This window comes from Vipera ursinii (assembly GCF_947247035.1).
Source record: "Vipera ursinii genome assembly, chromosome: 2".
In the NCBI taxonomy this organism is placed as follows: Eukaryota; Metazoa; Chordata; class Lepidosauria; order Squamata; family Viperidae; genus Vipera; species Vipera ursinii.
The window spans coordinates 179,705,498-179,777,586 of NC_139513.1; the positions used below are offsets into that span (position 1 = coordinate 179,705,498).

General features: G+C 43.8%; 1 protein-coding gene across 1 annotated transcript; it reads right to left on the bottom strand.

Annotated features, from left to right (window-relative positions):
- Positions 1–6,753: 6,753 nt before the first annotated feature.
- Positions 6,754–42,393, bottom strand: SYDE1 (synapse defective Rho GTPase homolog 1; the record flags this gene model as incomplete). The annotated part of the gene is given in 9 exon segments (XM_083354678.1): positions 6,754–7,111; positions 7,114–7,382; positions 8,675–8,903; positions 9,160–9,314; positions 34,385–34,511; positions 35,319–35,536; positions 35,974–36,678; positions 37,479–38,171; positions 42,297–42,393. Coding segments are annotated over 9 exon segments (2,670 nt in total). The 3' UTR covers positions 6,754–6,934.
- Positions 42,394–72,089: the final 29,696 nt, after the last annotated feature.

Genomic DNA, 72,089 nt, shown 5'->3' on the forward strand with positions numbered 1-72,089 from the left:
CTCCAGAGGCTGCCATATTAAAGAATCAGGGTGTGGGTCTCTGATCCTAGTGAGTGCAATGAACCTGCTTTGAATGGCAGGATAGATCTGAAACATTGAACTGAGTATGAACTGGATTGCAATGGACTTTGAGAAAGGAAGGATGGGTAGGAATGATAAGTCTTAAGAGACTGCTGGGGACATTAGGAAAAGGAGCCCAAGATACTAAAAGGACAACTGCAAGCAATTTAAATGAAGGGAAAAGATGGAGGTTAGTTGAAAAAGCCCATGTGGTTGCACTATCATGTTAGTGAAAATATGAGAACATTTAGAAATACAAGTAGAACAAAGGGAAGAGTAACCAAGGAAGAATATTTTTAAAAATTATCCAAATTTTCAGAAATGGTGTTAATCTACATGCTGAGGAATGTGCTCAATGGGCATCTTCAGGTACAGATACACTCAAAATAAAATAATCTGGTCAGCAAGTTGCTTAATAGATGGCAATGCTCTTATTCTTTTCAAACTGGGAAACTGTCCTATATGTACACAAATTACTAGTCTACAAGGACAGATTATTCATCTAGGGTCTGTAATCTGCGCTCTTCAGGCAGAAATTAGGTGTTCAGTTCAGCCCTCCTACTCTACTGAGCCTCCACGCTATCAGCCCCCTCTACTGCAAAGATCCTGCAGGAGAAGGGCAGTGTGGACAACTGTGGGATCTGGCAGGGTGAGAGCTGTGAACCATAAACCCAAAGCTTTAGCTGTGACCCTGCATAACAGATACAGTGCCCTTGCTGACCTTAACAGGGACATTAAGGAAACAGGTCAAGGTAATTGTGATAACTCAAATAAGCAGGGGACCATGGTCTGAGATGAACTTGTTTCTGACAGGGAGAAGTGCGAATCAGGTATTACACATCAGTCATGCAAGAAAAGAAAGGTACCCAAAAAGAGAAGCCACCTTCTGGTTGGTGACTCAATTATAAGGGATGTAAATTTAGGAAAGGATACAGAGGTTTCAAAAGAGGTCAGGTGTCTTCCAGGTGCTACTGCCAGTAGGGACAAGAAGCGTATTTTCAAAATAGTCAACAATGCCAGCAAAGACTGTGATGTGGATGCCATTGTACATCTTGGCACTAACGATCTGTCCCAAAACGATGTACTCTCTGTGCAGAATGATTTCCAGAGCTTGGGGCAGGAACTCAGCAGAATAGACTGTAGGCTCACTTTTTCAGAGGTCTTACCAGTGTATAAGGACCAAAATGGAAAAGGCCAGCGTATAGCAGAATTTAATATGTGGCTAAAGGAGTGGTGTAAAGGAGAAGGCTTTGGTTATATTAGTCACGATGTCTGTAGCTGGTCCAATGAAAAAATGTACAAAAGAGATGGTCTGCAAAAGAGATGGACTGAGTTACTTGACAATAAATTCACAGCTTTTCTGAAGGAATATTTAAACTAAACAACGGGGACAGTGAGTTAATTGCTACAGAACATCACTGTCCCCGGCAATCTAAGAAAATAGGAGAACTTAGGCACCACACAAGTTATGTAGCAAGTACACACAGGGTCAGTCATAAAGGACTCAAATGTCTATACACTAATGCATAGAGTATGAACAGTAAGCAGGGTGAACTAGAAATTCAGGTAAATGAGGGCAGATATGATATTGTTGCCATTACAGAAACATTGTGGGACGAAACCCACAAATGGAACACAGCTAGAGGGATTTAAATTATTTAAAAGAAATAGACTAAACAAAAGAGGAGGTGGAGTTGCGCTATATATAAGAAATAACTTTATCTCTACAGAAATAGAGCACAACAATGATGAAAACTGTAAACTTAAATGTATTTGGGTCAATATAAAAGGGGGAAAAATGACATTGCCATAGGTGTATACTATAGGCCGCCCAACCAAACAGAGGAAATAGATGAACTTTTTGCTAGTCAGCTAACTAAGGTATGTAGGAAGCACATCATAATAGTAATGGGGGACTTTAATTACCCTGATATCAACTGGGAGACAAATTCTGCACCAAGTGGAAGATCTAACAGATTCCTGACAAACCTAGCAGACAATTTTCTCTCCTAAAAAGTAGAGAAGGGAACTAGGGGATTAGCCATATTGGATTTAATTCTCACTAACAGAGATGAAATGATAGAAAGTGTCAAAGCCTCAGGAACCTTGGGGGGAAGTGATCATGCAATATTGGAATTCAACATTATGGAAGCACAAGCAATAGAATACAGCCAAACTAGAGTCTTGGACTTTAAAAGAGCTAAAACTTAGAGAGACCTTGGGAAGAATTCCATGGATGAGAATCCTAAAGGGGAAAACAACTCAAGAAGCTTGGGAAATTTTGAAAAGTGAGATAATAAAAGCCCAGTCTAGCACAATACCAACAAAGAAGAAAAATAACAGCTCTCAAAAGAAACCAGCATGGCTGCATAAAGAATTCTCTGATAAACTGAAAGATAAAAAGGACAAGTATAAGAAGTGGAAAGAGGGGCACATAACTAAGACACAATATCAGCAAACAGCCCATGCCTGCAAAGATGAAGTGAGGGAAGCTAAGGCTCAAAATGAACTAAGGCTTGCGACCAAAGTCAAAAATAACAAAAAAAAAAGCTTCTTTCAACATAGAAGAAACAAGAAAAAAGTTAAGGAAATGATTGGTCCATTAGTGGGGGAAAGTGGCAAGAAGATGACAAGCAACAGGGAGAAAGCAGAACTATTTAACTCATTTTTTGCATCTGACTTTACACAAAGGGAAAAAACAGTCCAACCTACCAAAACCAGTACCATAAAAAACAGAATAGAAACGCAAGTTAAGATAGGCAAGAAAATGGTAAGTGAGCACCTTTCCAGCCTACACGAGTTCAAATCACCAGGACCAGATGGATTACACCCCAAGGTTCTCAAGGAACTGGCAGACGTGATCTCAGAACCACTGAACTATATTTTTCAAAGATCCTGGAGCACTGGGGAACTACCAGAGGACTGGAAGAGAGCTGATGTAGTTCCCATCTTCAAAAAAGGGAAAAAAATAGATTCAGGAAACTACAGACCTATCAGCCTGACCTCAATACCTGGGAAGATTCTGGAAAAGATAATCAAACAACAAATCAGCGAACACCTTGATGCGAACAAAGTTATCACTAAAAGCCAACATGGGTTTGTCAAAAACAGATCATGCCAGACAAACCTCATTGCATTCTTTGACCAAGTGACAAAACTAGTGGACCAGAGGAATGCTGTAGATATAATTTACTTGGACTTCAGTAAGGCATTTGATAAAGTAGATCACAACCTACTACTTGATAAGATAGAAAAATGTGGGTTAGATAGCATTACCACCAAATGGATTCGTAGCTGGCTGACAGGCCGTACTCAGCGTGTGGTCCTCAATGGAACTGCATCTACATGGAAGGAAGTATGTAGTGGGGTGCCCCAGGGCTCTGTTCTGGGCTCAGTGCTCTTCAACATCTTCATCAACGATTTGGATGAGAGGATAGATGGGGAACTCATCAAATTTGCAGATGACACCAAGCTGGCAGGAATAGCCAATACTCCAGAAGATAGGCTTAAGATACAAGAGGATATGGACAGACTCGAACACTGGGCACTATCTAACAAAATGAAATTCAATTGTGAAAAAGTAAGGTTCTACAATTAGGCAGGAAAAATCAAATGCACAGGTATAGTATAGGTGGTACCTTGGTCGATAGTAGTAACTGTGAGAGAGATCTCGGAGTCCTAGTGGACAATCACTTAAATATGAGCCAGCAGTGTGCTGCAGCTGCCAAAAAAGCCAACACAGTGCTAGGCTGCATTAACAGAGGGATAGAATCAAGATCACGTGAAGTACTAATACCACTTTACAATGCCACACCTGGAATACTGCATCCAGTTTTGGTCACCACGATGTAAAAAAGATGTCGAGACTCTAGAAAGAGTACAGAGAAGAGCAACAAAGATGATTGGGGGACTGGAGGCTAAAACATACAGGGAACGGTTGCTGGAATTGGGTATGTGTAGTTTAATGAAGAGAAGGGTGAGGGGTGACATGATAGCAGTGTTCCAATATCTCAGGGGCTGCCACAAAGAAGAGGGAGCCAAGCTATTCTCCAAAGCACCTGAAAGCAGGACAAGAAGCAATGGATGGAAACTAGTCAAGGAGAGAAGCAACCTAGAACTAAGGAGAAACTTCCTGACAGTTAGAACAATTAACCAGTGGAACAACCTGCCTCCAGAAGTGGTGAATGCTCCAACACTGGAAGTTTTTAAGAAGAGACTGGACAGCCATTTTTCTGAAATGGTATAGGGTTTCCTGCCTTAGCATGGGGTTGGACTAGATGACCTCCAAGGTCCCTTCCAACTTCTTCTTCTTCTTCTTCTTCTTCTTCTTCTTCTTCTTCTTCTTCTTCTTCTTCTTCTTCTTCTTCTTCTTCTTATTATTATTATTATTATTATTATTATTATTATTATTATTATTGACTCAGTCCTCTCCAAAAGATGATATGTGTTCCAGGAGACACTGACAAGTCAGATTAAAAGAAAATACATAAAGTTCAAGACTGACCATAGCAAGTCTAGAGAAATTTACTCTGAATGAGTTTATATATACTGAAGGAATTTGCTGACAAACTAGTTGAACTTTTAGGCATTATTTCTGAGAAGTCCTTAAGAACTGATACAGTGCCAGATGACTGGAGAAGAAGAATCCTTATCTTCAAAAGGTGGGGAATGGAGGATTTGAGGAGCCACATACAAATGAGTCTGACACTGATGTCTGGAAAGATTTGATAGTGGTTCTTGAAGAGATTCATCTGTAGGCAGGTGATAACAATCCCATAATTACAAGAAGTCAGCCTGGATCTGTCAAGAACAAACCTAACCACCTATTTTTGATTGGTTAACTTCCTTAGAAAATTATAAAAATGCTAAAGGTACAATTGTTCAGACTTTGCCAAAATTTTCCCAAATATTATAATTAGTAATATGGATAGCATGGCAATATACAGTCAGCTTGAAATCATATTCCCAAACACACTCGTTATGGTTGTTCAACAATCTAGTTCAGGTTGCTGGTTGTTCAAACTGCCAGCCGGATGCATCATAGTGAAACCATGCCCACCCCATTGCCGGCAATGGCAAAAAAGTTGCAATATGTCGCGACACGTCATGTGATGTTGTGAGTTTGACACCTCTGATCTAGTTTGATGGACTGAAGGTATCACATGGGGACAGAGGCCTTATGCTGTACTTTGGCACTATATTCTTATGTGCCTTATTTATGATTTAGATGAAGAGGTGGAATAAATACTTCTCTAATTTGTAAATGATATAACATTCATTAGGATAATCAATTGCCTAGAAAAAAAATAACATTCAGTAATAAACATGATAGATTAAAGACATGGGCTGAAAGTAACAGAATTCAATTTAATTGAGATGATTGTAAAATTTCTTAAGTTGAAAACAGAAAACAGAAAATTACATATATATGTAATAGAGGAAATACTTGGCTGATCCAGCCACAAGTATTCTGACCAGTTCTGAGCATTATTAAGAAAGATTGAGAAAGGTTCAGAAAAGTGTAACAAGGTTCAGAAAAGAGTAACAAGAATTTTCAAGGAAGAAGACCAAGAGAAATTGAAAGATTTATGAATATTTAATTGTGAGAAAATGGGGGAGGGCAGGAGTTATAACAGCATTCTTTGTATATTTGAAAGGTTGTTGCACAGAAGAAACAGAAAACTATTAATCCAGAGAATAGGAATAATTCATTATGAAATAATGAATTTAAGTTATAGGAAGGCAGAGTCCAGTAGAATGCTAAGGCGGGAAAACTCCTAACAATAAGAATAGTTCTGCAATGGAACTAATTCCCCAGGGTGGTGATGAAATCCTTCTCACTGGATATGTTCAAGTAGAGATTAAAACAGATGTTTTAACCTGAATTCCTGCACTACAGCAGAAGATTGGCGTAGCCATAAAAGGCCCCTTCCACTTTTATGATTATATGATTTTGTGATAAGCTACTATCGCCAAAGAAGCTAAAACTACAAAATGCAGTGTCTTTGCCATTCCTATTACAAATCTTTCCACTGCTTTGAAAACAAAGGGTTTCCCTTAATTTGAAACTGCCCTTTTAATTTCCCAGAATACCTTGAAGCAAAGTTGGAATGGGGAAAATTGTGTGGAATTTAAGATATGACTCCTAGCTACCCAGTGCCAATCAGATTATCCACTAAAGGGGCTTCTTTGGTGATTCCAAGAGAATCTCAACTTAAAACCAGCCCAGAGAACAATGGTTAAAAAAGGAGCAAAAAGGAGTCCCTTATCCCAACCACAGCTCAGTTCAGTCTTTGGCAAGCTATTCTGTTTTAGTTTGGACTCTAGATACTGATTTAGAATAATTATATTGACCTACCTTCAAGGATAAGTAAAGTGCTCTGAATGATTAGGAAAGCATGCACATAAATATTACATTTTCAATTTTACCTTTTCAAGAAAAGAAAAGAAAACCATCAATAAATCCTCTCTTCCTTGGAAGCATTTAAAGCTGCCTTTCTCAGCCTGTGCCCTCCAGATGTGTTCGCCATGATGGCTGGGAAACATAGGAATTGAGTTCCAATACATCTGGAAGCTTCCAGGTTGAGGAAGATTTCACTGAAATATATGAACAAGGTGCTGGTTGAGAGCTCCTGCCTCTCTTCTATTCCCAGTTCACATATAAACTGAGGGGAGAGTCCCAGCAATGGTGCCCTTTTAGCCAATCACTGAGAGTTCACGCTGGCTCTTCAATGCTGGCAAAAGCCAAAAGGGAGAGCCCCCTTGGGTTAAAATCTGTGACCTGTAAATAATACTGACATAGGTTGTAAGTCAGAAAAAAGAACTTGCTGAGGCATCTTCAGCTTGCAATGCTATAAAGTCCTGAGAGAATGCTTCATAGGCAGACATTGATTTGCTTGGAGAGTTCTCGCTCAAGGTCCAAGATGAGAGCATCAAAGTCTTTCAAATTGAGCTTTGGGCTAAAGGGAGCCTCTGGATCTTCCACCAGGGAAAAATCACCCACGTAGACTGCTTGGCTATGGAGTGCCAATTCTTTCCTCAAAGCCCCCCCCCCTCATTCTCCTCTTCTCTGTCACTCTCACTCTCTGCCACCTCATCATAGTCAGCTTCACTGCCTGGCTTGGAGGCTCCCAGGAACTGCTGTCCACACACACTCCAGTCTCCAGCATAACGATTTCTTGGAGGACTTTCCAATCCTCTTGGGTGACTTCGAGTAGTGACAATAGTGTTTGACAGTGGCAGATCCAGAGGAGGGTGGCACTGGTGACAGGCCTCTTTGCTTGGAAAGCTACATTCCCCATCTTCCATCTTCCTATGTGGCACTGAGAAGGAAGGCAAAATAAGACCAAGAGCGAATGGAAGTTGACAGTCACCCAAAGTGCACAAGAATACGCAGCTAACTTGAAATCCAGCTTCAAATCTGCCTGCTGAGGTCCGAGCATAGCATTATTTCTAAAAGTCTTACCTCACAAATACTGATATACAAATCACCAGTTATTGTGAATCAATCAATTTGAATATGAATAGATCTATTACTTGAAGCAAAGGCTTCATGTGCATTCTTCCACATGCTGGATTCATTGGTGTTACATATGGCTTAGTGGCTTCTTGTTCTGCCTAAGAAAGAACATTCCATGGTTGAGGTCTGGGATAACTTCAAGATCACATCCTGTTCTAGATGTATTTATGAAACATATTAAGGCCAAAGTACCCAACATTTGGAAACAGGCATATAAAGCTTTTGCTTCTCATGATACATTTATTCATAGAGCAATACCTAATTCACCTATTGAAATATATACACTGATCAAACTATTTATTTATTTATTTGCATTATATAGCCACCCATATCACCAAAGGCAACTCCCAGTAAAACTGAGAGCACCCCAATTTGTTGGAGGACTATTATTTGGCTACTGTTCTAATCCCTTTACAGGGGCCGATTCAACCAGTGATCATTTTCTGGTTTGAGCTTTTGGGGGAAGTGAATTATTACTTTGTTTTTTAATTATACTTTTTAAATGGCATAGATGGGAATGTCCCTATCTCTTTTGCATTGCAATTTCACACATTACTCCATACTCATCAGGTGAAAACAAAATGGGGAAAATATATGCTGTGACCATAACATCCCTATTTTATAATTGCTCCAGCTTCTCATCTTTATGACCACAGGTCAGAAGGAAAGGTTATTTAAGTAGCCTCCTTTCCAGGTCCAGATGATACAAAGAATTTTACAGAAATAACTGCAGTTACACCACCTTAAGTTAACCACAATTTGACCCAAAGTCTAAAACTATAGTATTTAGAAATACTTTTGTTTAATATGTTGTTTGGTCAAACTAACTACCCATCTATATGCTTCTTATTTTATTCTCTAGAAATATCCTTCACTATAGAGTTTAGACTATCCACCAAGTAACTCTTGACTGATCAAATAAGGAGACAAAGTACCATAAGCTCAAAATGCTTAGAAGAATACTCCATACCACATTACAATTCAGCAAAAAGTATTAGGACTCATTAAGTGATTGGCAAAAACCCAGCAGCTAAAGCTAAAGGAAATTTGTCCCCAGGAATGGAAGAGATGCCTTTGAACCTCTGGCACACTCACCTGGCCAGGACTGTAACAGGTAATGCAATACTTCAAGATGATGTTTAAAATCTCTGGTGCTGGCAGTGGTACAGTGCTGCTGGCCAGATCTGGAGACTATGGTCCCACTTGCCCCTTGACTCAGAAGCACAGGCCCAAAGCACACAGCAAGGTTCTGGGCATTCATGCGATTGAAGGTATGGAAAGCAGCAACCAAACTAAGGTGATCAAGCAGCATTATCAAAGTGGCCTAAAAATGGAAATGACAGGTTATTTCAGTCTATTCTGTCAATAACAAAAAAAGAAAGATCCTAATCAAGTGGAATAATGAACTGCTAGGAAGAATGTAGAAAAGTATTCAGGAGATCCATCCATGGGGAAATCCACTAATGATACATTTTGAAAGGTTACCCTTGGGTCTAGCACAGAAATCAAGATTTTTAAAGGGCAGTTAAGCCTGAGATTATTAGACCTATTCTCCCTTTCTCAACCCTGGACTTCCTCACCTTCTCAGCCTCTGGTAGGCAATTCAGAAGAGCTGTTGTTGTCTCCTTCACTTCCAGCCCTACTGTCCGATTAGACATAGCTTCCAGTACCACCTGATAGAGGGGATCAGTGATAAGAGGAGTGGGTAACTCACGCAAATAGTCCTTCAAGATCCCTGGAAAGGAGGAAAACAGAAAACAAAATTCAACATTACCTTTATTCTAGGTTCGACCTTCATCTTTATTAGATAAGGCTTGTATCATAGTGGTACTTCAAGATCTGTGCCTCATTAAGCTTCCTTGACATGAAAATCCTGATATACAAACTTTGTATGTGAGTGGGGGTTTTTTCCTCACTGGATAAGAGAGCAAAATGATAGTAGAGGGAGGAAGCAGACAGATGTGATGCAAAGTGATCCAACATGTTTGAATCTTTTGCTGCTCAAAACCATACTTTCACATCATTTGTCAAACAATACATAAAAAGGAACAATAGAACTGGGACATATCCACTGAGCCACTCTTGACAGTCAGCCTGGCACTATAAGAGGAGCTGTCAGCTCTATTCCCAGGTTTACTGCCAAAATAATGACAAATGGCCAAGTCCTGAGTTGCAGAACTCACTGTCAGCCATCACATGCTAATGCTGACCTGCTTTTTATCATGAAAGAAAGTGGACCAGACGTAAATTGGAATATAAGCGCAAAGAGCTAGAGGAGGAAATAAAGATGAAAGAGAAGGCTTTTATTTTGAACCCATCTAATAAGAAGGTGAAAGAAGCAATTAATCTGTTAAGAGGGCAGTTTAATATGTTGATGGCAGACCAAGTGGCAACTAATTTACAGCATGCTAAACATAATACTTTTTGTAATGCTAATAGGCCAGGTAGGTGGTTAGCTTATCTGTTAAGGAAAAAACAAAAGTTACGTAATATAGATAAGATAGAATATAAGGGTAAAGAGGTGTTTCAGCAAAATTTTATTAAAAAGGCTTTTGTTAAATTTTATTCTCAATTATATGTTAGGGATGTAACTCAAGGTCTAGATATAGATAGATATTTACAAGAAGTGAATATCCCTGTACTTACACAAGAGCAAAGGGAAGGGATGAATCAATTAATAAATGCTGAAGAAATTATTTTGGCAATTAAACAATTAAAAGTGGGTAAAGCACCAGGAACAGATAGTTTGACTGCCATTTATTATAAAAATTTACAGTTAGAAATGGTGGAACCTTTGAAAGAGTTATTTAGAACAATTCAATCTGGAGGAGAAGTTCCTCCTTCATGGAAAACAGCTTTTATAACGTTAATTCCAAAGGAAGATCAAGATCTTACTCAAACTAAAAATTACAGACCAATATCGCTTTTAAATACTGATTATAAGATATTTGCTAAAATCTTAGCAAATAGATTAATGAAGGTTATGCAGCAAAAGATTCACAGTGATCAAACAGGATTTATAAGTGGTAGACAAATGAAAAATAATGTGAGACATATTGTAAATTTATTAGAATTTTTGGAAAAAAAATAATCAAGTCCCCACAGCGCTGATTTTTTTGGATGCTGAAAAGGCCTTTGATCAATTGAATTGGCAATTTTTATTTAAAGAAAGAAAGTGGACCAAAACCCAGAGGAAATGTGAGGTTCTGGTAGTCACAGGAAATTTGAGCTACCCTGGCTCTAAACTTCTTGGTCATTGGCAGAGCTCTCTTCAGTACAGGATCAGGCACATTGTCAGAAACCCTATTTCCTCTTTCCTATTCTTTCTCCTCATTTTCGGTTCTGCCATTCTGATGGGGATGAGGGGGACCTATGGGTATTCTGCAGGGTATTTCCTTTGCTTTGTTCCTTCCTCTTTTTTATAGATATTTTATTAAGATTTTATAGTTATAAATCTTTAGTGCATAATGAACAATGTGTTGTCTGGGTTCACATATTTGACATTAATAGTAATACAACTTCCATTTCTACTCTCTACTCTGTTTTTCTAGCCATTTATAAAAATTATCCCATGTTTGAAAATATACTGTATCTTCTTTCCCTTTCATTTTCAATGTAAGCCTGTTCATTTCCATACAATCCAAGATTTTCCTGATTATGTCTTCTTCCAATGGTATTTCTTCATTTTTCCAATACTGTGCAAATGTAATTCTCACTGCTGTTAATATATGTAATATTAAATATATACATTTTTGTCATAGTTCTCTGTAATTATACCTATTTAGCATTACCCCCTCAGAGGCTGCCAAAGCCCATGCCCTCCCAGCCCTGCTCTCCTCCTTCGTGCTCTGCAGCTACGCTCTCAAGATGTTAGTAAAGTGTCTCTTCTAGCAGAAGCTCATGCGAAGTGAGGAGGTGGCAGACTCTTGTCGTTAAAAGGGGGGGGTTTACAGGAACAAAGATAGCCAGCCCCGATAGTCAATGCATGATGGTATTTAACAACCCCAGACAGTCATAGCAGCAATAGTCAATGATTTCACAGTACCCGTTTGGAAAAAGTGGGGTGGGGAAAACCCTGGCTCCAGGCAGCGATAGGAACACGAACAAAGGTAGTCAGCATTCTGCAGTAACAGCTCACCCCACAAGGGCAACTCCCCACAATGTCTATAACTTACACAAATAGCAATAATCAAAGTTCAGATGGCTGCTAGTCTCCAAAGCAGTAACGACCAACCTCTCCTCCTCTTCTGTCGTTGCTTGGAATTTCCGGTCTCGTCGGTGTCAAAACCCCTCCCCTCTGTCCTTTATTGTTAAAATCTGAATTTAGCAACCCCAGCAACTTCCTCTCTCCTTACTCTCTCTCTTGCCCCCTGTGAAAGAAAGCAGTAAAATTCCACCTTCTCACTCTCTTCTTCCCTCTCCTTCCCGGAAAGGGATCAGCTTAAAACCTCAAATCTCTCTTTGACTTCACCTGGTCTATCTCAGACAACAGCAACAACAACCACCCTCACCCCCTTTCTTTCCTCCTTTTTCTTTCCTTCCACCCAATCATCGCCCACTGCGCCCAAAACCGGCAGCAGCTGTCTGAGCTTCCCTCTCCCTAGCCAGGCTCCTGCAAAGCCTTTCAGCTACCTCTGCTACACACTACCCCCACCTAAGCAGTTTTTTTTGGTCCCCCCCAAAATAGGAAACTTTCTGCTAAGCATCTATATTATCCGGGAGCGAATCAACCTTCATTGCACAGTAAGCATCTCTCTCTCTCTATGCTATGGCCAGGGGCATTGTATGTTAATCTCTTCACTGGACGTATCACCCACCTTGGTCTCTGCACTTTAGGCTTGGCAATATCATGGGCGCTGTTCCCTCATAACTCCCCACCCCCGGAGGGACTGGCAACTCCTCCTCTAATGCTGGTGATCGCAGACCATGTAAAGTGACCTGATCCATCTCTAATGGCTCCCCTAACTCTGTGATCTCTGGGGTCAATGACCCCTCCTGTCCCAATAATTCCCCAGGCTGATCCCCTACCTCAAATCTTTGAGGAGTCCTCTCCCTTTCGCAAGCTCTAGGCATGGGTTCCGAAATGTCAGGCTCAGACTGTTCTAATTCCACCTCACTACCCACAGTGGGGGATGTGATCCCAATGTCCCCCAATGACCACAACCAACCTATACAACTCTCTTCTTCTTCAGAGTCTTCCGTTTCCCTTCCTACAGACAAATCGGGTTTCGCTCTAGTTCCTAACCTTCTCAATTGCAATGACTAGCTGGATGACTCATACTGCCTCATTCAAGGGCAATAAATGGTTCCGATGCCACACTTTCAAAGGCCCTGAACTTCCCTCCGGTCGTATCTGATACACTGGTAGTCCCGGCAGCTTCTCATTAACAGCATACCACTGGGGACCCCACCGATCTGCTAGTTTGTGCTTCCCAGAGGGACCCAAATTCCTTAATAGCACCCAATCACCAGACTGCAATCCTGAACTTTCAAATCATAGTTCCTCTTATTTTGCCATTTCTGAACCCCTGAGGTCTCTGCGGCCTTTTCATAAGTCCCCTTCAAATTCTTCCTCAATCTAGCTACATAATTATGTAACCTGAGGTTTCATCCATTGAGGTGTCAAAGACTATGTCTACCAGCAGGTGGGTTTCCCTACCAAACATCAACCGACATGGGGAATACCTGGTGGCAACATTCCTTGTGCTATTATATGCATGCATGATGGTAGAAATATGTTGTGTCCAGTGTTGCTTCTGTTCTTCAGTGAGTGTCCCCAACATGTCCAAAAGAGTACGATTAAAACTCTCAGGCTGGATCTCCTTCTGGATGATATGGGGTGGTACAGGATTTCCAAATGCCCAGTAAGCCCAGTAATTGCTTAACAAGCCTGTTTTCAAAGCCCCTCCCTTGGTCAGAATGTATGCACTGAGGCAGCCCATAATGTACAAAAAACTTCTCCACCAATACTTTGGCTACCGTAACAGCGCACTGATCTCTTGTTGGGAAGGCCTGAGCATAACCCTCCCACTCACCACTTCTCAAAGCTTTTTTGACCAGGTCACAGAGGGGATCTTCCGCCTGGTCCCTCCTCAGATCTGCCTTAGTCAGAGGAAAGCTACCCTCCCCTCTGACCTGAATGGGATTACAGTATAATTTGGGGACATCTGCAGTAGTAACCCCCACTGATTCAGCCCCAATTGCTCCCCTAGCTCAGCGGTTGCAACCTGTGGCTCCAGAGCCGCATGCAGCTCTTTCAGCCATCTCCTGCGATTCCCAGTCCTCCACCATGTGCAGTCCCCCCCAAAAAAGTGGGACTAAAAAAGTTCAGCCAATCAATTCAAACTTCTCATGGAAAAAAAATCTCACGAAGTTTCAATTGATTGAACTTTTTTGATTTGTGAGACTAACCACAAACCTCTTTTCTTCTTCGGACTGCACGTGGTGGCAACAGAGGAAGAGACAGAGAACTGCTGGAGAGAAGGTGTGTGGATCGGTCAGATGGGGTGTGCAGAGGGGGGCACGGAGGCTGACTGAATGTGTATGAGAGGCAGAGGTGCTGCCTGGGGCTGGAGGCAAGGCCAGGCAGATTGCCCCCACCCTGCCAGGCAAGAGGAGGCTGACTGAACACGCACGAGGCAGAGGCACTGCCCAGGGCTGGAGGCGAGGCCGGGCAGATTGCCCCTGCCCTGCCAGGCAAGTGGAGGCTGATTGAACGTGCGCGAGAGGCAGAGGCACTCCCATGGACTAGAGGCAAGGCTGGGCACATTGCCCGTGCCCTGCCAGGCAAGCAGAGGCTGATTGAATGCGAGCGCGAGGGAGAGGTGCTGCCTGGGGCTGGAGGCAAGGCCAGGCAGATTGCCCCTGCCCTGCCAGGCAAACTGAGCTGCGGTGCTCTTTGGCAGCACAAGCAGCCCCAATCCCAGCACAGCCCCTCCCCACTTTTAATTTTTGTATTGTTATTTATATATGCCCTGTTAACCGCCCTGAGTCCTTCAGGAGAAGGGCGGTATACAAATTTAATAAATACTAATACTAATACTAAATCCCGCAGCAGGCTGAGATAGGCTCGACCAAGCAGCAGCCTCGGCAGATCTGCTGCAGCAGCTCCTTCTACCCATCGGCCTCCTCTTCTGTTCCCTCAGAGCAGTCTCTTCCGAGGGGAGGAAAAGCCAAGATGGCAGATCCGTCCATACCAGAGCTGAATGGAGGCAGGGCAGGTGCATGTCTCACCTTAGGCTCCACTCTTCAATCAAGCCCCCTGTTCTGTACATGCATGCATGCATGCATGTGCAAGTGCATTTTGCAGCTGCCAGGTTTTTTTGTGAGGGAACCAGTTCCGAGCGGCTCTTTCACTGTTTCAGGTTACCGACCCCTGCCCTAGCTCAATGCTCAACCCCTCAATACGGCACTTGAATGCCATCAGGGGGCAATTGTATCCACTCTCTGACACCTGCCCCTGAATCCATTGATTCAATTTTACCATCTGATATTTGCCTGGGGAGAAAAACTTCCTAGTAGAAGCCCTGAAGTCTGCCACAATACAACAGCACAAAAGCTGAAGTTGTCAAACCACTATTACCCATGTAACAACTAGTTGCTCCCAGCACCATGAGAGCATAAGCAAAGAGCCTGCCCTCCCTGGACAGCACAGCAATCATGGAATTCAGACAAGCACTGGAGAAGGATTAGTGGTTTCTTATCACAGAAATCTCTGTTTGGTGAACAATAGGCTGCCATGGGTAGGGGGGAAATTATATATTCCTACAACCCAGAGGTTAAAAGTCATGCAGCTCTGCCACGACTTGAAGTTAGTTGGACACTTTAGATTGGTAAAGGGACAATTCTGGTGGCCATCCCTAAAGAAAGACATTGAAAGCTATGTGGCTAGTTGTCCCATCTGTGCAGCAGCAAAGTAGAAGCAAGGGAAAATGCCTGGCCTTTTACAGGTGGTTGCAAGCCCTTCAGCTCCCTGGAGAGAGATTTTGATGGACTTTATCATGGAGCTACCAGAGAGCCTGGAAATACTGTCATTTGGGTGGTGACAGATTTGTTCTACAAGCAGGCCCACTTTATGCCATGCCAAAAAATTCCAACTGCTAAAGCCTTGACCAAGCTGCTTGTGCAAGCACGTCTATCAGCTGCATAGAGTCCCACAACACAAAGTATCAGATAGGGGGTCCAATTCACCTCAGTTCTGGAAAGCTTTTTTGGGTCTGGTAGGTACCGAACAGGGCCTGTCATCTAGTCATCATCCGCAAAGTAACACCAGCTGCCTGCAATTAGTGCAGGTTCGCATCCCACCAGGCTCAAGGTTGACTCAGCCTTCCATCCTTTCGAGGTAGGTAAAATGAGGACCCAGATTGTTGGGGGCAATAAGCTGACTTTGTAATAATGCTGCTTGGGGGGGGGGGGCGAAAGCCCTAATAAGCAGGCATATACATAGAATGAAGGCTATTGCTAAGCACAGTGGTTTGTGCTTAAATTGTAAGCCGCCCTGAGTCTTCAGAGAAGGGCGGGATATAAATGGGATTAAATGGGATTAAAAAAAATGAATGGGGGGACAGGTACTAGAACAATACCTGAGATGCTTTATAAACTACCAACAAGATAACTGGACTGACCTACTACTTTTCACTGAGGTGGCTTACAACAATGCAGTGCACTCTAGTACTGGCTACACCCCATTCCAGATCACTTCAGGACAGAGCTTCAACCCAATGCCTGAATTGCCAGCCAACGAACCCACCATTCCTTCCCTGAAGGAGTGGATTATACAATTACAAAATACATGGCCAGTGGTCAGAAAAGCATTACACGAGGCTAGAGAAGCTTATAAAGTGCAGACAGACAAGAAATGGGTGGATCCAAAGCCTTTCAGGGTGGGGGACAGGGTATATCTCTCCACCAAGTTTTTGATGTCTTTACAATCTTCAAAGAAGCTAGGGCCAAAGTTTGTGGGACTCTTCCCCATCAAACGCCTCATTAACCCTGTCACAGTAGAACTGGAAGTCCCCAAAACATTAAGACAGGTTCATCTGGTATTTCACTGTAGTTTACTAAAGCTGGAGCTGAGTTCACCCATAATGCTAACTGCACCTCTCCCACCACAACCTATTATGGTGGAAAGAGAACAACACTTTGAAGTTAAAGAGATTTTAGACTCCAGGAAACACCAAGTGTCAACTCAATATCTGGTGGCATGGAAAGACCTCCCAGCCTCCCAAAATGAGTGGGTACCTAAAAAATATGCAAGAGACCCTAAGTTACTTAAAAGGTTCCACACTTGCTACCCTGACAAACCTGACTAACCGTTGTGTTTTGTTTTATCTTCCTGTTATTATTTTGTCTTTCTTCAACTGGCTCTTTCATTTTTCTCATTTTCAGATTCTGCCATTCTGATTTGGGGGGGGAAGACCTATGGGTATTCTGCAGAGTATTTACTTTGCTTTGTTCCTTCCTCATTGAAGTATCTTTCTTGGAGTAAGAATGGAATGTGCCTCCGGCCATCTGCCTTATCTCCAAACAGAGGAAATAAGCTGCGAGAGACCTGACACCCTTGAGAGTGAATTGTTTTTTCCCCACAACAATTTGACACTCAGTGCGGCACCTGCTTCCGCACCCGCATTAACTATAAAAGATTTACAAGATGCCTTAAAAGTACAATCTCAGCAAATAGCTGAACTTATTGAGGAGAAGAATACTGAAATAAGAGCAGACATTTTAGCTGTATTTCAAGGGCTTGCAGTCTGTATTGAGCGTCTGGATGATCGCGTGGAAGAGCTCAGTCAAAACAATATGAGATTAGATGCTAAAATGTTGGATGCTGAAAATGTGATGGAGAAGATTGATGATGATGTAGTTATGTTACAATATAGAGATATGGAGTTTGCTGTGAGGATTAGAGGAATGAAAGAAGATCCTAAGGAAGATTTTAAAGAATTATTGGCACAAGCCCTTGAGCCGGTTTTGGAGCGTCAAGCAGAAGATATTATGGGGGATATAGACAAAATATTCCGTGTTAATTCTTGGATTGGTAGACAAAGAAAGCTACCTAGAGATGTGGTGGTTTACTTTTCAAAGAGATCAATTAGAAATGTGGTCAACCAAGCTTTTTATAACAATAGATTTAAAATTGCTGAGCAAGAAGTTTTAATTTTGAAAGAGATTCCTTCAAGAATTTTAAGGAGAAGAAAAGAATTTGCTTTTTTGGCAGATGAATTAAAGAAATGGCAACTTCAGTTTAGATGGGAGATTCCAGTAGGCATGGCGGTGACGTATGCAGGCACGAGATATCGTCTTAATAGAGTTTTGCAGGCACGAGACTTTTATTCTAATATTTTATTCTAATATTTTGAAGGCAGAGCGTCAGTCTCAAGTGGAGAGTATACAAGGAGCTGAAGGAGTTACTTTGCAGAAGGATAAAAAATTCCAGCAAATCTTAAAAACCTACTTACAGTGAAGCCATCTTCAGAATTTAAAGGAAGGAATGACGAAGGAGAGCGTCAGTCTTGAGTGGAGAGTATACAAGGAGCTGAAGGAGTTACTTTGCAGAAGGATAAAGAATTCCAGCAAATTTCAGAAGTGGAGGAGTCCCAGGTGCCATCAGAAGAGTTTAGAGAACAAAGAATGACACGGGCTGCAATTAGACGAATGAGACAAGAACAAGAACAACAGAAAGCTACAACCATATCTCAAAAACCTACTTACAGTGAAGCAGTGGGAGGAGCGAAACCGAAGAGAGTGCAGGTGGTTTTGCAAGAGGCGCTCCGAAAGCTTCAGGTTGCAAAAGATGGTGACAAAGTTTCTAACTTGGAATGTTAATGGATTAAATTCCCCGCACAAGAGAAAGAAAGTATTTCAGTATTTAAAACAATTTAGAAATGATGTTATTTGTCTACAGGAAACGCATATTCGAGCAGCTGATCAAAAATATGTGATAAACTTTAGACTGGGTACACAGTTTATTGCGTCTGCTCCGGACAAGAAAAATGGAGTAGTTATTTACGTTAAGAAGAATTTAACAGCTAACTTAATTGAAACAGATAAACAAGGAAGATATGTTATAATTGAACTATTAATAGAAGGCAAGAAAATACTTTTGGTTGGATTATACGCTCCTAATCAACAGCAAGGAGAATTTTATAAACTATTACATAGCAAGATAACTCAGTGGGATTATAAATCGTGTATTTTGATGGAATGGTGTCCTGGATGCACAAAAGGATAAAAAAGGTCTTTTTAGAAGTATACCAAATCATGCTAGATTGCCTAAATCTTTTTTTGAGATGAAAGATGACCTGGAATTGAGAGATGTTTGGAGAGAAAGAAACTTGCAAGAAAAAGATTTTACCTTTTTTTCCCGATAGACACCAATCCTTTTCTAGGATTGATTTTGTATTAAATACTAATGATTTTTTTTTCTAGGATTAAGAAGATTAAGATATGTCCAAGAACTCTATCAGATCATAGTCCAGTATGGTTGGAACTAGAAAAAGAGAGTGGAGACAGGCGGTCTTGGAGACTGAATGAAAATTTGTTTAGATATCAAGAAAATGTGGAAGAGTGTAAAAAACAGATGAAAGAATTTTTTAATATGAATATGTCTAAGGATACTTCTATTGAAATGGTTTGGGATGCAAGCAAAGTTTATATGAGAGAAGTGTTAATATATTTGAATAATAAGCATAGACGTAAACTGGAATATAAGTGAAAAGAATTAGAGGAAGAAATTAAGAGGAAAGAGAAGGCTCTAATTGTGAATCCATCTGATAGGACAGGGGTCAGCAACCTGAAAAAGCAAAAGAGCCACTGGGAACCGGTTCCATCACACATAAAAAAAGTGGGAGCCGCATGCGTGCATCCACACACGCGCATGCGCAAAAAAACATTTTGCGCATGCGCAAAATGTTTTGTTTCTTGTGCGTGCGCAGATGCGTGCGCACGGTTGCCACTTTATGTGTGATGGAACCGGTTGCGCGGCATCGACAGCCCATTTACAGAGCCGACATTAATCTGGCACCCAGTCAAACGGTCAAAGCGGGATGAGATCGGGCTTTTGCCCTTCAGCTGAAGGCGAGGCGCTTGCCTCTAGTTGCAGACCTGGCAAACGGGGGATAGCCAGAAGTTGCGCGGGGCCCACTACGAGTCGCTTCAAGGGAGTCGCTTCGGGGAAAGGCAACTTTTTCCCCCAGCTCTGCAAACGAAAAGCGCCGTGCGCCTGAGTCTCAGAGCACGCCTGAAGGGGAAGTGAGAATCCAGGCGACGGGGAGGCCGAGTGTGTGTGTGTGGAGGGGGGGTGTTCATTCTCCCCATTTCTCACAACCAGGTCACAAGGGGTTTTGCCCTCGTTGCCTGTGGACGTGCAGGACAAGTCCTCCGTCCCAGCCACGCTCAAAAAAAAAAGTTCCTCCTTAGCCAAGCGCCTCGGGAAACAGCATCGGCGGCAAAGATGGGCGAAGATGAGAGACGTTTCCCCTCACATAAAACGCCTAGTCTAGTGTTATACTGTGTTCCTTTCGGGGGGCAAGGTGGGGGGGTGGAAGGAGGGGAAGGGGAATCCATTTTATTTTACTTTAAAGGAAATGTAAGGAAATGTTTGTCATCAACATCAGACCGCGACAAGCCTGACTGGCTTCTTTTAAGCCCCCGGCGGAGGGCCGCAATCAATGCCTTAATCATGGCTTTTAGCATTTCTCTTGCAAATCCGCGCCGTTTGGACTTGTCACCGGGCGCGTGGATGGTGCCAAAGACACCACATTCAAGGCTTTCCAGGAAATAGTTGCGTAGGGCGCTCACCATTTCCACCATCAAAGCGTAGGGCGCTCACCATTACCACCCCGCATGCGCACGCACCCCCGCAGGTATAGAGAAGGTATGCGAGGGATGCGCCAATGCGTGCGCAGGCCCTGGCAAGTTATGTGTGCTCTGCAATATGTAGAGTTTAGTAACGGGCTGCAGCAACTTTCCATTCGGAGAGGTGCACGCGCAGCTCTCCAAAGGTTTGGAGAGCTGCGCGTGCACCTCTCACATACCTTCTCTATACCTGTGGGGGGGGCATGCGCATGCGGGGTGGTAATGGTGAGCGCCCTACGCTTTGATGGTGGTGGTGATGGCATTTACTTTTCTTGAAAATGAAAAGCTTATTTCTATTGCCACGTGCAAACTAAATTAAAACAACTTGGGAAGCTCGCCCATGGGCTGCATTTAGAAGTATTTGGGGGCTTTTGTGATTTGCTTCGCCTACAAATGCCTTAACCACGACTAGCCCATGGCTCCAATTCAACAAAAAACGCTCTCTCGGTGCCTTCCAGATGCGCGAAGATCACCCTGACTACAACCAGCCTGGGATTTGGAAAGGCTTCCCAGGTTATTGGGACAGACTGGCTCGAATACTTGGGGTAACATTTTTCAGGAGGAGGATCCTTATGTCCACCCCGATAGGGCATCTTCCCCTCACAAATCTTCCCTTCCCTTCCCTTCCAAGCGGGAGCCCCGCAGCAAATGACCAGTGTTTGGACAGCGTGTGAATGGGCGAGCGTCGCCGTCCCCAAACAACGCAATTCCTTGCAGCGATGCGGACAAGAGGGAAAGGAAGCCCAACGGCCGGACCATGCTCCCACCCCGCCTCCCCAAGGGCTCGCACGCATTACCTAATGGCTTGCACGCGGCCTCTCGCGAGGTTGCTGCCCCTTGTGAGCCTGCTGGCTGACGCTGGCTCCGTCACTCTTTCTCTTTTCCTTCCTCCCTCCCTCCCTCCCTCCCTCGGTCTCCCCCTCCCCCTTTTCCGGCTCAGCCCCACGTCACCAGGAGACCAAATGGGGACATCATGGCAGAGCGGAAGAGACACAGGAAGCGGATCCAGGTACCGGGCTGGCTTATCTCCTCCCTCTTTTCGCAACCGCTCTGCGGGATGAGTTTCCTTCTGGCTCACCCCCCTCCCCCGCCCAGTCACCCTTCCCTCCCTCCCCCCCTCCGCCTCCTCTGAGGCCGCTGCCAGTCAGCATCTCTCCTGCCGTTTCTGCGACTTTTCCGTCCCCCCCGCCGCCGCTCCACCTTCCCCGCAGGGTCAGCCGCATCCGGCGCCTTCTTCCTCTGGAGGGGAAATCGTGGCCCCTCCAGTTCCCGCTTCTCTGGGCCGAGCGCTGCCTTGAAGGTTTGGAGAGTGCGCGTGCACCTCTCCAAAGGTTTGGAGAGCTGCGCGCGCACCTCCACCCGTTCGGAGAGGTGCACGCACACCAGGCGACTGGGAGCCGCAGGTTGCCGACCCGTGTGATAGGAAGATTAAAGAGGTAATTACTTTACTAAGAGGTCAGTTTAATATGTTGATGGAAGATCAAGTGGCAACCAATTTACAGTATGTTAAACACAATACTTTTTTTAATGCTAATAAGCCGAGTAGGTGGTTAGCTTACTTGTTAAGGAAGAAACAAAGGTCACGTAATATAGATAGAATAGACTACAAGGGTAAAGAGGTGTTTCAGCAGAATCTTATTAAAAAGCTTTTGTTGAGTTTTATTCTAAGTTATACGTTAGGGATAAGATTCGAGATGTAGATATAGATAGATATTTACGAGAAGTTAATATCCCTGTTCTTACACAAGAGCAAAGGGAAGGGATGAATCAATTGATAAATGATGAAGAAATTATTTTGGCAATTAAACAATTAAAGGTGGGGAAAGCACCAGGAACAGATGGTTTGACTGCCGTCTATTATAAAGATTTACAGTTAGAAATGGTGGAACCTTTAAGAGAATTATTTAGAACAATTCAATTGGGAGGAGAAGTGCCTCCATCATGGAAAACAGCCTTTATATCGCTGATTCCGAAGGAAGATCAAGATATTACCCAAACCAAAAATTATAGGCCAATATCGCTTTTAAATACTGATTATATGATATTTGCAAAACTTTTAGCAAATAGATTAATAAAGGTAATGCAGCAAATGATTCATAGTGATCAAACAGGATTTATAAGTGGTAGACAAATGAAGAATAATGTGAGACATATTGTAGATTTACTGGAATTTTTGGAAAAGAAATAACCAGGTCTCTGCAGCGCTGATCTTTTTGGATGCTGAAAAAGCTTTTGATCAATTGGACTGGAAATTTTTATTTAAGGTATTGGAGGAAATGGAGTTTGGGGATAATTTTTTACAACCTATTAGGGCAATATATCAGAAGCAAACAGCTCAAATAATAGTCAATGGTAGTTTGACAGAAAAATGTAATATTGAAAAGGATACAAGACAGGGGTGTCCACTGTCACCTTTGTTGTTTGTTTTAACATTGGAAATATTATTAAGATACGAGATTCAAATAAAATTAAGGGAATTAAAATAAGAGATCAAGATTATAGATTGAGAGTGTTTGCGGATGACTTGGTTATTACATTAAGTCAACCGACTTACTCAGTTGTAGAATTGATGGAGATAATAACATCATATGGAAAAGTTTCTGGATTTAAGATAAACACGCAAAAAACTAAAATATTGTCTAAAAATATGACCATAGAACAAAAGGTTGTTTTAGAAGAGCTAACGGGATTTGAATTAGTTAAAAAGATTAAATATTTGGGGGTATATCTCTCGGCTTCAAATGTAAAATTATACAAAAATAATTATGAATTGTTAGGGTTAAAAATACAAAAAGAGTTAAGATAGTTGGAAAAAATTACAATTATCCTTATTGGGAAGAATTGCAGCAGTAAAAATGAATGTTTTGCCAAAATTTTTATTTTTGTTTCAAATGATACCTATACTTAAAAAAGATTAAATTTGGAGGAATGGCAGAAAGGTATTAATAAATTTGTTTGGGCAGGGAAAAGACCAAGAATTAAATTTAAGATAATGCAAGACGTACGTGAAAGAGGTGGTCTTAAAATGCCCAATTTTAAATTATATTATGAGGCTGCTGCTTTATCATCAATTACTGATTGGTTTAATTTAACACAAGGGAGATTATTGAATATTGAGGGTCATGATTTGTTATTTGGTTGGCATGCATCAAGAGCCTTGGTGGAGCAGTGGGCTAATGCCTCCTTAAGTAACACCAGCTGCCTGCAATTAGTGCAGGTTTGCATCCCACCAGGCTCAAGGTTGACTCAGCCTTCCATCCTTCCGAGGTAGGTAAAATGAGGACCCAGATTGTTGGGGGCAATTAAGCTGACTTTGTAATAATGCCGCTTGGGGTGTGTATGAAAGCCCAAAAAAGCAGGCATATACATAGAATGAAGGCTACTGTTAAGCTTGTAAGCTGCCCTGAGTCTTCGGAGAAGGGCGGGATATAAATAGAATTAAAATTAAAAAAAATAAAAAAAATATTTATTGTATGATAAGGAGGTGGATAATGTTTTTAAGATACATATATTAAGGTTTGCTCTGTTTCGAGTTTGGAAAAAATATCGATATAAGTTAAACTATAAAATACCAATTTGGGCAATACCTAAACATGCAATAGAAAATATAAATGTGGGATTTAAACATGATGTGATTACATACAAAGAAATTTTAAGGATAGAAAGGAATGTATGGCAATTAAAGCCATATAATATTTTAAAAGAAGAAAAGATAGTACAAACTCGGTTCCAGTATGGGCAGTCACAAGCAAGATGGAAAGAAGATCAGAAAGTTGATAACTCGATTACTGATGGAAATTTGGTAAAACAAATTAGAGATCAAGGTCAAACACATATAAGAAGGATATATAATGCACTGATAGAAATTGACTCAGAAACGGAACTTGTTAAAGACTGTATGATAAAGTGGGCCCAGAACTTTCAGGAGGTTATAACAATGGATACATGGGAAAAGATTTGGGTCAGAAATGTAAAATTTACACAGGCTCAAAATTTAAGAGAGAATTTTTATAAAATGTTTTATAGATGGCATTTAGACCCTAAAAAATTAGCAAGTATGTATCCGAACTGCCAGCCCAAATGTTGGAGATGTGGTTGTGAGGATGCAACATATTATCATATATGGTGGACTTGTAAAAAGGTTAAAGCTTTTTGGATTAAAATTTGGTGGAATAGATATTTAAGAAAAAGATAAGGTTTTCTCCACAGCTATTTCTGTTGGGTATTATTACAGATTGTACTGTCATAGATACTAAATTGATGTTGAATTTAATTACGGCAGCAAGACTTTTAGTAGCGCAATATTGGAAGAAGGAGGAACTGCCTACTATAGAAGAGTGGACTTTGAAAGTTTCAAACTTGGCGGAAATGGCAAAGATTTCAGCATATTTGAAAGAACAATCGCAACAGAGATACATTGTGGAATGGAGAAGATGGATCGAATATATTCAGAATAAATATGGGACTAAAAAGTTTCATTTAGCATTTGAATAAGTATTAGTTTTATATGATGTATTATTAGTTATTGATTATTTGTTAGTAATTTAGTTATGTTTAAGGGGAGTTAAAGTGCGATAGAATTTAATGTGTTTTTTTTAGTTTGTTAGCATATTTTAGTTTTAAGTTTGTAATGTTTATACCCTGTATTCAGCTGTGGGAAATCAGGGGGGGGGAGGGTAAGGGAGGGTAAGGGGGAGGGGAGGGGGAGGGAGTGAGCTTATGTTTTTAAAAATGTATTGTAAAACTTTTCAATAAAAAACCTACAGTGTGTTGCATTTATGAAATCAATGAAATGCTACAAAGAAAACATTTTTTAATGCAGGAGAAAGAGGGGGAAAAAACCTTTCTCCTTCATCCCAACAGGTGAAAACAATTTTAGTAGCTTATCTACCATCTTTAAATACAGCGTAATTATCTCCATACCTCATCTCTTAATTTAAAAAAAAATCAAAATATTACTAAAAGTCCAGTAAGGACAAAATATATTCATATATTCATATTCTCTCTCTCTTTCCTCTCCCTCTCCCTCTCTCTTTCCTCTTCCTCTCTCTCTCTTTCCTCTCCCTCTTTCTCTTTCCTCTCCCTCTTTCTCTCTCTCCTCTCCCTCTCTCCCTCTTTCCTCTCTCTCTTTCCTCTCCCTTCCTCTCTTTCTCTCTCTCTTTTCCCTCTCTCTCCTCTCTCTCTCTCTCTCTTTCCTCACCCTCTCCCTCTCTCTCTCTCTCTCCCTCCCTTGCTGCATCTCCGCCACCAACATAAGCCCTACATGCAGGGGAAACCAAGCACTGGGGACTAATTGTTTACCTCTTCTGGGTGATGGGAGAGGAGCAGGCTGATCACCTACCTGCAGCGGGGACTCCAGCATGCCTTCTCAGGCAGCGGGGCCAACAGTAACGCTGGCTGGGGATCGCAGGGGCTGTGCTCCCTTGGGGCTGCAGCTTGTGGGAGGGCTGGCCCATTCAGCAGAGGCTCTGGCAGGCTGCTCCCAGAAGGGATCCAGAGGCTGCCCCACACAGCTCCCCGGTCATGTGCACCTTGGACTTGGATGGGGGCAGCCTGGGAAAGGGACTTCCTGGCCGCATTTTTCCCAGGGGCTGGGGCGCCTGGGCACAGGGCCAATCAGGAGCCCTGCAAGGGGGCAAGTCCACATGAGAGAGAGAAGTGAAGTGCAAGTGCCTCTCTCTCTCTCTCTCTCTCTCTCTCTCTCTCTCTCTCTCTCTCTCTCTGCAAATGGTGGAGGAGCACTGGAACCGCAATGGAAGGCTGAAAGAGCCACATGCAGCTCCAGAGCCACAGGTTGCCAACCCGTGCCCTAATGGAAGGAGAGGCAGTTGGTGGAATGGGACAAGCTGGTTGAGTGGAAGCTCCCCACTACCACCGACATCAAAGAAGGAGCTGGGAGAGAGGTTTGGAGGCCTGGAGATCAAGGAAGCAGTGTCACCGGGAGCCAAGATAACTGTGGCCGAGGCAGGAGCAGTGAAGTCACTAACTATCCCATCCCCTCCCCTCCTTCAGCCGGTGGTGCCAGCACCTGCCATGACAAATAGATCCCCCTTGCAGGGAACAGCAGCAATGGATTTCACTGTCCTTCCCCCCATGTGGCAGCAAGTGGCCCCAGTGGCTCAAGCAGAGGTCAAGGGCCCTTTGCCTCCCCTCCTGGAAGTATCAGCCTATTGCCTGGTAAATCATGGTAAGAGTCAAACAAACACTGGCCCCCCTCATGGTTCAATTTGATGGGGACCCAGGCAAACTGGCTCACTTCTTAGGCCACATGTAGCATCATATGGAGGCTATAGGGGAATGTACCCAGATGATGCAGCCTGGGTTTATGCAGTGGTGTCAAACCTGGAGGGCAGCACAATTCTGGGGCATCGGAGCTGGACAACCTAGATGCATACATGCAGAATCTAGGGAGGCACTTCATCCAGCTAGCAAAATTGAGAATGGGAGCCCCGGTGCTTTTCAAAGAAAAGGAGGACTGGTCCCTTAGACAATGTATTGACTATATTGCATATGTGTGGAAAACATGTACCCTCTCCCCCTTATGAGGGACAAGCTAGGCTATTTGGCAAAGGGAAGAATCTTCATGAAGCTGGACTTGAGGGAGGTGTATTATCAAGTGAGGATTAAGGAAGGGGATGAGTAGAAAACCCAGTCAGCTTCAACCCAGAGGAGCTGTGTCATGGTTCCAATAGATGAAACCAATTAAAGACTTCCAGTTTGCTGTCACAGCCACCGCGGCCATTTGGAAGGTGAGGTCCGTCTTCCACATCCGATTCCACATCACTGGGGGACCTTTAGAGGTGACCAGCATGGAGGGGATCCCCACTTGATCGTGGGAGGGTGATAGCCCTTCTGCTCAATCCGGGGCAGTCCTCCAAACTGGCGGATGGAAGACCAGCCATAGCAATATGGCTCATCACTAGGCTGCTGACAGCTGGTCAAATTTACCATCAGGCACCTACAAAGCAGCATGGAAGAGACTGGGTGAGATCTACCTCTCTTCAACCCTACTTATTTTTTCTACCTGTATAAGCTGCCCAAAGTATTTTTCCCCCCCTGTGAGAGAAGGGAGATTCTATCCCACCCTCCAAAAACAGCAGTGACTGACTATCCAGGGGAGTTTAAAATGTTGCAAGAATAACCTGATTCTAACTGGAGCTTTATCCTTCTAAAAATTGTGGACTAAAAGATTTTTTACTCTTATTGAAGATTTGGGTTTCTACATACAAAAAAGAAGTAAAATTGGAAAAAGGATCATAAAAATTTCTGACTTAAAACAAACAAAAAGAAAACCCTAAATGGTATGGGCAAAACCTGATACTACAATATGTTATTGTTTAAAAGAGACTTGGCTCGATGCCCAGACAATAGATAAGACTTTCACAACCTTGTCAGATATCAGCTGAGAGAAGCACAGCTGTGTTCTATACTCAGCGACAAAATTATTTCCACTGTCTGATTGTAAAGTTTTAAACTTAACACTCTATTAAGAGAACATGGATGAAGATCAGGAACAGATTCTCTCTACGTTGAAAGCAATTTATAAAACTATTCTTACAGCTACTGATGAAATAAGAAGCTACAGAAAAGAACAAGATGTCAGCCCAGATATAAAAACTCAAACTTTGATTACAATTTAAAAATCAACTACACAGAATATAATAGAAGTGGAAAAATTAAATACTATGATAGAAGATTCAATTGATCAACAAACACAGTTAATGAAAAACCCAGAAAAGAGACTGACAACATGGAAAAGGAAAAGACTTTCTATATAAACCAGAAGAAACCTGAAGATCAAGAAGAAGAACAGACTGAAAAGAAAGTTAAACATTTCAGGACAACTACGTTGAGATGGAAAAAATAGAGAAACTATTTGTTAGTCTTCCAAAAAATTGGTGACCAGATGGCCTTTTCTACTTCAAAAAATATATACAATAACACAGGAAGATCTATTGGGTGATTTACAAGCACGGACATGGAAGGTGAGTTGGCAAAGGAAGAAAGCTAGAATAAGGCTGAAGAAAATTAAAAGTTAAATTCGAATATTGATTTGCTTATAAAGGTTGAATGTACAAGTAATTAAGATATATATATAAACTAAAAATCTATTGATAAATGTAATAAATATGTTTTTATTTAGCTGTTATAATAAGAATTTCTAGCTTAAATATGTGATAAGTAGACATCAAGAGAAAAAGAGGAAGTATTTAATGTTTAAAAAAGTGAAATTTTGTTTATTAAACTTAAGACATTCAGAAATTAATAGAAAACAAGAATGTTATATTAACTAGTTGATGAAAGATGGTGAGAAATAGAATACATTTAAATAGATAAGATGTGTATTCTGAATATTAGATTTTGTGATGAATTGTGATAAAGGGAATTGTGTTCTTTTAAAACTTGGAAATTATAAATACTAAATGTTAAGCATAAATATTAATGGGAAACTAAAAATTGGGAAAAACTAATTAGGACATTGATTGTGTATAAAAATTGAATGTTAAAATAACCAGGATATGTATAAACTAAAAATTATTGATAAAGGTAAGAAACTTATTTTTAATTAAATTGATATAATAAGAATTGTACTAGTTTAAACATAAGACAGTAAATACTAAAGGGAAAAGAGAGGAAATACTTAATGTAGTAGTTTGAGACTTGCACTAGAGATATTTGTATGTAATTGAATTATCAATCAACTCAGCCACCACATCGCTTTTTAAATATTTAAATGTAAAATTAGAAAAATCAGTAAAACTTTTTTTAAAAAAAGAAACCAATTAAAGCAGAACTCCAAGGGTTGGGTTTTCCTCCAAGAACATGTTTATTGACTACAAAGTATCAGCAGGGTCAGAAGTGAAACCAAGACTAAAGTTCCCTCCAAAAGTTATAGTATTACAAAGTTAAACTTCCCACCTCAGAAACTATGCAATCAACTACATTTCCCAATAGAACAGTTTGGCGGGCTTTCTAACATTAAGCTCAACCCCCAGTCTAATGAACAGAAATGACTTTGATTCCCACAGGTCATGTTTAGACTAGCATAAAAATCCCCGTTCCTCCCCCCATTCCTGTGGCAATCGAAAACAAGCAAGATGGGGGGGTGGGGCCAGCGCCAGTGCCATGGCGGGGCGACATCCTTTGGAAGCTCCCGAAGGATTGTCGCTTTTCAGCTGTTTGGGGGATCTGTCTGAGTTTCAGACAGATCAGAGCTGTCCTGTAGGGACAGTGAAGAAGGGAGGCACAGTTTTGGCAGCACAGGAGAGATTGCAACCTCCTGGAGAGCCGACAGAAGCTTCCCAGACCAGCAGCTGTCAGATGGCCATTGCGAGCCGTCACAAGCCAGGGCAGCCATTTGGAAGATCTTGAAAGTAAGTTTGGAGGATTGCCTGGGTGAGAAGATTGAGAATCCTTAAATGCTGGAAACTGTTAAGTTTCTTTTGTTGAAAGTGCCAAATGGGACAGTTGACAATAACACACCCAAATAAAGCTAAGGAGACCTTTCTTAGTGTTCCTGAGTGTGCCAACTATCTATTTAGCATTCAATGAATTTCTTATCCCCTAACCTTTCAGAAATGCAAAGTTGAAGTCCTATCAGACTTCAGTTCCACTAATAGTTAGTTCAGGAAAGGAAGACTAAGTTGTCTCATAGTTCCAGAAATCCTGTGTGGAGCTTTTGAATGCTCTGTTTCCAAGAGGTGGACCTGTCAATGCTACAAACATTAAAGGATCTATCCTTTTTGTAAGGGGGGCCGGATGTCAATGCTGCAAACATTGGATGTTTTTGCTCTGTCAATATAAGAGGCAGTCTTTTCCTTTAAACTGTTTTGCTTTGAATCAATGGGGGGGGCAGGGGATCAGAATGCTAACCCGTTTGTTTTAAACAAGATAAGGTATGGCGCACTACAGAAAGGAAGTGAAACTTGGCATGTTAAACTAATTGGATGCCCCATTCATATTCATGCAGCTGATTAATGAGGTCCTCCATGATCACTTATACAAAGGTGTTCTGGTGTATCTTGATGACATCTTGATCTACAGCACAAATATGACTGATCATATAAAGCTAGTGAGAGAAGTGTTAAAGAAATTCTTGAAGGCCAAGCAATATGCCAAATTGTCAAAATGTGAATTTCACCAGACCCGATTAGATTATCTTGGCTACAGAATTTCCAACAAGGGTGTAAAAATGGACCCAGCCAAAGTGAGAAATATAATTGAATGGCAGCTCCCAAAGACTCGCAAACAGCTTCAAATTCAATTCATTCTCTTCTTTGCTGATATTGCCCTACTCCTACTCAAGACAGGCAAAGGAGGAGGTAAGCCGTGACAGGGTCAACCACTTGCTTGGACGATGAGCTGTCAAACAGCTTTTTAGAATTTAAAATGACTATTTGCTGCTGAACCAGTCCTAAAGCATCCATGCCCAGGAGAACCCTTCGTAATCCAAGCTGACACCAGCGACATTGCAGTCGGAGCTGTATTACTGCAAAAGAACAGAAGTGGAGTCCTACAACCATGCGCCTACACCTCCAAAAAAATCACTGAAAGCGAGAGGAGATGGGCAATCTGGGAGAATGAGGCCTTCACCATTAGGTGGAGCCTGTTAAACTGGCAACACTATTTAGAGGGGAGCAAGGTACCATTTGAAGTATGGACAGATCACAAAAACCTAGAGGCACTGAAGACCCCTGCAAACTGTCCCCAAAACAAGTGCGGTGGGCACAGTACTTTAATCATTTCAACTTCACAGACCTGTTTTTGAAGCAGGCTCATTTTATTGCCTGCAAAGGACTCCCATCTGCCCAACGACTGACTAAATTGTTCCTGAAACATATCTACTGACTGCATGGTGCCCCTAAGTCACGGGTTGGCAACCCACTGCTCCAGAGCCGTATGCGGCTCTTTGAGCCGTCTCCTGCGGCTCCCAGCCACCCAGTGCGCGTGCACCTCTTCAAATGGGCAGTGGTGCACGCGCACCTCTCCAAATGGAGAGTGGTACCACCCGTTCCCAGAGGTGCGCGCACACCTTTCCGAAGGGCGGAGGTGCGCGCACACCTCTCCAAGCCGCCGCCGTCCCGTCTGGAGACCTGCCGCATTCGTCAAACATGGACGAACGCGGCAGCTGTGCAAATGGGATGGCGGCGGTTTGGAGAGTGCGCGCGCACCTCTCCAAGCCGCCGCCGTCCCAAGACCTGCCGCGTTCGTCAAACATTGACGAACATGGCAGCTGTGCAAACGGGATGGCAGCGGTTTGGAGTGCACACGCACCTCTCCCAAGCTGCCACCATCTGCAGACCTGCCGACAGACGGCGGCGGCTTGGGAGAGGTGCGTGCGCACTCGCCAAACCGCCACCATCCCATCCGGAGACCTGCCGCGTTCGTCAAACATTGACGAACACAGCAGCTGTGTAAACGGGATGGCGGCGGTTTGGAGAATGCGCGCGCACCTCTCCAAGCCACCGCCGTCCCGTCCGGAGACCTGCCGCGTTCGTCAAACATTGACGAACACGGCAGCTGTGCAAATGGGATGGCGGCGGTTTGGAGAGTGCGCGCGCACCTCTCCCAAGCCGCCGCTGTCCGGAGACCTGCCGATGGACAGCGGCGGCTTGGGAGAGGTGCGCGCGCACTCGCCAAACTGCCGCCATCCCGTTTGCACAGCTGCCGCGTTCGTCCATGTTTGACAAACGCGGCAGCTGTGCAAACAGGATGGCGGCAGTTTGGAGAGTGCGCGCGCACCTCTCCCAAGCCGCCGCCTTCCGGAGACCTGCCGACGGACGGCGGCGGCTTGGGAGAGGTGCGCGCGCACTCGCCAAACTGCCGCCATCCCGTTTGCACAGCTGCCGCGTTCGTCCATGTTTGACGAACGCGGCAAGTCTCCGAACAGGACGGCACGCACCTCTCCAAAGGGGAGACCCATCGCCGTGCATGTGCCTCCCATTTTGTGCATGCGTGTGAGTGGACGCACGCGCGCGCTTTTTGCGGCTCCCACTTTTTTGTTTGTGTGATGGAACCGGTTCTGAGTGGCTCTTTTCCTTTTTCCAGTTGCCGACCCCTGCCCTAAGTGAATAATTTCGGATAGAGTGCAGTTTACAGCAAAATTTTCGAGGAGTTTTCTTAAATTAATTGGATCATCTCAAGGCTAATCATCTGCTTTTCATCCAGCTACCAATGGGGCTGCAGAATCTGCTAACAAAATGGTGGAGCAATATCTCAGATGCTATGTTTCCTACCAACAAACTGGACTGACCTCCTCCCTTTCGCTGAGGTGGCTTACAATAATTCTGTTCACAGCAGCACCGGCTACACGCCTTTCAGAGTAGCCACAGGAAAAGAGTTCAGCCCAATGCCTGACTACCCTCAGGTGTCCTCTGCTTCCCAGACACTTGATCAATGCATGAAGAGGTGGGAAGAAGTTTGGAGAAACATGAAAATGGCATTAAAAAAGACTTCCGAGACTTATAAAAAAACAGGCTGATAAAAAGAGGGCTCCCCAAAGAACATTCCAAGCTGGGGAAAAGGTTTATCTGTTGACTAAATATTTACACCTCAAATTACCCAGCAAGAAATTAGGACCAAAATTCTTGGGACTTTTCCCCATTGTAAGGATCATTAACCCCATCACAGTAGAATTAAAACTCCCTAGGCTTTTAGGGAAAGTTCACCCTGTCTTCCACTGCAGCTTGCTGAAACCTTTTCGGGACTCCACTTTAAGACCTCCCCCTAGGAAGGCACCCGGGCCCCTCGTAGTAGTGGGTCAGACACACTATGAAGTGAAAGGCATTCTTGACTCTAGAATTTTTAAAGGGAAATTGCATTACCTAGTACAATGGAAGGGGTACTCACTGTCTGAAGCTACTTGGGTGAAATCTAGCGATGTGAAGGCTGACCAACTCATCAAAAAGTTTCATGAAAGAAACCCCAACAAACCAAGAGATAATCCCTGACATATGCTTTTGTTTACATTACAGTAACTATCCTTTTTGTAAAGGGGGCCAGATGTCAACACTGCAAACATTGGATGTTTTTGCTCTGACAATATAAGAGGCATCCTTTTCCTTTAAACTGTTTGGCTTTGAATCAATGAAGCTGGGGGCGGGGGATCAGAATGCTAACCCGGTTGTTTTAAACAAGATAAGGTACGGAAAGAAAGTGAAATTTGGCATGTTAAACTAATTGGACAATATGATATATGATGTGCAATTAAGGGAGGGAATTGTGTATGATACGATGTGTTCAGGGGAGGAGAATTCAGATTCTGGCATCCATCCATGAGTACCGATGCTTCGTTCTCATTATTATAGACTTTTTAGAATAAACAATGCTGGAAAGTTCTTTTGATTTGTCTCATTAGTCGGAACCATGACAGGACCAAGATATGCACTGCCTGGCTGATAAGTCTGTGTAAACTTGGGGAAGGCCTAAATTCAGGTAAAAATGTTTGGAGAGGGAAACCAAGTTCCCAGCAGCCTACATGAGTCCTTCTCCAATATCTTCAACCTATTTGTACAAGAGTCAGTACCTTTCACATAAGACAGAATTCCTTGAGCTTCTTTTAACTGTGATCTGAACTGTGAAGAGGAGGGAAAGAACTGCATAGCAATGGAGAAATGCAGAGTGGCTTCAAAAGGCTCGGTGTGGAGGAAGAACCTCAAGAACCTATATCTCTGTTGGACTTCACACAAGAAGGGTTATAGCTAGAAAACCTTGATCCCATAATAGTGATGGGTGGTGAGCAAATGTTTCAGTAAGAGCAGTAAACTTGTTTTAATTGACCCAGAAGTCAATGACTTCCAGTGTATTTCTAAATTGGGTTTTTTCCACACTCCACATTGGTATTGGCAATGTGACCTGCCTACATGTTATTAAATCCAGAAGTCTTTCCAGAGCCCACTGGGAACTTTGTCAGTCAATAAGTCTAACAAGAGTCCAGTTGTAGGCACCAACCTGTAATCACATTGATGTCTGGATAAAGATCTTCAGAAAGAACAACAGCAGCACTATCCCTCTCAAAGGCATCACGTAATTCCTTCTTCACTGCTGCCGAGCCACATAAGCGATACAGGCCTACCGCCTACAAACAGAACAGAGCTGATCACCTGGATAATCAGACAGTGCTGCAAGCAATAGTATAGGGAAGAAGTCACCCATGCCTTAATCACCTCCTATTTGAATTAGTATAATGCCTTCTCACGGAGCTGACCTTGAAGATTATCTAGAAGCTGTAACTGTATAGACTGCAGCAGCACTTGCAGTTTTGAATGTCCTGTGGTTCATTCAAGTAATACCACTGCTGTATAAGTGGCACTGGCTTGCAGTTGCGATTCAGCTCCAAGTCAAGGTGCTGATTATCATCTTAACAACCCTAATGGCATAAGGCTAGGTTACTTAAAGGAATGCCTCTCCCCACTGGTATCTGCCTGTCCTACTAGATTAGATAGGGTGGGTGCACTCAAGATCCCTTCCCTTAAATGTTGCTATTAGATGGGATTTGGAGGTGTGCCTTCTTGGTGAGGAACATCTTCCCATTGGAGATCAGAGGGATCTCTACCATTTTAGTATTCTGAAAGGTTTTGAAGACCTGGCTCTTCCCCAAAGCATTGGGCCTGAACTGTGAGAATGTTTGGTCTGGAACTTGGACAGAAAGTATCTTCATTTTTAACTATGTTTTAGGGTTGGTTGTGAGCTGCCTAGAATCCTTGTATAGGATAAGTGGCCATGTAAATTCTATAAATAAATAAATCCCACATGGATGGCATACTGCAAAAAACAGACATCTGGGTTGGGAGAAAGGAGATGGTCAGGTTGAGCTACTCTGTTTTGTAGAAGACACTACATGAAACTTAGGAAATTGGTTGCTTTGGGTATTGAGAACATTCACCTTCAATCCTCGTTTCTCAATCTGGGTTACACATTTCTGGATTAGGAGTGGGACCTTGATGGCAGCACCTTCTCTTTTCACCAGCTGATTCAGCTTCACTCCAAAGACTTGTGGTTCCTGTTCAGAGTTAGCTGGATCCCACTGATCCACCAGAGTGAGTTTGATGTAAAGAAGCCCCTGAGGCTCCAGTTGTAGTGCCAACTGTTGGGTCCTGCAACCTAAAACAAGAAATGTTAGAGAATGTGAGGACCACAATGGATCCCCACTTCCCCATCCCCTTCCCCAGACCACGCAATGCCATGGGGTCAATCCATATTAGAAGCTTTGAGATCTACCCAACACTTTAGTATCTTGAGCAGGACTTAGGTCCTGTGCTCTGCTGGCAGGAAGGAGAGAGACAATAAGAGAGCACAGTGCTTGCATGAATGGGGTCACAACTTTGATCACAAGTTTAAAAGTAACCTTTAATGGGAATGATGGTGGATTGAGACCCTTCAATCTAGTCTCCACTGAACTAGTAAAAATATGATCTGATCCGGCAGAAGGTAGCTTCCTACTGTATGTTCCTGAGCAGGTGGACTGCAAAGGATGTTATTTCTATCTGTAATTCCCTAGAAAACTGTCTATTGGCATGTGCCTCAACAGTCTTCCTCACCTTGAAAAACCTGGGGCAGAATGATGGTACCATGGCAGCAAACTCGGTTCTTGCCCACAGTAGGATTACATGAGAAGACCACCATTTTGAGAAGTTGGGCATCCTCAAGCTCCAGCTGGAAAGAATGGTTGAGAGTGAGGACAGCAGCCTGGCAAGGCAGGAGGGCTGCGCGAGCCTTGTTAACAGAGTCTACTTGAAGAATGCAGAAGAGCTCTTTGGTTTCAGCTTTGGGAGGCTTGAAGCCCTGGATCCCCAGCAGGTGGATGCTGACAAGACCAGAGAGATGCTGTAGACAGCTAGGCTGCTCAGCAAAACTGTACAGCCAGAATGATGATCCTTCAAGGCCAAGGCATGCCTCTGCCCTAGACTGAAGCTCTAGGGATTCATTGTCACTCAAATATCCCCCATTGCTGGTCACAGGTTGCTGAGATACCACACTACTGTCAAGATGGTAGCGGCTGATGACATTCCCTGACTCCTTAGCAGAGGAGCTCCCTTCTGGCCCTCGAGGACGGGAGCTACGCAGACTTAATTTCTGCCTCAGCTCTGGCAGTTTCTTCATCTTCATGGAAAGACTTCGTACTGGGCCTGGGGACTTGATCTTGCTGAAAGAATGGCTCTTTTTATTGGCATTGGTGTTCTGGGCCATCAGTGTGGCACTGGCTGAACTTTCTTCAGGATCCACAGTTGCAACAGGCACCTTTCCTGAGGAGAGAGACTGTGTAAGACAGGCCAAATGCCACTTATCCAGGAAGTAACAGGCATTGCACCAAAGCTGCAAGGGTAACAGGCTGGGAGAGAAAAAAACTGGTCTCATGGCTTTTCATAAAAAAGGATAACTAAAGACAATCCTCTTCTTCCAAAAAAAGGAGAAAAGCTGCAAAATAATCTGAGACAGTATAAATGGTTCATGCAGCAGCAGACATTCCCGATTATGTAACTGCAGATACCCCCAAAATTGAAACACTACTTTAATTGTTAATAGGAACACGAATGTACATACTGCTAAACTCAACAATTTCAGCCAAAAAAAGTAGATGGTATTATGAATGATTAAACAAATGGAAACTTCTACAACCAGCAACCCAATCATGTACTGGTTTCACTGAAGATGTTTTTCCCTTAGTAATCATCTTAAATTCAATACATGTTTAAGATAAATGATGTTTCAAGACATCCATGAGCAACTCACAAGGTTTAGTGGTCCACTGCTGTGCATTTCAGAATGGATCTCTTTTAAGCACTCTTTTAGTTGATCACAGTCCACTAACCTAACTCAGCAAAGCAGTTACTTAAAGGACTGTGGTTGTCTTCTCTATTCCCAACCCTTTTAAAGAAGAGATACTTCCAGGAGATCACGCTTCAGTATAAAAGAAGAACAATCTGGCTCTTGACTAAAGCCATGACATGCAACCATTCCCCACATCCTCAGACTTAAATTCTCCAAGGCACAAGGCAGTTCTCATGCTACTGGAAAAATGAGTCTCTGCTAAGAACCAACTCACCGTAAGTCTTAGACTGGTGATGGCCCAGCATCTCCACTTGCTTAACACGCCTCAGTGGGATTGGTGAAATCTGCACATTAGTGACTGCCTTCAGTGAGCTGCCAATATCTATACATTCATGTGGTACTTTGACTTGTATTGGGTTCTTCTTCTTGTCCCTATTTTCACAACCACTACCACACTTCCTTTCAAGGGACGGGAGCTGCAGGTCCTCATCCTCTGGAATTGGGTTGTACCAGATCTCTCCTTGGGAGTTACCATGCTTGTGGAAATCTTCCATCTCAGTGGCAGAGATGGAAGCTGTCTCTTCTACCCCCTGTGTCTTCCCTGCGGAGAGCACCCATTGGCGGCTACTTTTTTCCAGGGTCTGTAGATAAGCACCTTGGTTGCTGTATGTGGCACTGAGGCTGGGGTTACATGTCTCCGGGTAGCTGACTAGCAAGTCAGTATCTTTATTAGGTCCAGTTGCCACTGAGTCAGTGTCTGCAGGGGCCTGTGGCACAGGGGGAAAATTCTGGCATAGCCTCCTGTTACGAGAGTCCTCTTGACTGCCCCAGGTGAATTTGGCCCAATTTTGTTTCTGTGACACAGTGATGACAGCACTTTTCTGGCATCCATCATCCAACAAAACAGTATCCACTGGCTTAGGCTCAGAAGGTAGATGTAAATCATCTGGTAGCTCCAATGGAGGATCTACTGGAACAGAACTTGATTTATTAATCTGTCCAATATGGCCCCTTAGTTGTTTTAACAGAGAAATATATAATTATAAATTAATCCTAGCAAATAAGGAGACAGAATGACAGAAAAGGCCCAAAGCCTAAACGTGACTTCTGCTAAACAGAAAATGGAGCCCAGATGCTGCTTATTGCATACTAGGATTCATTCTTGCAACTATCTGAAGTGTTGCATCCTTTGATCACATTTTTTTAAAATTTTATATGATTTACTTTGTAGTCTGGAAAATATTCAAGGCAGCTAACAAAAACTGATCAAACTAAAATAAAAAAGCAAGATCTAGGAGCAATACTGAAGCTTGAGACTGATGAAAATATGGCCATCTCTTTATTCTGAATTAGTTTATATCTCCAATACCAAATTAATTGCATCTTAGGATATTGAAGGAATCAGTTCATAGTCTAGACAAATCCCTATATATATTATCTCTGAAAAATCCTGCAAACTGGGCATGTGTCAGATGAGAAGAAGTCCCTATGTAAGAAGGAAAATGAAGATTGAGTGCACAATGACTGCTCAACGTAACATTGACATCTGGAAAGATTTTAGAACAGAATAAAGAGATCAGTTTTCAATGCTTGGGAAAGTACAGTAATTCCAGTAATTAGCATGGATTTGTCACGAACAACTCTTATTATCTCTTTTTGATTCATTAACTATCTTAGTAAACTGGAAATACTATCATTGTAAAAATTTCTTTATTTCAGCCATGCCAAAGCATTCCAAAATATTCTGATTAGCAAGATAGTTAAATGTGGGCTGGGTTGCATGACAATTAAAATAAGAGATAGACATAAAAATGTATCCAAAGAGTACTTATCAATGGTTCTTCAGCAACATGAAAAGAGGTATTACAGCAGTGGTGGGATTCAAATATGTGAACAACCAGTTCTCTGTATGGATACCACTTCCAGAAGTCCATTCTGAGCCTGGGCAATAAAAAATTAGCTACCAGTTCTGCCAAGCTGGTGCGAACTGGCTGAATCCCACCACTGTATTACAGGGAGCTTCATATAGGTTTGTAAGGGAACGACAGAAAGAATGCTTAACCAATTTGCAGACAACACAAAACTAATATCTTCATTTACTTTCTAGACACTGAGAGAGCTGGGCAAATGCATCTCCCAAGGGAGTGCTCTTCATAGTCTGAGACCAACATAGAACCAGGCCTTCTCTCATGTGCCTGAAAGATTGGCCTCTGACAGTGGAATCATCTTTAAAAAATCTCTCTTGCAGAATTCAATAAACATACAGGATCATAAGGAGAGGGGGAGCCTAAGCTGTTCATGACTTTAAAAATCAATACCAGCACTTTACACTGTGGCAAGTAAGCAACTGACAACTCGTGCAGATGTTATCATATGATTCTTGTATTTTGAACTGCTTAGCTATCTAGTAGACATGGTAGCTTCCACCTTTCAAGGACAGTTCAATGTACAACATATTGCAACTGTCAGGGCAGGATGTAATCAAGGGATGTATATAACCACTGACACATTCAGCTAGTTCAGGAAAGAATGCCATTGGGTCACTATATGTAATTGTGCAAAATCACCATCTGCAAATTTAGTGATGAGGATGAAGATGCCCTCTTCCATTCACTATTCAGAAGGACTCTAAACCTTTCTACAAAAGGCTGAATTTCAGTTCCAGACTCCAGTTTCCTCTTGACTGATAGTATTAAGATAGTGGATGAGTCCTCATGGACAATCACTTGACTATGAGCCAGCAGTGTGCAGCAACAGCCAAAAAAGCTAATACAATCCTGGGCTGTATAAACAGAGGCATGGAATGAAGATCATGTGAAGTATTAGTACCTCTTTATAAAACCCTAGTAAGACCACAGCTGGAATACTGCAGTCAATTTTGGTCACCATATCACAAAAAAGATGTTGAGAGTCTGGGAAAAATTCAGAGAAGAGCAACTAAAATGATTAAAGGCCTGGAGATTAAAACATATGAAGAATGTAGGACTTGGGTTTAGCTAGTGTAAAGAAAAGAAGAAATAGGGGCAACATGATAGCAGTATTCCAGTATTTGGGGGGCTGCCACCAAGAAGAGGGGGTCACATTAGTCACCAAAGCACCAGAGGGCAGGACAAGAAACAATGGTTGGAAACTGATCAGAGAGAGAAGCAACCTGGAATTAAGGAGAAACTTCCTGACAGTGAGGACAATTAACTAGTGGAACAGCTTGCCTTCAGAAATTGTGGGCGCTCCTCACTGGAGATTTTTTAAAAAAAGGCTAAACAGTCAACTTGTCTGAGATGGTATAGCTTCTTCTGCTTGAGCAGGGGACTGGACTAGAAGACATCCAAGGTAGCTTCCAGCTCTATTCTATTCTACTTCAATTATGCTACCAGATAATGGACCAGACACTCAATTCACATCACAAGGGAACACTGGAAGTAAATGTATTTTTTGCCCTCAACAATCTTAGAAATGGAAGTTTCTTTGAGTGAAACAACCTTTCAGAATTTATTATAATGCCAAAAGAAGAATGAGAAAGTATTAAGCAATATGGAGAAAGGGCTTCTGGGGAGGGGTTGGCCTGAAGACGTGCAGCTGAGGATTGCAATAGGGCAAAGTCCCAAGCTTCCAGCTGCTGAGACCTAGCGCCAAGTTGGATTTCCTGTTGTTTACTGCATATTCCTCTCCTTGGCCAAGATACAGAGCTCCCTTTGTAGGTCTCCAACTAACTCCACATGAAGTTATGCCCATTGATTCAGGCATAACTCAAGAATGAAGACACAGGTCACAAATCAGAAGAGATTGGAAAGAGCAAACAGTAGAACTACCTCCCTTTTCAGAGTTACTTTTTCAAATTTTAGAACATCCTGTTTCATCAATCAACATATTTGATTACACCATTTCACTATTTTTAAAAAAGGTTTTATCTTCATTGACTGGGGGAATTGTTCATTACCATTTCCATCTGTATTTGGAAAGTTCTCAGATAAAAGCTGGGGATAAAAACAGTCACACTTAGATCTTGAGATAGCTTTGTCATTGTTTTTACAAGCAGTAAAAACTGCAGAAATGTAGGACACTCTCAAAGAAAGCATTTTTCTCAGTTACCATAACTGGTAGAATACATTTAATTTACAGTACATGTCATGTTTACCTTCTCAGTTCTACAAGCTACATGATTATTACTTTTTATTTAGAGAAGAAAGGAGGTTTAGAGCAAGCCACTTTCTCCAGAGGCTCCCAGTGGTATGTTCTTTTATTAATCCCTTCTCTTACTTTATCCTCAACACAATCCTCCAAGGCAGAGTAGGCTGAAAGAGAGTGGTTGCCTCAAGTTTAGCCAGCAAAGCCAACAATCAACCAGGGATTGGAACATGGATTTTTTCAGTCCACTTCCAACACTTAAACTATTATCTGACACTGGCTCTTTGTGATAATGGAATCACATGATGGCACAGAATGGCATCCAGCACATAAGATCCACTCAAGTGATTCTTTCTGGCAGTCACATGTCCTGTGACCATATGAACCACCCACTCTCTGGCTATAGGATGCTACTGCCATTCCCTTTGGGCTAGTTATTTCAGAAACACAGGGCTCTTTGGTGAAATAACAGGCCTCTCAAGCTGGCTGAACACATCTCCTTAAAGCCAGAAGGATCCCGATCGCGACCTCTTTCTACTATTCCTGCGGTCACCAACATCAGCCTTCACCCAACTGTGGGAATGCTTTCAGAAGGGAGGCAAGGGCTGCAGAAGTTGCAGAACTGTAAATTCCAAATTCACCCCTCTTCCCTAGTACTCAACGGGCCGATAAGCAGAAGAGGCGCTTTTTATTTCAATCCGGACACTGGGGCCTGGAGAACGGTCAGCAATTCGCTCGGGAACGTGGGCCTCGATTGGACTCCCCAGGGCCACCGCGAAAAGGAGTGTGCTACATATCCCAGCTCTGTAACTTCTTCCCTTTGTTTCCTTTTGCCTATTTCAGGAACAGCTGGGGAGGAAATGCCGAAGAAGTCTACAGCAGCCCCCTCCTGTCGGGCGAAGTGCCTATGTGCTCCCACCAGGGGGACGGGAGAGGGAAGCCCTGACCCTGTGCCTCCCTCAGGTACCTGGTTCGTTCCGAGGCGTGGGCGCCGCCTTTTTGCTCCTCAGGCGCTCCTTGCTTCTCAGTCGGGAGAAAGTTTTCCTGATTAAAGGCTGGGCCATCACTCAGCCGCGGGCGACTCCGTCCTGCCGTGCCCCATGCAGGAGAAGTGGAGAGACGTTCAGCCCAAGGACCGCGGGAAGCAAATTCCTCAGATGCCTCCTCCGCTTGCGTGCCAAGCTTAAACTGCTGCTGGGGCTTGTAGTCGGAGGACGCGGGAGCGGAGGGGGAGGCGGGGCGGGGGGAGCGGAGGTAGGCTGGCCAGGGAGGCAACGCCCCCCTCCTCTGCCGTTTGTGTGTGAGCGGAGCTCGACCTTTGTAGGAAAAGCCACTTTCAGGCAGTTCTCGGCTGCTGGCACTACAGGATGCAGAATAAATGGAGAAACGGTTCTGGCCGCCGCTGTCCCAAATCATAGCCGAGTGCAGAGAAGCTGACCTGGACAGACGTGAAGCTGAGCAACAAAGTATTAAACCCCAGTTCAAACTCAGCAAGGCAGTTATTAGATTTCTAAGAACAAGCACTCCACTGCTCAAGGGTCAGCCACCTTGGACAGAAGGTGCTCTGCCACCCGAAGAAGTGACATGAAATGTTGCCAATCCAGAGCACCTTGCTGGGATATAGCAGGTATGGCCAGGACAACCCTTTATTTTTTTATAAGTTTTTTTTTACTGATTTTCCAATATTACAATAATATCTTTAAAAAGCAACGTGGTGTCTGGGTTACAATAGTTCCATTTTGTACAAATACATATTATTACAAATCTCCAATTTATTATAACCAAAATTTCCTCTTTTTTCATTTAATACATATTATCTCTTATCTAAATAAACATACTTCTTATTTTTATCCAACAGTTATTAAGTAGTTTTCTTACATTTATCAATACTTTAATATATTTTATATTTTAACATTCCATCTTTAAGACATCAAACACCTTATATATTTTTCCAGCTTTAATTTTGCATTGATATTAAAATTAAACGTTTGAAAGTTTCTCAATTTTATATTTCTAGGTGACCTCCCTTCCCTTTACACAATTTCTAATACCTGGTGATATAGATACACTTCTTATCTATTTCATTTCCATACCAACCAGTTGATAAAACAATATAATATTCTTGTTTTCATTATAATTTCCACATATTAAAAATTAACCAAAAATTTCACCCATTTCAACATTTAATACATCCTTTCATCTTTCATATCACTACATCCACATATATTGATTACATTTATATCACTCTTAACATATATACATCTTAATCAATTTCATTTAAACAGCTCAGTATTTCAATTTAACAGTTAATATTCATACATGTGAGTTTGTTTTTATTTTTTATTTTTAATTAGCTAGTATTTTAATCTACTCATCAAAACACTCTCATAATCCAAGTACAATCCTGTCTAATCTGGTATTCCATTTCAGGCCTCTTAGATATGTCCATTCTTTTTCAGTCTTATTCTTGCTTTTTTCCTTTGCCATATGATTTTTCATGTCTTTGCTTCAGGGTCATCAAAGAATTCTTTTTTTTATTAAAAAGTTTTGCAATACATTTTAAGCATAAACTCCTTCCCTCCCCCTCCCCCCAGCTTCCCCTCCCTCCCCCTCCCCCCCGACTTCCCAGAGCTGAATACAGGGTATTGCCTCTAACAAACTTGAGCTAAAATATGCTAACCATCTATAATTACACTTTAAATCCTACCACACTTTAACTCCCCTTAAACATAACTAAATAATAATACATCTTATAATTCTAATACTCATTCATATGCTAAATGAAATTTTTTAGTCCCATATTTATTCTGAATATAATCGATCCATCTTCTCCATTCCAAAATATATCTCTGTTGCGATTGTTCTTTAAAATATGCTGAAATTTTTGCCATTTCTGCCAAGTTTGAAATGTTTAAAGTCCATTCTTCTATAGTAGGCAGTTCCTCCTTCTTCCAGTATTGCGAAACCAAAAGTCTTGCTGCCGTTATTAAATTCAACATCAATTTAGTTTCTATAACGGTACAATCTGTAATAATACCCAACAGAAATAACTGGAGAAAACCTTATCTTTTTCTTAAATATCTTATGCATATTTCACCAAATTTTAATCCAAAAAGCTTTAACTTTTTTACAAGTCCACCATATATGGTATTACGTTGCATCCTCACAACCACACCTCCAACATTTAGGCTGATAATTTGGATACATACATGCTAATTTTTTAGGATCTAAATGCCATCTATAAAACATTTTATAAAAATTCTCTCTTAAATTTTGTGCCTGAGTAAATTTTACATTCCTGACCCAAATTTTTTCCCAAACATCCATCGTTATTGGCTCCTGAATATTCTGGGCCCATTTTATCATACAATCTTTAACAAGTTCCGTTTCTGAATCTATTTCTATCAATGCATTATATATCCTTCTTATATGCGCTTGACTTTGATCTCTAATTTGTTTTACCAAATTTTCATCTGTTCTCAAAATGCCAATTTTCTGATCTTCTTTCCATCTAGCTTGTATCTGGCCATACTGAAACCAAGCTTGTACTATTTTTCTTTCTTTTAAAATATTAAATGGCTTTAATTGCCATCCATTCCTCTCCAGTCTAAGAATATCTTTATATGTAATCACATCATGTTTAAATCCCAAACTTATATTTTCTATTGCATGTTTAGGTATTGCCCAAATTGGTATTTTATAATTTAACTTGTATTGATATTTTTTCCAAACTCGCAACAGGGCTTACCTTAATATATGTGTCTTAAAAACATTATCCACCTTTCTTTCATCTATCTCCCATCTAAACTGGATCTGTCGTTTTTTTAATTCATCTGTCAAGAAAACAAACTCTTTCCTTTTTCTTAAAATTCTTGGTGGAATTTCTTTCAAAATTAAGACCTCTTGATCAGCCACTTCAAATCTGTTATTATAAAAGGCTTGAATAATCGCATTTCTGATCATTCTCTTTGTAAAATAAACAACCACATCTCTTGGTAATTTTCTTTGCCTAGCAATCCAAGAGTTGACACGAAATATTTTATCTATTTCCAATATAAAATCTTCAGCTTGCCAACCCAAAATAGGCACCACAGCTTTTGCTAATATCTCTTCCAAATTTTCTTGTGGATTTTCTTTCAAACCTCTTATCCTCAAGGCAAACTCCATGTCTCTATATTGTATCATTACCACCTCATCATCAATTTTATCCATTTTATTCCCAGCTTCACACATTTTAGCCTCCAATACCAAATTATTTTGCTTAACTTCTTCCACACGTTCATCCAGACCCTCAGTACAAACTGTCACTCCCTGAAATGCCAGCAAAATATCCTCTCATAATTCCTTATTTTTCTCATTAATGAGCTCTGCCATTTGCTCAGATATTTGCTCAGGTTGAAGTTTTAAAGCATCTTTTAAATCTTTTAGTGTTAATATGGGTATAGGTACTGCAGGGGGTGGCATCAATGTCTGAAGTCCAGATTGTTGAACTGGTGATGCCCCTGCACTTTTAGAAATGGTAAATCTAGGTGGTTTGGAAGCCATTTTAACACCCAATTAACTTTCGTTTCTCACTTTCACTTTTCCGCCCAAATTGAAACTTTGTTGCTTTACTGTTAAATATCCAAATCTTTTAAATCTCTTTTAAGCCAACTTCAAATGTTTTTAACAGTCTTTTACAGCTTTAAAAATCCACTTTCTGTCTTCCTCCTTGATCTTTTATATTATTTTCCTTATTGTTTTGTTCTTCCCGCTTCCTCCAAAAAATTTATTCCGGCACCATCTTCCTCCCCTTCTTTTACGTTAAACTGGAGTTAAAGATCATATACTTGCTATTTCAATATTCTCCTGCTCAGTTCTGCTTGCGTCCAAGTAATCCAGAGTACAATATTGAGCGCAGGGATGGTTGCAGCGTCCTGCTCTGTTTTAAAGCCTTAAAACAGAGGAGTCCCCGAGTCCGGAGTTAATTCAGGCTCCGAGGGAGCTCTCACCCTTCTACCCCCAGATTGATAATTCTGGGGGTCTAGGGGAGCTCTCCCTCTACCTGAATGCTCACCCTCCCCTCTTCTCCTGAGGGGAGGATTCCCAAACTGCAAAACAGCTGATTGTTGCTGTTTTCACGATTCGAATGGAAGAATGGGGCTGACGGTCAGAAATGACCACCATCGACGGAGCCTTGCCACCTGGAAGTCCGGTCATCAAAGAATTCTTGTATTGTTATATCGTATTGAAGTGGTCCTCCAGTCTTCCTTTTTGAAGGGTTGAGGGGTCTGATGAAAAAACCAAATCCTCTCATTATTTTCATCTCTTGATATAGTTGTCCTGGACTATATAATTTCTCTTCCATTCATTTTATTTTCAAGTGTCTGTGTTTGTTGAGTAGTTAATTCTTCCATCAATGTATTTAATTGTTCAATTTTTTCTGTTGTGTTCTGTCCCAATAAATTATTAGTTGTAGTCAAAATTTGAGTTTGCTTCTCCAAGACGCTTTCTGGTGTTTTTCCCCAAAAGCTCTTATTTCATCACCAGTTGTAGACAGAAACTGATAGGTTTGGTAGAATAGTTTCAACATAACATAGATTTGTTTTTGCATTTCTTCCATGGTGGAGTCTCACATCTGGTGTTGAAGGCTAGTCTTATCTTGTTTTTCTAAGGAGCCAGCCAAATCTCTTCTTTCTCTGTTTTTTTAAAGAGTATCAAATTGTAATTTCAATTTCAATTTCAAGTTTGGCCACTGAGTGTCCCCCAAATGCTTAGAGAGTTTCTTTTCTGTTTCTTTTAGGGGGATATCTGTAAATCTCTTTCAATTATTTCTTCTATTTTGGAAGAACAAAGCCAAATTTTCAAATACTAGTAGGAGGTAAGAAGTAGATAATCAAAAGCTTTTAGTCCACAAGTTATAAAGTTTTAATTGAAATCACTTCGTTTTTTCAATGTTTTTTTTAAAAACGCCCCTGGAGGCTAGATTGCCACTCTCTTGAAGGGAGGGTTGAAACTCCCCCCCTCCCTCTCCACAAGGGGGAAAGTACTTAGCAGCTTATTTAGGTGAAAAGAAGAAGATTGGAATATCAGAGAGGAATCTTACCAGTCTCTTCCACGCTGCTTTAATGTTGCCTGGTGGTAAGTGTGACTGGCTGTCTGCAGCCTAGTAACTGGCCATGTTGCTATGGCCGGTCTTTCGTCCACCAATTCAAAGGGAATGCAGGCACTAATGGGGGTGGTGGTGTTGCGGCTCCACCATGTTTCTGCAATGACCCCTTCTTGCTGTTCACCCCCTCCAGGGTGACTCTTCGGCCCTTTTAGGGGCCCCCAGCAATGTGAAACTGGACATGGAAGAGCCACCCTCTAGAAATCCATGTCAGGTGCGTAGGCAAACTAGAAGCCCAGGACCTTTGTAGGAAAAGCCACTGTCAAGCAGTTCTCGGCTGCTGGCACTACAGGATGGCAGAATAAATGGAGAAACGGTTCTGGCCGCTGCTCTCCCAAATCATAGCCAAGTGCAGAGAAGCTGACCTGTCCAGCAGGACAGACATGAAGCTGAGCAACAAAGTATTAAACCCCAGTTCAAACTCAGCAAGTCAGTTGTTAGATTTTTAAGAACAAGCACTCCACTGCTCAAGGGTCAGCCTCCTTGGACAGAAGATGCTCTGCCACCCGAAGAAGTGACATGAAATGTTGCCAATCCAGAGCACCTTTCTGGGCCATAGCAGGTATGGCCAGGACAACCCTTTAAAATGTACCTGCCAATATCTACATTATTGGTGGCTGGAAAGTCTGTATGGACTTTTTGACTAAAGGTCACTCAGACCCTGGTCATTGCAACAGCTTCAGTATTGAAGAATAGTGGGCCCAAGTCAGAACCTTGAGGTATCCTATTGCTTACTTCCCTCCAGTTAGATGTGGTCCATTAAGGACTATATTTTATTTATTTATTTTTATTTATTTTTATTACATTTATATACCGCCCTTTCCCGAAGGACTCAGGGCAGTTTACAGGGTGATTAAAAAACCAAGATACAATAGTTAAAAACAAATTTTAAAAAAATTATATTTGCCCCTGCATAAATAAAACCCCAGTTAAAATAAGATTAATCCTCAGCCTGAGCCAGAGAGCTCAAAGAGCCAGGTCTTCAGGTCCCGGCGGAATGAACAGAGGTCGGGGGCAGTCCTCAGCTCCACTGGCAGCTGGTTCCAAAGCTGGTTCCACCGGCAATCTCTTACCGGTGGCACCCTGAGAAGACCCTCCCTGTGGGAGCGCACTGGACAAAGGGAACTTGATGCCGGCAGCAGGTGTTCCCTCAGATATCCTGGACCCAAGCCATTTAGGGCTTTATAGGTCATCACCAGCACCTTGAATCTCACCCGGAGGGCAACCGGAAGCCAATGCAGCTTGCGGAGTAGAGGTGTTATATGGGAGTATTGGGAAACCCCCATCACAACTCACACGGCCGCAATTTGCACCAGCTGAAGCCTCCGAGTGGTCCTCAAGGGCAGCCCCATGTAGAGAGCGTTGCAGTAGTCACGAGCGCATGAGTGACTGTGCGTAGGGCATCTCGGTCCAGATAGGGTCGCAGGTTGAGTGTGGTTGATCAGCCAGTTACAAACCCATCTGGTGATGATACCGTCTTGATGATTTTAAGAGTGGAAAGGTGTTGTCTTACCATTTTCTTCTCTATTTTGATTTGTATTCCTAATCCATCTTTTATGGCACACTTTTGTTAAGTTGGGGTTTTTCCTTCTCTGGAGAGTTCCCTCGCGTCTCCTCCGCTGGGAACCCAGGGCTCAACCCCCCCAAAACAGAGCTGGACCTGCATCAGACCCTCTTCTCCTTTCAGCAGCTGAAGTGGCCCCTCCTCTGCTGACAAGGGGGTGTCCGTCAACCACCACTCGCCTCCCAGCCTGCCATGTTGAGCAAGGAGAGCTACTTGGCCATCCTGCACTACTTGACCAACAAGCACAAGCCTTACGTGCTGGGCACTGAGGGCAACATCAAGCACAAGATCCACAAGGCTGCTGCGTGTTATGTGATGGGCAGCGGGACCCTCTACTACCAGCACCAGCAGTGGGACCAGCAGCGCTTCGCCAAGCTCAAAGTAGGGCTGCAGGCCGAGCGTCACACCCATCTCATTTGGGCACCCCACCTTGCCCAGGTGTAGAACTATATTCATAATCAGGAATATGGAGCAGACCTGGCTACCAAAGCAGCCCGGGTCAGGTGCATCACTATTGCTCTGGAAGGCACTGCAGCAGAGTGGATGGTCTCCCTCCACACTGACAATGCTCCAGAGCTCTGTAGCTTCAACCAATTCATGATGGCCCTGCGCAAGTGATTCAAGGACCCACTCGCCCATTGCAAAGCACGAAGCCACATCAAAACCATCAATCAGAGTCACAGGGGAGGCACAGCTTACAATCAAGTGTTCTGTGACCTGTCCTGTTGGCTAGCCGATTGGCCAGAGGACATCCTGATAGAATGCTTCCAAGATGGGCTCAGCAATGATGTATACAACACCTGTATCTTGTGGGAAGGCCCACGCCCCCTATGCCAGTGCTACATGCTAGCTGAGGAGGTGGAAATCAACCTGGCCAGATCTCATAGCTGCAATGCCTTTGGATGGCACAGTTCTTTCCCATTGAAGAAGCAGGATGCCCTGAGAACAACCTCAGCCCAAACACCGACCCACGGGCTGCTTCAAATGTGGGAAGGAAGGGCACCACACCGCTGACTGCCAATTCACCAAAGCAACCCCAAAAGACAAGAAGATGGGAAAACTCAACCCAAGGCCCCGCAAGATGGTATTGGAAAGAATAAGAATAGAATAGAGAATAGAATAGAGCTGGAAGGGACCTTGGAGGTCTTCTAGTCCAGCCCCGCATTCAAGCAGGAGATCTTATACCATTTCTGAAAAGTGACCATCCAGTCTCTTCTTAAAAACCTCCAGTGATGGAGTGTCCATGAGGGAAGCTACTCCACTGGTTAATTGTCCTCACTGTTAGGGCGTTTCTCCTTAATTCCAGGTTGCTTCTCTCTTTGATCAGTTTCTAACCATTGTATCTTGTCCTGCCCTCTGGTGCTTTGGAGCATAGTTTGACACCCTCTTCTTTGTAGCAGCCCCTCAGGTACTGGAATACTGCTATCATGTCACCCCTATTTCTTCTTTTCTTTAGACTCACTAGCCAAACCCAAGTCCTGCAGTCATTCTGTTAACCGCCCTGAGTCCTTCGGGAGAAGGGCAGTATACGAATTTAATTAATTAATTTATTATTATTATTATTATTATTATTATTATTATTATTATTATTATTATTATTATTATTATTATTATTCATATGTTTTAGTCTCCAGGCCTTGGATCATCTTAGCTGCTCTTCTCTGAACTTTTTCCAAGGTCTCAACATCTTTTTTGTAGTATAGTGACCAAAACTGGCTGCAGTATTCCAGGTGTGGTCTCACTAGGGTTTTATAAAGCGGTACTAATACTTTGTGTGATCTTGATTCTATGCCTCTGTTTATACAACCCAGGATTGTATTAGTTTTTTGGCTGCTGCTGCACCTTGCTGGCTCTTAGTCAAGTGATTGTACACTAGGATTCCAAGGTCCCTCTCACAGTTACTGTTTTTGAGCCAGGTCTCACCTAATCTGTACTTATATCTATGATTTTTCCTGCCTAAATGTAAAACTTTGCTTTTCTCCAATTAAAATTCATTTTGTTGGATAGGGTCCATTGTTCCAGTTTTGTCAAGATCTTTTTGAATCCTGAGCTTCTCTTCTGGGTTGCTGGCTATTCCTGCCAGCTTAGTGTCATCTGCAAATTTGATGAGTTCACCTTCTATTCCCTCATCAAAGTCATTGATGAAGATATTGAAGAGAACTGGGCTAAAACGGAGCCTTCTGGTATCCCACTGCTTACTTCTCTCCATGTGGATATAGTACCATTGAGGACTACATGTTGAGTACGGTTTGTCAGCCAGCTTCCAATCCATCTGGTGGTGATGTTGTCTATTCCACCTTTTTCTAGTTTACCAAGCAGTAGATTGCGGTCTATTTTGTCGAATGCCTTACTGAAATGTAAGTATACTATGTCCACGTTTCTCTGGTCTACTAATTTGGTCACCTTATCAAAGAATGAAATAAGATTGGTTTGGCATGATCTGTTTTTAACAAACCCATGCTGGCTGCCAGTTATAACTTTGTTTGTTTCTAGTTGTTTGCAGTTCTGTTTTTTTCATTATCTTTTCCAGGATCTTCCCAGGTATTGATGTTAGACTGATTGGTCTGTAGTTTCCTGGGTCTGTTTTTTTCCTTTCTTGAAGATGAAACCATATCAATGCTTTTCCAATCCTCAGGTACTTCCCCGGTGCTCCAGGATTTTTGAAAGAGATGGTGCAGTGGTTCTGATTTATATTCGTCAAGGTTGGATAGGTATTCTCTTACCATATTCTTGCTTATTTTAATTTTTGTTTCTATTTTGTTTATAAACCCTCAGATTCTGCCTATCATGCCTGTTATCAGCTTCTCCTAATAAAAGTTCCTTTTGGAAAGAAACTGTTCCAAGAGTCCTGCTTTCTTGGGATGAGGTTTTGAAGTGGGCCCAGACAACAATTTTATAGCTGTGGTTGCTTTGTATACTGTCTGCTGCCGTTCACAGTCCCTGGTGTACTGCCCTCTGCAGCACCCAGTCTACTGCCATTCGCAGTCCCTGGTCTACTGTCATTTGCAGCATCTGGTCTACTGTGCTGCAGCCTTCCACCATCCCCACCAACAGCTCCGCAGCCATGTGGCTCCTGTTTGCTGGTCCATCACGCCAGTGTTCTGCTTCCTTCAGCAAACAGGGCTGCCTGGATGGTTCACAGTAAGCTCTCCTCTTCTCTCCCTGGCTGACTCCTCCCTGCTCCACTATCTCACGAGCTCTCCTGTTTCTCCTCTCTGCCAGTCGTTGCACTGCCCTCAGTCAGCTTTCCTCTCTGCCCCACAGCTGATTTTCCTCTCTGCTCCACAGATCTTTCTTCTTCTTTTCTCTTCTCCAGTCTTTTTTATTTTTCTGACTTTTCTTTCCCTCTCCACCTCTCCTCCTACCGTGTTGTCTTAGTTTAAGATCATTTAGCTTAATAGCAGCTTCTCTTCCCACAATGTAACCATGCTTCCTCTGTGGCTGCCTCTGACCACACCAGAGATGAGTGACACAGACTCTGATGATGACCCGCCTAGTAAGTCACCCTGTGAACCCTGTCACCATTCCCATCAAGCTGATCATGCCGTCGTCAGGCTCCCAGAGGAAGGTGTTGACTTTACTGGTCTTGGGCTGCATCAGGTGCATGGTGAGCCCTGATGTGGTGGAGAAACTGGGACTGAGTCTCCAGCAATTGGACAGGACTGTGGCTGGGGAAGCCCCAGCTCACTTTATACAGAGCCAGTGGAAATGTGGATGGGGAACCATTGAGAAACCCTGAGCTTGGCTCTTGGGATGGAGAGGTCCCATTTACTGGGACTGGCTTGGGTCCAAAAATGGAACCCTTATGTTAGGTGCCAAAAGAGGCTGTTAAGGATCTGATGAGGGGTGGGGAGAAAAAGAAAAAGCTTTTCCCTGAAAGGCTAGCAGAAAAACCCCTGAAGGCACAATGGAAGTGGCTGCTGTGGCACAAAACCAACCAAGGTGGGATCCAGAAATCCCCAAGGAATATTGGGATCTGAGGGAAGTCTTTAGTGAAAAGGGGTCTGATGCATTCCAACCCACCAACCAACTGACTGTGCCATCAAGATTCTTCCCAGGGCCAGACTCCCAAAACCCAAACTGTATTCTATGACTTCCCAAGAGTTGGAAGAACTCTGTGCATTCAAAGACAAAAAACTACAATGTGGGTTCATTCAGCAAGTCAGACCCTGGGGTAGCTGTTTCTGTTCTATTACAGGAAAAGAAAGATGGCTCCCTTCACTTGTGCATGGATTATCATGGGCGGAGAAGATGTACTCTAACACTTATGAAGGACATGCTAGCCCACCTAGCCAAGAGAAAAGATTTTGTAAAACTGGACCTACAGGAAGCATATTAATGTGTCAGGATTAAGGAGGGGTTGAGTGGAAAATCATGTTCAACTGCTCCTGGGGTATTTCCAATTCAGTGTGCTTCCCTTTGGCCTACAAGGGGCCCACTGTATTAATGAAGCTGATAAATGAAGTCCTGCATGAACACCTATACAAGGGAGTGCTGGTATATTTAGATGGTATTCTGATCTACACCAAAACAAGGGGCAAGCATGTGAAGCTCTCACAAGGGGGTGGAAATGGACCCAGAGAAAGTTAAGGCAGTGCTAGAATGCCTCTTCCCTTGCATGAGGAAGTAACTTCAAAGCTTCCTGGGGTTTGCAAACTTTTATCGGTAATTTATTCCCTCTTTTGCTCAAATAGTCCTACTTACCACTAACTTATTAAAGACAAAAAGAGAGGGAAAGCTCATCCCTAGCTAACTCTCGAAGTGGACTATGAAATGTCAGGCAACCTTTGAAAAACTGAAGCAACTGTTCATAGCAGAGCTTGTGCTAAGGCAACCAAACCCAGATCCCCCCTTTGTCATCCAAACAGATGTTAGTGATGTGGCCGTAGGGGCAGTGTTGCTACAGGAGAAACCCCAGGGGATCCTTCAACTCTATGCCAATAACTCAAAAAACTAACTGACACAGAATAGAGGTAGGCAGTGTGGAAGAAGGAGACTTATGCAGTTCAATGGGCACTGCTCACCTGGCAACATTTCCAAGAGGGGTCTAAATACCCATTTGAAGTTTGGACAGATAATAAGAACTTGGAAGCCTTAAACCCCTATAGAAATTGTCTCCTAAGCAAGCCTGCACTACATCCCAGGCAGAGTTTTTATTTTTAGCAGATTCCCTGCCTTGGCTACCGTAATGCAACAGTGCCAGGCCCAAAATCAATCAACCAGTAATTCCGTCAAACCAATTGGCAGAAGCAGTAATAACAAGAGGCCAAGGAAAAGCCAAACCGAGCATCCCCTGCAAAATACTAGATAACTGAGAATTGCTTTTAAAATGATGAATAGTTAATAGCTCACAAAGAAGAATGCATTCTGAGGGATGGACTGGCCTGGGTCAGGGCAAAGCTATACGTTCCTGCCCCCCACCATGCACTAGTGTTTTGCAGACCTGCCACAACTCAAAAGTGGCAAGGCATTCTGGCTTTGTGAAAATCCTGCATTTGGTCAAGCAGCAATTTTGGTGGCCATCCCTCAAAGAAGACATTAAGAGCTATGTGGCCAGCTGCCCAGTGTGTGCTTTGGCTAAATGGTGACAAGGTAAACCCATGTGATTACTGCAACTGGTGGTGAACCCCCATGCATATTGGAAAGAAATTTCTATGGACTTTATAGTAGAATTACTTGAGAGTCCAGGGAACACCGTAATTTGGGTAGTCACAGACCTATTTTCAAAACAAGTCCATTTCAATCCATACCCTGGCTCAAAAACAGCAACTGTGAGAGGGACATTAGAGTCCTAGTGGACAATCACTTTACTATGAGCCAGCAGTGTGCAGCAGCCACCAAAAAAGCTAATACTATACTGGCTTATATAAACAGAGGCAGAGAATCAAGATCACATGAAGTATTACTACTGCTTTATAAAACCCTAGTAAGACCACACCTGGAATACTGCAACCAATTTTGGTCACTATAGTACAAAAAAGATGTTGAGACCTTGGAAAAAGTTCAGAGAAGAGCAACTAAAATCATCAAAGTCCTGGAGACTAAAACATGGAGAACAGCAGGACTTGGGTTTGGCTAGTCTAGAGAAAAGATGAAATGGGTGACATTATAGCAGTATTCCAGTATTTGAGGGGCTGCCACAAAGAAGAGGGCATCAAAGTATTCTCCAAAGCACCAGAGGGCAAGACAAGAAACAGTGGTTGGAAACTGACCAAAGAGAGAAGCAACCTGGAATTAAGGAGAAACTTCCTAACAGTGAGGACAATTAACCAGTGGAACAGCGAGCCTTCAGAAATCATGGGCACTCCATCACTGGAGGTTTTTAAGAAGAGACTGGATGGTCACTTTTCAGAAATGGTATATATTATATTAGGGAGAGTCAGAGTCCAAACCGGCCCGGATCTGAGTTTTTGGTGGTTGATATAATCATGATACCACTCTAATGGCAGAAAGTGAAGAAGAGCCTAAACTAAAGAGCCTCTTGTTGCGGGTGAAGAAGGAGAATGCAAAACTTGGGTTGAAACTAAATGTTAAGAAAACAAAGATCATGGTATCTGGCCCTCTCAATTCCTGGCAAATAGATGGGGAAGAAATGGAGGTAGTGACAGATTTTATTTTCCTGGGCTCCAAGATCACTGCAGACGGGGACTGTAGCCAAGAAATTAAAAGATGCTTGCTCCTTGGGAGGAAAGCCATGGCAAATCTAGACAGCACACTAAAAAGCAGAGACATCACCCTGTCAACAAAAGTGCGTATAGTTAAGGCTATGGTCTTCCCAGTTGCAATGTATGGCAGTGAAAGCTGGACCATAAGAAAGGCTGAGCGCCAAAGAATTGAAGCCTTTAAACTATGGTGCTGGAGAAGACTTCTGCGAGTTCCTTGGACTGCAAGGCGATCAAACCGGTCAGTCCTAGAGGAGATCAATCCTGACTGCTCTTTAGAAGGCCAGATCCTGAAGCTAAAACTCAAATACTTTGGCCACCTAATGAGAAGGAAGGACTCACTGGAGAAGAGCCTAATGCTGGGAAAGATTGAGGGCAATAGAAGAAGGGGACGACAAAGAATGAGGTGGCTGGATGGAGTCACTGAAGCAGTAGGCGTGAGCCTAGATGGACTCCAGAAGATGGTAGAGGACAGGAAGGCCTGGAGGAACATTGTCCATAGGGTCGCGATGGGTCGGACACGACTTCACAACTAACAACAACAACAACATAATATAATCAGTGCTTTTTTTGTAAAAGAAAAAGGTGCCGGAATATCTTTTTGTTCTTCCAATTCTATCTGGGTTAGGTAGAAAGTAGTAGCTGGTATTATGGTTGTCATTTGATTAATTGAATTCTCAATATAGTGTATTTGAAGGCCTTTAGTGTCTTCACTCTTGGTATTGCTTTCTTTAGGTGCTGTTGCTTTTTGGCTTGTAAGTTTTATAGTTGCCATTAAAGTTTGCACTTTAAGATTTTCTGTAGGTTGCTTTTGTTGTTCTTTGAAGTCTCCTATTTTAGTGTTAGTTTCCACGTCTTCTATTTGGTTTTGGGTTATCTTTTTCTCATTTACAGTCAGAATTTGATTTGGTGGCTTTAGGTTCAGATTTTTCTTGCAGTTTGGCTTTAATTTGCTCTGTCATTGCCAAGATTGTGTTCAGTATCAGTTTATAATCAAGTGGTGGGATGTATTCATCCATTTCATTGTTGTTTGCAGTTAAATCTTCCATGGAGGCTATTTTAATAATAGTCAAAGCTTCCACTTCCTGAAGAGTTGTATTCAGTGCCAGGTGTTCCCACACTTATCTTTAAACATTGTTTCAAGGACAGCTCTGTTATTCAGTCAGCTCTCACAACAGAAAAAAGAAATTTACTTGCTGTACCAGGTTTCGCTACAAGATGTCATCAATAACATATAACATGCAACGTAAGAATTTTTTTCTTTTTCTTTTTTTCCAAATTAATATAGAACTTTTATAGGATTAGTCCAAAGTTTTTCTTTAATTTACAGCTTAGAGAGAGAATAGGATTGTGGATCCCCAGCAACAAATAGAAACTTTTTAGTAAATACAGATGAAATTGCTTAAATTCTTTGCTGAATTAATTGAATTTCTTTTGTAGCTTTGAGGTTTTAAGATTTGTTCCCAAAGTAGATATTCACCATTTTCTCAAAAAATGGGGAAGGAGATTTTCAGGAAAGTCCCACAGGAAGATGGTTAAGGGAATAGGGAAGATAAAAGCTCACCTAGGTCCTCCAGATTGCTTCTTAGTGCTAGGTAGTGCTTTTGGCTTTCGGCAGGGAGCGGCTTAGTGATCAGCCATCTTTATGGCCGGTCTCTTCTTCTTCGGGCCAAAGGAGATGGTCCCGGATTCCAGTGGAGGGCTGCCGCCCTTCCGCAATTGCAGGTAATCGCCCTGGAGGGGTGATTTTTTACCCTTTTCAGGGTCCTCCAAAAAAGAAAGAAACGGACAGCAGGAAGCAGACTGTTCCTGCACGTCCAGAAGCGCTGTGTGTGCCATAAAGCTTTTTGATAAGTCTGTCAGCTTTCACATCGCTAAACTTCACCCAAATGGCTTCAGACAATGGGTATCCCTTCCATTGTATTAGGTACTGCAATTTTCCCTTAAAGATTCTAGAGTCAAGAATACATTTCATTTCATAATGGGTCTGACCCGCTACTACTAGGGGTCCGGGTGCCTTCTTAGGGGGAGGTCTTAAAGTGGAGGCCCAAAAAGGTTCCAGTAAGCTACAATGGAAAACCAGGTGAATCTTTCCCAAAAGTCTGGGGAGTTTCAATTTTACTGTGAACAGGTTGATGATTCTCACAATGGGGAAAGGCCCCAAGAATTTCAGTCCTAATTTCTTGCTGGGTAATTTGAGGCGTAAATATTTAGTTGACAGATAAACCTTTTCCCCAGCTTGGAATGTTCTTTAGGGAGCCCTCTTTTTATCAGCCTGTTTTTATAAGTCTCAGAAGTCTTTTTAATGCCATTTTCGTGTTTCTCCAAACCTTTTCCCAACCCCTCACCCAAATTCTCAGTGGCAGATGGTCTGGCAGCTCTCCACCAGTCTGCTTTTGGGGACTCTGGGAGTGTAGTTTCAAGGCATCTGTAGTCTCCACTGGAGTGGTTCTGATATGCAGGTTCTGAGGGTTTGCTGGTAAAAAATACAGGAAAACAGAAGTTGCTTTCAAGCTTTACGTTTTTATTCAACTGAATAAAAGACGGGCTCCTCTAAATGAGAGCAGCCCCGAAAGACAAGAAATCCTTGTATTTATTCTTTCTGGTTACATAAGCAAGCCATCCAGCAAAGCTGACATGCATATGATAAAGATTTCACCCAGTAAGTCTGGCATACTGTAGATAAGAGAGCAGAAGTAACAAACATGTTCACTTTTGGGTGTTTCCCTAAAGATATCGTATGTTCTTGGGTGGGTTAGGACATTGAGTATTTTCCTTGCTGGCCTTTCATGACCTTGCATCCAGGACTTTGCCAGAGCCCAAAGAAAGTAGGGCCATCTGCACATTCACAATTGATATTTCCTATACTGTCCCCTAATTCTGGGTCAACATAATCCCCCCTTTCATACTTAGAGCAGTGCGCAAAAGTATGAACACGGGATAGGCTTCTGTAGTATGCGGGCCACATTGTTGAGGACAGGCAGAGGTGAATAGGGGCAAGCAGTGAATGACACAACAGGATACAAGAAAGGAATACTACAAAGAGAGTACCAAGAATAATTCCCTAAACCATCCCCATACAACATCAGTAGAAATCTTCAGATCTTTAGGGTAATTCCTAATTCCTTCCTCCATGAGATGAATGGTATCCTTGTGTTGGATAATGTTGTGATTCAGGGTCAGCCTGTGGGTTCGGCAGTTGGGTCAGACGATTCAGAGGAGGAGGAGGGGGGTGTTGGAGAGCCTGCAGAGGACAGCCCTGAGGCTTCACAGAGCCCTCAGCCAGGCCCCTCTCATCTGGTCACTACACAGACCCAGCTGTGTGAGCCTGACAGCATGGATGAAGATGACCCACAGCTGGTCCTGTTCAAGGATGCCTGACGCAGGAGGCAGTCAATGAGGAGTAAACAGAGGAAGGCAATGGGGCACCTCGGAAGGAGGCAGAGAGAAGCCACGCCTTGAACTGTTTAAAAGGGGAATGTGTGGGAGGGCTGGTTTGCTGAAGGCAACCGTTTGAATAGCTCCTGTTTCATGGTTCATGTTTTGGTTTTGCTCTGTTTGCTCTGTTTTGTGTCAATAAATTTGGCAGGCTTAGTTCCAGCCTCTTGCCTTTTTGTAAAGTGGTTGTCCCTGCCTTTTCTGCAGGGCCGGTAGTAGGCTGGTACAGAAGAGATAATATGAACAGATAATCCCTATGGTACATGTACCAGATCAGTAAGCTGGCAAAGACTTACAGGCAAACTGATCACAAAGGAACCACCGAGTGATTAGCAAACTAAATGCCTGGTTCGCCTTCCAATCCCTTAGGCATATAAGCTCTAACACCAGACATATAAGTCATGAGTCCTACTGCTGCAAACAAACTACAAAGAGCAGAGGAGACCTTCTTTTAGTCAAGGCCAAAGGTCTGATGACATCTATGCCAACCATCCCACATGCCAGTATTGACCTTCCAGTGATTGTACAAGGTGTATAGATCCCTAACTTATCTCTGGAAGAAGAACTTTCCTGCCCCAAACACAGGAAGAGTCCGGCCCCTTGTTACATTGGCCATGCTGAACATGAAGGCTTCCAAGGGTGTAGTTTCCATGGCCAATCCATGTATACCAGTGGGGGATATAAGTGCGCAGATTCAGCAATCTGTTATGTTCAAAAGCTGAATCCATGCTTGCATATCCAGTACATGGGTGTTGGAGCCCCAAGTCCCCAAAGAGGGACTGGGAAATTGGGGACCACCTCCCAGAATTGAACCTGACCACCGTCCATAATCCCCCCCCCACAAAAAAGAGCATGGAGTAGGGAAAGAAAAACAAGACAGAGTACTAAAAAAAAGAAAGGATGAACAACCCAAACAAAAAACCAGATGTCAGCCAAGAGAGAGAGAAGTGATGCCCACGATGTAAGTAAGCAGGAAGCCGGTGAGAGGAAATCGCCTGTGTAGAAGCCTGGCGGGCACAGGTATTACAATGACCAAAATGTCCCAGCATACAGATCAGCGTTGGCCCTCAAACAGAAGCTTCAGCCCAAGGTCTTCCTCAGCACCAGGGGCCACAGTCCAAGCAACTCGGTCCTCAGTGTCAGAAGGTGGTGAAGAAGAGTGAAGACGAGCATGATGAATCCAAGCACGAAATCCAGCAACCTTGACCACCATGTGGGTAGTGAGAAGAACAATGAAGGGCCCTGTCCAGCAGTCAGCTAAAGGGCCAGAAGCAGTCCAGGATGTGACAAGCACCCAAACACCAGGAAGGAAAGGATGGAGTGGATGATCCACCCCTGGATGATGGAGGGCTTGAACAGCTTGAGAAACAGAAGAAACATCATTAGCAAGAGAGTGTATACATCATCTGAGGGCCTGGTCTCCAACAACAGGGAGGGAAGTGGATAAGGTAAATGAGAAAGGGTTACCATATACCATCCCAAAGGGAAACCGGCCTCCCCATGTGTACTGAAGACTGGAGCCTATAGGACAGATGAAACCACCAAACAATACCCAGGGCCTGAATTTCCTGCTGGATAATGGCAGGGAAAGGCCTCATTCCCTCCAGAGAAAGCATCCACAAAAACTTGCAAGTAGCTAAAATCCCACATCCATGGCAACTCAGTAAAATCAAATTCCCAAAATCTAGCAGGATCCTGGCCATCCCCAAGCCTCCCCAAGGGGAAATTAATAATTCCCACAGGTCATTACATCCACAAATCACACATCGCCTGATCATTGTGAGGGCCCTGTTATAGATCCCTGTTATAGTCCATTATAAGAAACTCAGCCAAGGCCTTGTAACCCCAATGAGTGCTGGCATGCATGTTTCGTAAGAGGGCCCATAATGCATGTTTTGGGAGAAAGCACTTCCCATCCTTCTCCAGCCTACATCCATGATAAACAGCACCTAGTTCAGAAGCTCTGTGTCCATCCAGTGCATATATGTTGGAGCCAGCACAGGCAAATGTGAGGGTACAAGTGCACCCATATACCAAGGGGACAGTGGACCTGATGCGGCAGACTTTAAGGTGTGGTTGGCCAAGGCACTCCCTCTTCCATGTACAGTACCAACCCTAACATGGGCCCTCACATGCATGACAGCTACCTTATGTGGGAGCAAAACAGCATCCAATAGCCTTAAAATGTCCCATCCAAATTTAATAGGAGTGTTGATTGAACCACACTCCATCTATAATGCCCCACGTGTATGTATAACAAACTTTCCCACAAATTTACTGTCTATAAATATATTAACTGCACCGTCTGACTTTTCAAGGCCCTCATCAAGGCAGAGTTCAGCTTCCTGAGCTGAGGTACTTGCAGGGAGAGCTGCTGCTTCCACTATCTGATCCAATGTGACCACAGCATAGCCAGCTAGCCTTTCTCCCTGTCCCATAAAACTGCTGCCGTGTGTATACAGGTCCTTGTCCACTTCCTCCAATGGCGGGTCAGGTAGATCCGGCCAGCCAGAAAATACTTCTGTAATAGTTTATACATAATTATGATCATTATCCAGTTGGGGAAGAAAGGTCGTAGGTAAAATGAGGACCCAGATTGTTGGGGGCAATTAAGCTGACTTTGTAATAATGCCGCTTGGGTGTGTGTGTGAAAGCCCTAATAAGCAGGCATATACATAGAATGAAGGCTACTGCTAAGCTTGTAAGCCGCCCTGAGTCTTCGGAGAAGGGCGGGATATAAATGGAATTAAAAATAAATAAATAAAATAAATTCTATATGAATTTGTGAGTTGTCAAGGAGTGCTATTTGATACCATTCCAGTCAGGAGGCTGTAAGCCAATGGCCCCCCTTTGGATGCTAACAAATCTTGGATGGAATGGGGTGATTCCACTGTGATAGGAGTCCCAAAGGTTAATTGTTCAGCAGCCCCAAAAGAAGAATGGCACTGCAGCCACCCGAAGGCACGCTGGCCATCCTTGAGCAACAGGATCCAAGTGTTTGGAAAAATAGGCTACAGGGTGAGACCAAGTACCAAGGGTTTGAATAAGGAACCCAGCTGTCACCACTTTACTTTTAGCCAAATACAAGGGGAATGGTTTAGTGACATCAGGAATGTCAAGGGCCGGAGCATTGACTAAAGCAGTTTGAATGTTATTAAATGCCACCTGACAATTCTTGGACCACACAAAGGGTTCTTTATCCGTGCCTGTAGTAGCCTGATATAGGAGCTTAGCCATTAGAGCAAAGATGGTGGCTTGTAACATAGCAAGCAAATACATCCTAAAAGAGCACAGGGCAGTCTGAAAGGAAAAGAAAGATGAGTAAGGCCAATACCACCCATAAAGCATTCCAAAGGGCCGAGTATTGCAGCTGACACAGAAGGGCCATTGGCCCCAAAGACCGGAAACGTTTGCGAGGAAGGGTCTCCAAGGGGCTTATTTAATACTGAATGTGATGTTCCTGTACCAACCAAAAAGGGTATTGTTCTTCTCTTACTTTGACTTGTATCAGGGGTGAAGAGGAAGAATCATCCATAAAGGCAGGAAGATAAAGGCCCCAGCCCCTCACCACCCCCTTTCTATCTGGAGCATTGGTGAAGAACAGTACCCTATAGGACAATTAAGAAGGAACATAAAAGACATTCCCTGCTCCAGTGGCCAAATGTCATGCATATACAACACTGGTCCTGTCCCAGGGCAAAAGACCGCAGTGGGTGCTCTGGGGGTACCTGGAATCTGGGTGACAACATCCCATTTATCTCTTGAAGGGGTCGGATACAGTATGACAAACTATAGACAGAAATGGCTTTTCTAAGTGAGGGCGGAGCCAAGATGGTGGAGAGGCAGCAAAGGCTGTAAAGAGCTCCTCCAAAAGTAAAAGTTTTATTTTATTTTACTTTATTTTTATTTTAACTTTTTAATCTTTTTTAATATTGTATTTTAACCTACCTCTTTTAAACTTTTTAAACCCATTTTTAACCCATTTCAACCTTTTAAACCATAGTTTTAAACTTATTTTTAAACCTGTTTTAACAAACCTGAATGGGGAAAAGAAGGAAGAAACAGCACTCTGCAGCAGAAAGTATATCCAAGCCTTTGAAGCAGCAGAAAATGGAGGATTATATTGCAAACAGACAGTCTGCTCCAGTAAGTAACTCATTCGCAGGCACCTTATCAGATAAAGTTAATTTATGTGACTCATTGGAATGGGACTTACAGGCCGAAGTGGAGAGCAGACGGCGTGTGGAGTTGTCTTCCTCCCTCTTGGAGAATGGCTCCCCTCCTTGGAATCTGGCAACAGCCTCTTTTACACAGGAGGGAGATGTGGCAAATTTGAAGGGGGGAAATGTGACAGACTTCCTTTCTAGACAATGTTTGCTTACAGCTCAAACTGTAAACTCAATATATAATCTCTTGTCAATTGTCATGGATAAGGTTGATTGTCTGAAAGAGTCTTTTGCAGAGTTTGTTAGGAGCCACCCAAATACTGTGGAAGGACTTGGGAGGATAACCATGGACAGACATGGGATGGCTAACTCAGAAGGTGAAAGTAGAGAAGGACCTTGTTCTCCTCCCAAAAATTTGAACACCTACAGAGAAAACACTCAATCAGGCAAAGGTCTAAGAGATGACCAATATAACTACAGTCTGCAAACTAACCAGGTTACTTTGCAAATTCATGACAAGAGAGTAAATAGAGGGCGTTGGAGCAACAGAAAAGCTATTAGGCTGTCTCTGAGCCAGCTGCTCCGCTGTGAATTCACTCTGATAGATCTACTACACGCAGAGTGGCTGCCAGCAAGATCACAATGTATGAGAATTCTCCTATCATTCAAGCAGCCCACAATTCCCTCCATGCTCTTCAGAATGAAGCCCTTTCTGAGCTTTTTCTCAATATTTCCAATAAGGGTCTTTTGCTCAGAAAAAGTGTGCCCACTCCTGAAACAGCGTCACCAAGAGGGAACTGTCGCTTTAAATCTAGGCTGCAACAGCCCTCACACTACTAGGCCTGAGGCTGCTGCAACTGAACTGACCCTGAGAAAGCAAAGAAGCAATATACGAACTGTGTTACCCACAGCTGCAGGAACTGCTGAGGATGTGCCAGAGGAAATGTTGATTGACCTATTCAGTGCATTGCCAGAACCTGAGCAAGTTAACTTCATTCAAAGACTGGACGACCTAAAAGAGGCACTGACAATAACCCAATCTACAGCAAAGCCTCTATTTAATTTGGCTCCACTAAACACGCAACCTTGTGACAAGATATTTAATCAACAATCTGCCTTTACCTCAACAGTAAAAAAAGGTGTTGTCACACAGGCTGAGAGTGGAGTAACTGCACTGACTGACCCAGCCTCTGAGAAACAACCGAAAGACAAAGGGCTTCATCACACAGTGCCCCCTAAGCTGACAAACACTAAGGACATAATCCAGCTTCCATCCTCATTTGATTTAGAAGTTCCCACAACATCTTTTCACAAAATGAACCCTCAGCCAAGCCCCTCCAAAAATGGACATAAATCTACATTCATAGACTTAAGCCAGAGTACCTGCTCTTTGGAAAAAAAATCATTCTTGGAGCAAGAGCAGAGGCACACTGGCAACCGAGATATAGAGGAGCAACAACAAGTTCTGCAACCCACGAGGAGAAATATCGATCCTCACAACAACTGTGTTTATATGGGAAGCTTAGATGATATTGACTCAGCTCCATTGTCAAGTTGACATCTGGCATTTCCACCATCTAGCCAATCAACCAAGTCAGACCACCTTGCCTCTGAGAACCCCATACAGTTGATGACCTGGAACATAGCTGGCTGGAAAGGGATGGTTGATAGTGGACTAATGAGCTTTCTCTCTAGATTTGACGTAATAGCCTTTCAAGAAACCTGGCTAACCGAAGTGGATGAACCAGTACAATTGCCAGGCTTTCAGGGATGGGCCTCCCCAGCCCTAAAAACAAAGAACAAAGGGAGACCCTCTGGTGGGCTATGCATTCTTATAAAGGAAGAGTTCCAATGGCAGGGAGAGAAATTATATAACGAAGATAAGTATCCGTACTTTCTAGCTGTCAAATTTGAATATGACCAGTTTGAGTTAATATTGGTAAATGTGTACATTCCTCCAAGCACATCCCAGCACTATAATTTTGAATATTGGATGGGCTTGGAAGTTATCTTAGAAGATATATCTATATTGTACCCTCGATCCATAGTGGTATTATTAGGAGATCTGAACGCTAGACTGGGTCCCTCTCTGTATGAGTTTGCCCAGAAGAAGGGAATCCCAGGGGAGTTCTTTGATAACCATCCTCAGTGGCTCTCGAGAGACTGTAAAAGTAATGCCGCTGGCCTGCTCCTAGTCTCCTTAATTTTTAAGGGTAATCTCCAAATTTTGGGAGGTAAGGACAAGAATTATACATACCCTTATACATACCACTCAGCCAATTCAAGTAGTGTACTGGATCTCTTTTGTGTGTCTAGAGATAAGGCTGACCTCTTCTCAGAGGTCACAGTACACCTTAGCGACAATAGCGACCATCAGCCTATAAGTGTGACATTGCGAGGCCGCTCAGATTTAAGACCATATAACATGGCTGACAGATGGCTCACCAAAAAGGTAGAGGTGACCCAAAATAAAAGGTTAATTTGGGCCAAAGTTGATACTAAGGCAATATTAGAATGCCTTAAAACAGAGAATGCTACTAAGTGGGCTAGAACAATACAGTCATCTACTACTGACTGGATGTCAGCCTTCAATGCATTCTCCAATCTTTGCAACATACTGAAGAAACACCTAACAGCTAAACCTACTACAAAAAGAGCCCAAGTGGGTAAACCTCGCTGGTTTGATCCTGATTGTCAGCGACAGAAAAAGAAATTGAAGGCAGCCATGAGGCTTGCCCAGAGGAATCCTACTGCCCATACACAAGCTAAGATGCTGCACACAAGAAGGGAATATAAAAAAACTATAACATTAAAGAAAAAACGTTTTGCCATTTCAATCTGGTCAGAACTTGAGTTGGCTGCCAGAAGTCATAATTCAGTATTATTTTGGCACTCTGTAGCAGGTATTCTGAAGGAACGGAGATTTGCATTTGACATACCAATCTCTGCTGCGGACTGGGAGCATACTTCCGGCTTCAAGATGGCGGACGTGCTTGTCCGAGCTCCGTGAGCTCCGTGAGTCCTAGTTATGAGGCGTCCTTTTGGAGCCCCTCAGGAGCCTTCGGGCTGCCTGGGATGTGGATTGGGGGACGAGGCAGCTAGTGGCTGATGAAAACGGGCAGAGAACAGTTGGTAACCTGCGAGCTCTTTCATCTGTCTGCCTTTGTTTGCCTTCTGCCTTCTGCCGCTTGCCGCTTGCCGCTTGTCTTTTTTTTTTTTTTTTTCCGGACCGCCTCTCAGCTGTTCGTCGCCGCCTCCGGCGTTCCCTGCTGTTCCTGCTGTTCCCTGCTGTTCCCTGCTGTGCCGGACCGGTTGGGCTGCTTGCTGCTCTCAGACGGGTTCTGGTCGGCGAGGAGGACGAGGAGGACGCTTGCGGGTGCGTTTGGGGTGGCGGTGATGGCGGCGGCGGCATGGGCGGCGGCCTCGGTGCTGGCGGCGGCAGTTTCTCGGGCTGCGCTCGGTGCGGCGCTCGGTGGCGGCGTTTCTTGCTTCCCCGGGCCGTTTCTGGCCGCCCTTAACATCTTCGGGCTGCCTCTGGTTGCCGAGACAGACGCCTGTGGGTCCGACTTGGCAGCGGCGATGGCGGCGACGGCATGGGCGTTGGCGTTGCCGCTGGTAGCGGCATCTCCTGGGGCCGCATTCGACAGCAGAGATGGCCTGCATCCGGCGACGACGATGGCGGCAGCAGTGGGCTCGGGCCGTTCTCAGTGACCAGCACTAAGCGGTGGCATTCCTGGGGCCTCCTGGCCCGAGTGGCAACACTTGACCTGTTTTTGGGCCACCTCGGCGGCATCAGTGTTTTCTGGCCTATTTGGGCTGCTTGTGGAGGCCAGTGACTGGCTGCGATGTTTCTCGGGCTCTCGGCCCCTCCCGCCGGCGGTGGTGCTTCCATCTTACCCCAGACTGCATCAGGCTGCTTTTAGTGACGCTATCGTCCTCGGGCCGTTTTGGCGGCGGAGAGGGCGACTGAGAGTTATCCTAGCGGCGATGATGTTTCCTGTGCTGCCTCGGACCGCTTGTGTTGGCAACGGCGTCTTTGGACCGCTTCAATGGAGCAACAGGCGGTCTTTATACCACCTTTGGACCGCTCTAACGGCAGTGATGCTTTTAGACCATTTCGCCCATTTTGGCCCGTCTACTCTTCTGCCTGAATATATAATTTTGTCTGCCTCCCCCTCTCCCCTTTGGATTTGGTCGGTCCTGGGTATCAGCCATGATGGGAGAGTGGCTGACTTTTACATCTGCAGCCCCATAGAGGTGGGAGCTCTATGGGGCATGCCTACCCAGAGTATATCTTTGACCATCCCCAGGTACAGAGTTGCAACTTGCCGTGAGAGGGCGGGGGTGACCTGTTTACTGGGGCACCCAGCTAAGTGGCAGTGCAGCTGGGTGTGGATCCAGATATTTTCTTTTCTGGCCTTCGACCCTCCTATGGACTTGATCATCTCCAGGACTACCTATTCTGGACTTGCTGGACTAACATGCGACAATATACTAGCATGGACTTGCTCGCCCTCAGGGGTGCCCCCCTCGCCTGGGTGCGACCCGCCTCTTTAAATTCTAACCTCGATGAAGGGCCCGAGTTCTGGGTCTCTGAGAGATGGCTGGGCAGGGGTAGGGGCCGTCAACATAAATGTAACAAGAGGTCCCTGATTTTGTTTTTATCAAAAAATTTTACGGGGTTGGGGAGGGGGGTGGGTGATAGGGGTTGTCTGGCTTTGGGGGGCGGCCAATCAACCATAGTTCAGGCCAGACTTGGGTCTGACCGCGCGGGGGGAGAACGAGGGGTCGTTGTCTCCGGGGCTCATGAGCGGGTCGTGGGATTACCAATTCCCACGACGGGGAATGGCAGCAGGCGGATAGACAGGGGGCCATATCGTTACCGGGAGCACCGTCTCCGCTATTTGCAAGCGGTGGGGCGCTCCGACCCTCTGCTTCTTTCCCGAGGTTCCGGGAGCGAGGATGTGCAGCCTCCTGAGCTCCGGCTGGTGTACCTGAATGCCAGGTCCGTGGTCAACAAAGCTCCCCTTATTAGGGATTTAGTTGAGGGTGAGCATGCGGACCTGGCTTGCATCACGGAGACTTGGTTGGGCCCAGAGGGTGGGGTCCCTTTGGTTGATCTTTGCCCACCAGGCTTCCGGGTGCTACACCAGCCTCGAGCTCAGGGTAGGGGTGGGGGTGTGGCGGTGATCGTTAGGGAGACCTTATGTCCGCGGGAGACCACCGTTCCTCAGATAGTCAGGTGTGAGTCTCTCTTTATGAGATTTGGCTCTGGGGCGCAGTTGGGCTTGCTGCTCGTGTACATTTCGCCTAGTCGCGTAGCGGCAGCCCTGCCCGAGCTGCTCGATGTCCTCTCAGGGTTGGTGGTTGAGTTCCCCAAACTTATAGTTTTGGGAGACGTCAACCTACCATCCCTGGGAGGTTCATCTGAGCTTGCTCGGGAGTTCATGGCTTCCATGACGGCCATGGACCTGACGCAGGTAATTTCTGAGCCAACTCATGAGGGAGGCCACACCCTTGACCTGATTTTCTTATCTGGACGGTGGTTGGATGATCTTGGTGGGGGCTTTCCATTTATTATGCCCCTGTCATGGACCGATCATCACCTCCTGCGGCTGGTCTTCCATTTTGCCACCCCTCGCCGTGGAGGTACGGAGCCAACTAGATGGTACCGCCCCAGACGCCTAATGGATCCTGAGAGATTCCAAGCGGCGCTGGGGTCTCCACCTGCCTCCATTGCTCACAGCTCGGCAGATGCCTTAGTGGAAGCCTGGGAAAGGGCAGCCACTGAGGCACTCGACCGGGTTGTACCCTTGCGGCCCCTGACCCGGCGCAGATCCCAGCGAGCTCCATGGTTCTCCGCGGAGCTCCGGGAGATGAAGCGTCGGAAACGGGGCCTAGAGAGCTGTTGGAGGTCCAGCCGATCTGAACCCGACCGATTGCGGTTAAGAACCTACATTAGGTCTTATCTCGCTGCGATGAGGGAGGCGAGGTGTAATTACTTCTCCACCCTCATCGTGTCCGCAGACAATCGCCCGGCCGCCTTGTTTAGGGTGACTCGCTCCCTTCTTAATCAGGAGGTGAGGGAGGATCCCTTGCAGGGTCGTGCCGAGGAGTTTGGTCAACATCTGTCGGATAAAATCGCTCAGATTCGGACCGGTTTGGACTCCAGCTGGGCAGAGTCTGACGATCAGGACACGGGCGGTCTTGTCAATGTTATCTGGGAGGAGTTTGATTCTGTGACCCCTGATGAAGTGGACAGGATTATGGGGAAGCTGAGTTCCACCACATGCTTATTGGACCCGTGCCCTTCTTGGCTGGTTTACGCAGCTAGGGAGAGGACACGAGGCTGGCTCCAGGCGGTTATATCTGCTTCTTTGAGTGAGGGTTGCTTCCCCGCCGTCTTGAAAGAGGCGGTGGTGAGACCTCTCCTCAAGAAGCCTGCCTTGGACCCAGCTGTATTGAACAACTTCCGTCCAGTCTCCAACCTTCGCTTTCTTGCGAAGGTTGTTGAGAGTGTGGTGGCGCATCAGCTCCCTCTAGTCCTGGATGAAGCGGATTATCTGGACCCTTACCAATCGGGTTTCAGGCCCGGGCACAGCACGGAGACGGCATTGGTCGCTCTGGTGAATGATCTCTGGAGGGCTCGGGATAGGGGGTATTCCTCTGTCCTAGTCCTATTAGACCTCTCGGCGGCTTTTGATACCATCGACCATGGTATCCTGCTGCAGCGTCTCAGGGGATTGGGAGTGGGAGGCACGGTTTTTCAGTGGTTCTCCTCCTATCTCCTGGGACGCTCGCAGTCGGTGTTGGCAGGGGGGCAGAGGTCGACCCCTAGGACTCTCGCTTGTGGAGTTCCTCAGGGGTCGGTCCTCTCGCCTCTCCTGTTCAACATCTATATGAAACCGCTGGGTGAGATCATTCGTGGTTTTGGAGTTGGGTATCATCAATATGCTGATGATACCCAACTTTTTATTTCGACCCCAAACCACCCCAGTGATGCCCTCGCTGTGATGTCCCGTTGCCTGGAGGCGGTTCGGGTCTGGATGGGGAGGAACAGACTTCAACTCAACCCTGACAAGACTGAGTGGCTGTACATTCCGGCTTCCCGAGACACCTGGGATGTTCCACCTCTTTCTATGGGGGGTGAGCTTTTACCCCCTGTGGATAGGGCTCGCAACTTGGGAGTCCTCCTAGATTCACGACTCACTTTGGAGGATCACATAGTGGCCGTGACTAGGGGGGCTTTTGCCCAGGTTCGCCTGGTGCACCAGTTGCGGCCCTATCTGGACCGGGAGGCCTTGTGTACGGTCACTCATGCGCTCGTGACCTCTCGCCTAGACTACTGTAACGCTCTCTACATGGGACTTCCCTTGAAGACTACTCGGAGGCTCCAACTGGTACAGAATGCGGCCGCGAGAGTTGTCTTGGGAGTTTCCCGGTACTCCCATGTTACACCTTTGCTCCGTGAGCTGCATTGGTTGCCAGTTGTCTTCCGGGTAAGGTTCAAGGTTTTGGTTATGATCTTTAAGTCCCTACATGGCATGGGTCCGCGATACCTCGAGGACCACCTGCTGCCGGCGTCGACTACCCTCCGCCCTGTGCGCGCCCACAGAGAGGGCCTCCTCAGGGTGCCTCCTGTCAAGGAATGTCGACTGGTGGCCCCCAGGGTGAGGGCCTTCTCTGTGGGTGCTCCGGCGTTATGGAACCAACTGCCGGTCGAGCTCCGGATGGCATCAGACCTCCGATCCTTCCGTCGCGGGTTGAAGACCCATTTATTTGAACTAGCGGGTCTGGCCTGATGGGGGTACTTGGGTTTTTTATTGGTTTGTTTTATTATTCTGGTTTTAACTTGGGCATTAATTTAATTATTTTTTAATGTTTGTATTGGTGTTTATATTTATGCCCTGTGAACCGCCCTGAGTCCCTTTGGGAGAAGGGCGGTATAAAAATCTCAATAAATCTAAATCTAAATTATCAGTGCTTGTTTGCCCCCACCGAACCGGTAAAGAAATTATTTTTAAACAGTGATTTGGTAAGTCCTAGAACTCTCCCCCCTTGGCCACCAGTCTCAGAAAAGGAGATACAGTCCATCATTAAAAGCTTAAAGAGCAATAAAGCCCCAGACGAGGATTTTTTACCAGCAGAATTATTTAAGAAATTTCCCAACTGGTGGGGCCCTGTATTAGCAGGTCTTTTTACACACATAAATAACACCTGCCATATACCAGATGGGTGGAAGATGGCAATAGTTGTCCCCATATATAAAAAAAGGGAGTAAAAAGGATCCTAGTAATTATAGGCCCATCAGCCTGATTGACATTGTAGCAAAAATATATGCTAGGTACCTTTTGAACAGAATTGAAATCTGGGTAGAGGAAAACAACATCCTCACAGAAGAACAAGCAGGTTTTAGACAGAACAGATCTACTATTGATAACTCCTTTGTTTTGAACCATCTGATTGCCAAATATGCCTATAAGAGGAGACCCCTGTTTGCTGCTTTTATAGACCTTACAGCAGCATTTGATATGGTAAATAGAGATGTACTATGGAGTAAATTGACATCTCTTAAAATAGAACCCAGACTTCTGGCTTTGATTAAAGCCCTTTACACAAGTACCTGTTTGAGGGTGCGGTATGGGGTTAATGGGGCCCTGACTAACAGGATTCACACAAATAAAGGGATAAGGCAAGGGTGTATCCTGGCCCCATTATTATTTAATTTATACATCAATGACTTGCCAGGGTTAATGAAGGATACCGTGGTACACATGCCGAT